Source organism: Nansenia antarctica, assembly GCF_963989245.1.
Source record: "Nansenia antarctica genome assembly, chromosome: 6".
In the NCBI taxonomy this organism is placed as follows: domain Eukaryota; kingdom Metazoa; phylum Chordata; class Actinopteri; order Argentiniformes; family Microstomatidae; genus Nansenia; species Nansenia antarctica.
Genome location: NC_137676.1, coordinates 34812283 through 34884371, shown reverse-complemented (window position 1 = coordinate 34884371; position 72089 = coordinate 34812283). Strand labels below are relative to the sequence as shown.

The window sequence follows — 72089 nt, the reverse complement described above, 5'->3', positions numbered from 1 at the left end:
TGTAATCTATACAGTAATGTGCAAATGATAGCGTGATGTGCAATGTCATACCATGTCATACAATGGTGACTGAGTGGATATGTGCAGTGGTATATATTAATTGAGATGATATACAATGTGCAATGTGCAAAAACAATGCACCTTTCGTACATAAAATGCAGCTGAAAGTACTTCTCTATAAGTACAATAATTAGTTGACTACCGTTTACACTGTCGACATTAACGGAAACTCAACCATATTATGATACACAGTCATGTTTTCTGTGGTCATACTGTATGTGTGACTAAGAGAGATTCTTAGAGACTTTTGTATCTGTCATCAGGGGAAAATGTGGCATTTCCTGTCCTGGATTATCACACATCACACATACTGTACCTGAACTGAGACATGCTTTTGTCCTCCTGATCCTCCCCTCTCCTCCCTCTACTACACACACACGCACACACACACACACACACACACACAAATACTTATCCATCCCGTCCTGTTTGTGATTTCAGAACAATTCAACCACACTGAGTTTCAGCGGGAGGTTCAGAACCTGAAGAGACTCAGACACCGACACCTCATCTCCCTGTTCGCCGTCTGCACGGACACGCCCCCCTATTACATCATCACTGAGCTGATGGAGAAGGGCAACCTCCTTGACTTCCTGAGAGGTCAGTCAGTTTGTCAGTCCTCCTGCAATATCCCACAATGCTCTCTGTTTATTTATGCATTTATTTTTTCAGAGAAGCGAGAAACTCATTCGACGAGTCAGAGCTCAACAAATGTGAGTGTGTTAACAATATGTGTCTAACTATAATGGGATGACACGATAGACTAGAACTGGAACTTGAGCTTCAACATTTTTACTCAGGTATGCACCAGCTTACAACAGTTGTTCGCATGACAATAGCCATATAGCCTCTTAAAGCCACTGCGACTGAAAATAAGACGTTCGACCTGAACAACATGAAAAACATGAAAAACATCTTCAGGAACACCTCTTTCCTCCATCCATCTGGCCTGATATCAATACATCTGTGGGGAGCCTGCAGCGTTTGGCCAGTAGAGGGAGCTACAGGACTGTGGTGGAGTGGGTAGCTCCCTCTACAGGCCAAACGCTTGCATGCTCATCTTTATCAAATAAGTGTTTCCATATCGGGTCAGTATGAACACCGGTTGGCTGTCCTTCTGTAGGTGCGGAGGGGGGTGGCCTGGACACGGTGTCTCTGATCGACATGGCCGTCCAGGTGGCTGATGGGATGGCGTACCTGGAGTCTCAGAACAGCATCCACAGAGACCTGGCGGCCCGCAACGTCCTGGTGGGGGACAACTACATCTGTAAAGTGGCCGACTTCGGCCTGGCACGGGTCATCAAGGTTAGCACGCACACACACACACGCGCACACACACGCACACACACACATGCACGCACACACACACACACAAACTGAGGTGTCTGTCTGTCTCTCTCTCTCCCTCCCTTTCTCTTTCTCTCTCTCTCTCTCTCTCACTCCCTGCCTTCCGTTGTACCAAAGGACTCTAATTCAGGTTTATAATGTATTGTGTCTTTTTACACCTGCATATGAGATGATGGGATACAATCTGTTTTCCTTCATTTCAATATAGTTTTTTTTATTTGTACCATAATATCCCTGGGTGCCACATGGAGAATGGCCATCTGCCAGTGTTGATGGATGGAACATCCTCAAGTGTTGTGGATGGAACATTTTATTGGATACGAGACGACTTCATTCCATTTCCAATGGTTTTCCGTCCACAGGAGCCCTTCTACATCTCTCAGGACAAGAAGATTCCCTACAAGTGGAGTGCTCCTGAGGCCATCAGCCACGGACGCTTCTCCAACAAGTCTGATGTCTGGTCTTTCGGGATTCTCCTCTTCGAGATCCTCAGCCTGGGTGGAATCCCATACCCAGGTGAGCCCTGTTCATCTAAAGTTTACATTCTAAACTAACAGGATGCCACGCCCCGGTCTGGCTGTGTGGTGCCCAGGACTGGCTGTGTGGTGTCCAGGTGTGGCTGTGTGGTGTCTGGTTGTGTGGTGTCTGGTTGTGTGGTGTCTGGTTGTGTGGTGTCTGGCTGTGTGGTGTCTGGTTGTGTGGTGTCTGGTTGTGTGGTGTCTGGTTGTGTGGTGTCTGGTTGTGTGGTGTGTGGTAGGGATGTCCCGATCCGATATCGATATCGGATATCGCTGCGATATTGGTCCTGAATGCTGGATCGCAGATCGCACCAGAAAAAAAATAGGCTTCGATCTGCGTGGCCGATCTGGCGTGTCACTCACGTGATGACAACAGTAGAGTTGGCTAGTTGCTACCTGTTTGTAATGAGTCTGACAATGTCATGATGCTAGCTGGTGAAATCATAAACCATTTGCTTTAGTAATTTTTCGGTTATTTACATAGTCTGAAACTACAGATGGTAAGCTTTCAAATGATGCGTCATACATTGAAATCGGAAAGAAATTCAAGGTGACACGAGTATTTGAATGTTGGTGCACCGAATGGGAATGCGACAGGAGAAAAGTGACTGACCAAACCACAACAACAAACGCTGCTAGCGGCTAACAGCTAACAGTGGTACATCGCTAGGAACGTCTAACTGCGTTTTTATAACATCACAACATACTGAGAGAACATGGACATGCTAAAAACACATAACTACACATAACTAGATGAACACACAGTCCTTGCTTTTGAACACGTCCTAAAACGAGAGTATGTTTACAAGTCATTATCACTTACTGGTAGCCTCCGAAAAACGAGAATAGTTAATCCAATCCACAGATTTTGTTTTTTATTATATGGACTGGGTACTTAAAACTTGAGTTGAAAAAAAGAAAACCAGATATTGTTGACACCCCTTCGATTTCTGGTCTCACCAGCAGCGTCACTAGGCTACACTTTTAAAAAGGGTGCTATTGATTTGCCATTTGTAAGAGAAGATAAATAGAATAAAAACCTGAAGGCACTAAAACTAGAAATCAGACAGTAACTCTTTTTTTCTACAATGCTGAATGCTGCTGTCTAAATTGTTTTAACCAGTTGGTCACTGAGTACTGCAGAGTACTGTTTTTGTTGCTTGAATAAAGGCTGGCAGTCTTTAATAGCCAACTGTTGTTGTGGACTATATACTGGGGAAGTATTTGTTATTATTCAGGAGTAAAACAATAAATACTAATATCGGATCGGTATCGGTATCGCAGATACCTGAAGCCCAGGTATCGGTATCGGTATCGGTAGTGAAAAAATGGGATCGGGACATCCCTAGTGTGTGGTGTCTGGTTGTGTGGTGTCTGGGTGTGTGGTGTGTGTGGTGTCTGGTTGTGTGGTGTCTGGGTGTGTGGTGTGTGTGGTGTCTGGTTGTGTGGTGTCTGGGTGTGTGGTGTCTGGTTGTGTGGTGTCTAGGTGTGGTGTCTGGGTGTGGTGTCTGGGTGTGTGGTGTGTGTGGTGTCTAGGTGTGTGGTGTCTGGGTGTGTGGTGTCTGGTTGTGTGGTGTCTGGGTGTGTGGTGTCTGGGTGTGTGGTGTCTGGTTGTGTGGTGTCTGGTTGTGTGGTGTCTGGGTGTGTGGTGTCTGGTTGTGTGGTGTCTGGTTGTGTGGTGTCTGGTTGTGTGGTGTGTGGTGTCTGGTTGTGTGGTGTCTGGGTGTGTGGTGTCTGGTTGTGTGGTGTCTAGGTGTGTGGTGTCTGGTTGTGTGGTGTCTGGATGTGTGGTGTCTAGGTGTGTGGTGTCTGGTTGTGTGGTGTCTGGTTGTGTGGTGTCTGGGTGTGTGGTGTCTGGTTGTGTGGTGTCTGGTTGTGTGGTGTCTGGGTGTGTGGTGTCTGGCTGTGTGGTGTCTGGGTGTGTGGTGTCTGGCTGTGTGGTGTCTGGCTGTGTGGTGTCCAGGTGTGTGGTGTCTGGTTGTGTGGTGTCTGGTTGTGTGGTGTCTGGCTGTGTGGTGTCTGGTTGTGTGGTGTCTGGCTGTGTGGTGTCTGGCTGTCTGGTGTCTGGGTGTGTGGTGTCTGGCTGTGTGGTGTCTGGCTGTGTGGTGTCTGGGTGTGTGGTGTCTGGTTGTGTGGTGTCTGGGTGTGTGGTGTCTGGGTGTGTGGTGTCTGGGTGTGTGGTGTCTGGCTGTGTGGTGTCTAGGTGTGTGGGGTCTGGTTGTGTGGTGTCTAGGTGTGTGGTGTCTGGTTGTGTGGTGTCTGGCTGTGTGGTGTCCAGGTCTGGCTGTGTTTTAGAACTCAGTAGAACTCCTTTGGCTTTCCTGTACCAAGATTAAGCCCTAATCCTGGATTGAGAAAGTACTTTCAACGGAGGTTCACCATCCGACATGGTCTTAAATCCAGGGCTAGCCTTAACCTGAGTCTGGGAATCCACCCCATTGTTTGTATCTGTGTAAAACACCGGAATGGCGAAATTGGAATCGGAATACCTAAGAACTCTCTTCTCTCTCTCTCTCTCTCTCTCTCTCTCTCTCTCTCTCTCTCTCTCTCTCTCTCTCTCTCTCTCTCTCTCTCTCTCTCTCTCTCTCTCTCTCTCTCTCTCTCTCTCTCTCTCTCTCTCTCTCTCTCTCTCTCTCTCTCTCTCTCTCTCTCTCTCTCTCTCTCTCTCTTTTCTCCCTGTGATTCAGCCCTCAGCAACAACGAAGTCTTTCTGAAGGTTGCCGCGGGTTACAGGATGCCTGCCCCAACCAAGTGTCCAGAGCTCATCTATGACGTCATGCGGTCCTGCTGGAGCGAGGCGCCCGAAGACAGACCTGACTTCAAGGACCTGATACCCAAACTGGAGAATATCAACCGCTACGAGCTGGACTGAACCTGCAGTAACTTGACATGACCACAGAGGGGCAGCAGAGTCACAGGCAGTCAGAGCAGAGAGGGGAAACGGGAAGCTGAGTACGGTGAAGTTGCCTCTTTAGCTGTAGACACTGATCTTTTGTGAGTTTAGTGTTCCCCCCGTCCCCCGTCGTGGTTAATGTTAGGATTTGGGGAAGGGAAAGCTGATCCTAGAACTGTGCTTCACCCTGGAGAGCAGCAAGCAGTAGCTGAATATCTGGATTATTTTTCCTTGATTGGACAGAGACAGAGAACTCTCTCTGCCTTGAGTGCAGGGGAGGTTTGTGGCTCACCCTGACCTCATATGACTGCACCGGTCTAACCACTCCCCCCTCACTGACTTGGAACGTTTTGTTTAGATTGAAGATACCACAGTGAAGAATGTCCTATAGAGTGTCCTATAGAGCTGTTGTGTGGTATTTAACTTAATGTCTCCGGTTACAATCCTCTTCAGTCATATACCGTCTGCCAATGCCTCAAACATGTCTACTCAACAGTCTTCCATTTGTAACATTCTGTTCATACTTACCTCATAATTTATGTTGTATATATAGGCTTTTATTTTAGTAAGTGCCATAATAACATGTTTTGCTTTTCTTTCTCATTATGATTTTGACGCTCTTTCCTACAGTTGATCGATAACATTATTGCTTCCTTATAATACAACAATAACAACAAGTGTCTCTCAGTGTGTTGCTCAGTTATTTGGACTCAACCGGGACTAAATATTCACTGGTACACAATTTTCACGACGGACAAAGAACCCCCTTTGTTACATGAAAACGGTTATTTTCCACTGTTTCCACTAGAGGCAGCAACCAGTTGGTGTGTGCTTGTTTGTGTGTACAGAGAGATTGACGTGCTTTCCAGTTCCCAGAGCCTTGTGGTGTGTGAAGTCCTGCAGGTGCAGTGTCCCCCCCCTATCTCCTGTTAACTACAGCATGTCACAGGACTGGACACATACTGTTCTGTATAACAGTACCAGTTAAACATTTCCCATTCTGGCAAAGTGAGTCCAAACCTTTGACTGGTACTGTACGTCACCATGCCGACCTGGCCCGTTGACAGTTGAGGAGCATCTCTGAGTCGCTGCCCTGGCCTGTCTTGCTCACTTCAATCCCTTTCCTCCATTCCCTCCAGAGCATTCCAGTTCCTCTCTCTCTCTTTCTCTCTCTCTCTCTCTCTCTCTCTCTCTCTCTCTCTCTCTCTCTCTCTCTCCCTCTCTCTCTGTTCACCCCACTGATGATGATGCCGCGTTTCTGGATAAACTGCTATCATCCGGTCTGCCCGGTATTGGCAGTAGACGTGACACACAACCCTCTGAGTCACTGTACCCTGTTCAGGCAGTGTGTGTGTGTGTGTGTGTGTGTGTGTGTGTGTGTGTGTGTGTGTGTGTGTGTGTGTGTGTGTGAGTGAGAGAGAGAGAGAGAGAGAGAGAGAGAGACACACACAGACAGACAGACAGAGAGAAGAGAGTCTGATCAGTGACCCAGCAGAGCCAGAGACTGCAGGCTGCTGGTACAGAGACATCCTTTAAAGTTTAAACAAACATACGGTCAAAAGAGGATAGGCGACAGAAATAGACTGGGACTCACACCCACTCACCCCGAACCTGACCAAGGTGCATTCCTTACATTTACATTTTTGCCACTTATGCCTTTATCCAAAGTGACTTACAACAACGCACTTAGCCCTCAGTTACTCCAGGGGGAATGTCCCTGTAAATCATAATTGTAAATCGCTTTGGATTAAAAGCGTCTGCTAAATGGCAAATTCTAAATTCTACAACAAGCACATTTGTCTAAATAAGTGAATCATTTAGCCAACAGTCATAGCAAGAGAAAGTAATCTACAGTGAGCACCCCTAGTCAAAATGCCTTTTACAATTCATATCTAAGTGAAAAGAAGCAAACCTAACCTCTAAATGGTACAAAGTTAAACATGACACATTTCATCACATTTTAAAGCAAGATTTTTTTTTTTTTTTTTTTTACCTTTTACAGTTTTAAAATAATAAAACAAGGAAAAAGGCCTTGTGCTAAAGTTTGGGAACCCTGTCAGCTAGTACTTTGTACCTCCTCCTCAGGCAACTAGAACAGCTTGAAAACGCTTCCTGTAGCCAGCTAAGAGTCTTTCAATTCTTGTTTTGGGAATTTGTCCACATTCTTCCTGGCAGAACACCTCTAGCTCAGAAGTATTCTCCAGCCTTCTTGCATGCACAGCATGTTTGAGATCTCTCAATCATATTCAAGTCTGGGGACTGTGATGGCCATTCCAAAACCTTCATCCGTCTTTCCTGGAGGTGATTCATGGTTGATTTGAGGTATGCATTTCTGGACTGACCTTCGAACATTAGCCTCTAGAATATTGTTAGAATATTGATATTTGGTGGAATCCATTCTTCCATCCACCCTCACAATATTGCCTGTGCCCCCAGCTGCTACACAACCCCAAAGCATAATGGATCCACCTCCATGCTTAACAGTTTGCAAGGTGTTCTCTACAAAGGCTTCACCCTTTTTTCTCCATACTTTCTTTGGTTGTGGCCAAAAAGTTAATTTCTGGTTTCGTCAGTCCAAAGCACATTGTTCCAATAGGCTTCAGGTTTCTCAAGGTTTTCTTTTGCATACTTCAGACGCTTCATTTTGTGTTGAGGTCGTAGGAAAGGCTTCTTTCTGGCAACTTTGCCATGTAGGTCTTTGTTTTTTAAGGTACGCTGTATTGTTGTCCTGTGAACAACTAGACCGGTTTTGCAGCTCTTTTTCAGTGATGTGTGGGTTCTTCTGAGCATTTCTCACCAGATCTCGGGCCATTCTATCTGAAATTATTCTTGGTCTTCCAGATCTTGCTTTGACTTAAATTGATCCATTTATTTTCACTGTTTCTGACAGTGGAAATGGGTAGTTTGAAACGTTGCGAGAGATTTTTGTAGCCTTCACCTTGATTCTATCTTGATTCTGACATCCTTGGAAAACTGTTTAGAGGAACCCATGGTTTTTAAAACCAGACACAACAGCCACCGCAGTCGGATACTTTAGAAGGCATGGAGTTACTTCAGAATATATAGTTCAACCCTGGAATTATATTCACCTGACTCATTGAAGCCCTAACGAGTAAATCATCTTGGTCTGGGCCTTAGCAATCATCTTCTCAAAAGGTAACAAAGAATAACAATAACAAAGGGTTCCCAAACTTTTGCACAGGGCCCTTTTATTCATTTAAAAACTCTGAAAAATGAAAATAAAAAGGAACCTTGCTTTAAAATGTGCAGAAAGATGTCATGTTTAACTTTGTAGCATTTAGTGTTCAGGTTTGCTTTCAGTCACTTGGAGATGTATTGTAACATTTAAACCAGGGGTGCCCAAATGTGTTGCACCCCACTGTATGCTAGGGCCAGGGGCCATGGCATTCATAATGCTAGAATGCTAGTATGAAAGAATGGATAACATGTATATACTGACTGTGTCCGTAGTGCTCTCTTCTCTTGCAATGTTGCTTGATTTGAGATTGTTATCTCCAGTAGAAGTTGTGAATTGACAAACTGTAAAGCTTTATGATGTGGAATTACCGTTTGCGAAATTAAGCTTTGTTCAACTAACCACTTGTGTGTGAATGCATCTAATTTGTGTACGCATGTGTGCATGTCTGTGATATTGGACAGAGACAGAGAACTCTCTGAACTCTTGAGTGTAGGAGAGGGGAAGTTTGTGGCTCATCCTGTCCTCATATGACTGGACCGGTCAAACCACTCCTCCGCACTAACTTGGAATATTCCGTTATGCCTTCCCTGCATGCATGCATGCTCTGGTGTCTGAGTGCAAGTGTGTGCATGCTATTTAATTCATGCCTTTACACAACGTGGATCTATGTTCCTGAGGAGGGTGTGTGATTTTTTATTCAAGGTGACACAGGAGAGGAATAGGGGGGGGTGGGGTGTCTCTGGTTGCCCCCCCTGAGTTATGTCAGGGGAAGACGAGGAGCCCACCTCGACACCCCAACCCCCCTCTCTCATCCCTACTACCCTGTTACCCCCATTTAGTCCCAATGTCTGGTGAATTCCAGAAGACACATTTAATATCATCTGACAGTGCAGTCAGTCAGACTGAGCGTCTGAAATCCTTCCATTCGTTTGAGCGTTTGAGAAGCACAGAGAAGCATTACACCTACACCAACATGTATAAGTCATTAGATAATATGCAATATTGATTATAAATGATTATCATTTGTTCATGTTTTTCCATTTCAGCATTACATTGTTAAGCCTAACCCTTATTGGTATTTCCCTCAGGCATCCTGAGGGAGACCTAAAGGTCCTGAGCAATCTGGAGCACAGACTGTGGGAACAGCTGATGGGAGTGACTGTTCATTCCTCTGTTCATACTCCTCCCCTCATCCCTCGTTCACTCCACACCTCCCTCTGTGTGGCCTCAGGGCAACGTTCAACTTTGTACAGGGAAACTTAAAGATTTCAACCTAAAGAAAATAAAGATGTGTAAACAAAGTGAGCATGTACAAGCAAATGCTCGGAAAAACCTGCTCTTCTTGTGGCAGAGTGTGACCCCTATTTTAAGGTCTCTCTATTGTATTGTGTCCTACTGTGATATCTGTATGGATATGGTAGAATCTGTAAACCAGAGTGGGTAGATCTATCTGTGTGTGTTCTATCCTGTTGAGTGAAGCTGTACTGTATAGCCCTCTTATTCATGTCATTGACTCTCTTGGCATTAGACATACAAGTGGGGCTGTTGTGACTGTGGGGGAATTCCTGCAGACAAAGTCAGTACCGTGGGTTCATTTAGGATTTGAGTTCAACTCATTCTCTCTGCTACACTGGTATGTGAGGAATTAAAAGTCTTATGAAGTTACGAAAGTCATAAGTTATGAAAGAAAGAGAGACAGAGACAGAGAGGAGAGGGGCGGGTGAGGTGAGATGACATGGCGGCTGTGGGGCAGCTGTAGCGCAGGAGGTAGAGCCGCTGTCTAATGGTCGCAAGGTCAGCAGATCGGCGGTTCGAGCCCCGGCTGGCCACATGTCGAAGTGCCCTTGGGCAAGACACTGAACCCCAAATTGCTCCCAATGAGCGGGCCGGCGCCTTCCATGGTAGCTTGCCGCCATAGGAGGTCATTGTAAAGCACTTTGCAATAAGCCACTATATAAGTCAGTCCATTTACCATTAGATGGGCCTAAAGTAATGGGAACAAAGTCTAGAATCTTGTCGACCATAAAGATTAGAAATCTTATTACATCTGCAACTATTTCCACCTTACTCAGCTAAGTTTACTTCCTGCTGTCATGTGTCCTTCTGTCAAGACAAAGCGTGCAAATCTTACTCGGTCGCACTCTCACCCTCCCTCCTTTCTCCCCCCCTCTTCTCTCTCTCTCTCTCTCTCTCTCTCTCTCACACACACACACACACCCTACTGTTATTAGTTAGGAGCAGATCCAACGACTGTTAGTCAGCTGTGTTTACATACAGTCCAGAGAGAGGGAGACATTTTTTTAAGCCTACTTCAGCCCCCCTCCCTCCCATCTGGGTGCAAGGATCCCTCCCAAAAGGTCAAGAAAGGGGGTGGTGAAGAAGGGGTCGAGGGGTGGTAAGACCGCCTCCTCAGCCAATGGAGAGAGGGCGTCAGATGGCTGGCGGCTGCAAGAAGTAGACGAGGAGGGGTGTGGATATAAAGTTCTACCCTGTGTGGAGAGCCGCCTGTGTGGGTCCGCTCTGCTCATACATCCCTCCATCCATCCCACCGTCCATCCCTCCATCCATCCCTCCATCCATCCCTCCATCCGCCCATCCATCCGTCTGGGCTTTCTTCCAGTGCCTTCTATGTAACAGGATCCAGGAAGCTTTAACTGAAAGTCAACTGAAAACAGTAGGATCAGACTGGACTGGGACTGGAAAGGTAAGACCTTTTATTTAAGGTGTGTTTTTGTGGAGTGTGGTGTGCAGTACTTTATCGAATCATTTGGTGACCAACTATGCAAGGAAGGCACATGAGCAATCTATTTTTCCCCACACACTGCAAATTGATATCATAAAGCCATAATTATGTAAACACATTTCTGCATGTTCAAGATAGTACCATACAGACAGATGGTACTGCAGGCTCATAACCTCTGCAACGATTTATTGCTTATCATTCTAAATTCATTCCAAAGCGGCTAACTATTGGTATCTTTGGGGGATGGATTTAAAACAATTTCAATGTATTAGTACAGTATGTTATTTTTGGAGATATATACAGTTTACATATTATGACCATGACGAGGCTCAAATCTGTTTATTAGATTAGATTAGATTAGATTCAACTTTATTGTCATTGCAGAGTACAAGTACCAGACAACGAAATGCAGTTTAGCGTCTAACCAGAAGTGCAAAAAGTGATATAAAACATGACAGTGATAGTGATAGGTACAGTATGGCAAGTACGGTAGCTAGAGGTATATACACTTAGTAGCTATGTACAGTATGCTATGTACAGATGTATAAATAGTGGCTATATCAATGGAGGTATGTGCAATGTGCAAAAATATGGTATGTGCAAAGGTAGTATACTAAACAGCAGTAGTATTTAAGGTGTGTTTTTGTGGAGTGTGATAATAATAATAATAATAGGTTTTATTTGTATAGCAGTTTTCCTGCAAACGTTGCAGCTCAAAGTGCTTTAATGATGTGCAGTACTTTATTGAATCATTTGGTGACCAACTATGCAAAGAAGGCACATGAGCAATCTATTTTTCCCCACTCACTGCAAATTGATATCATAAAGCCATATGTAAACACATTTCTGCATGTTCAAGATAGTACCATACAGACAGATGGTACTGCAGGCTCATAACCTCTCCAACGTTTTATTGCTTATCATTCTGAATTTATTCCAAAGCCGCTAACTATTGGTATCTTTGGGGGATGGATTTAAAAACAATTTCAATGTATTAGTACAGTATGTTATTTTGGAGGGAAAACACAATAAATTGTTTTACTTATCTAATTATTGGACCATAGACATAGCAGTGGGACAACTAAACTACCTAAAGTCCTCTTGTTTACCAAGTATCTAACACACAACTAAACTAGTTAAAATGCTCTGGTTACCAAGTATCTAACACACAACTAAACTAGTTAAAATGCTCTGTTTACCAAGTATTATCCCAACTTTTACATTGCTACATGTCCCACTCCAATCCGAGGGTCCTGGCGTCTATCTTCTAGCCGGGGTTATCATGAGGGCCAACAGACTCCGTAGGCCTGAATGTTATTCTAGTCCTTTCTATTACACTAAGCCGTTATAAGATTCCTTCAATGATGATCCTGGAGAAAAGACAATCTTTTGAGGGCAGCGCATGTTTTTTTCTGTTTGTTTATCTCCTGACTTTATTAGAAGGTCTGCTGATAAGGCCTAGCTCAGACACGGTTACGTCAGTGTGGTTCATACAGCCCTTACCCAAGAATTTGTGCAACATCCTTTCTTTTTATTAGACTCATAACGTCTGCAGGAATTAAATCTTAAACGACAAATACATTCGGAAGACAATGATGGAAACCCCTGGCATTGGAAACTGGAAACACTTTAGTAAATAAGCCATACTACGTCGTTCAAGCAAACTGAATCAAACTGAATCTTGGAAAAAACAGGCATGAGCCAGTCTGAAAAGATGTAGTAATCACATTGTAGCTTTAATGCATTCCAACCTGGCAGGAGCTCGGGTGAAGGGGTTCAGAGAGAGCATGTGGCGTGTACGTGTGTGCAGGCGTGCAGGCGTGCGTGCCATGTGCCATGTGAGCCAGTGTGAGAGTGTGTGTGTGTGTGTGTGTGTGTGTGTGTGTGTGTGTGTGTGCGTGTGTATGTGCGTGTGCGTGTGTGTGAGGCAGTATTGTGTAACACCCATTGCTGATCTCCCAGGAACCCCCCTTCCCCACACACATAATCCCAGGGGGGCTGCAGAGGATATAGCTCTCACTCACCCGGAGTCAGAACCAGCTCACAGAATAGGGTCTGTTATAATTAAAATAACGCAACTGCCAATTAACAATGAACAGTCACGGTCACTCCCTTCACTTGTGTGTCCCTGTGAATACACGTGAGGTGAATGTGGTGGTCTAGAAGCTCACATCACCCAACACGTGAGGTGAATGTGGTGGTCTAGAAGCTCACATCACCCAACACGTGAGGTGAATGTGGTGGTCTAGAAGCTCACATCACCCAACACGTGAGGTGAATGTAGTGGTCTAGAAGTAGTGGTCTAGAAGCTCACATCACCCAACAGGGGCGATGCACAATCTCGAATTTGTCTGGTGAAAGACACAACCCTCCTCTCTCCAGGACCACCTGAGTACTGCTGTCCTGCGTTGAGAGTCCGTCGAAACATTTACACACAGAGAGACATGATACAGTTTACATATTATGTCCATGACAAGGCTCAAATCTGCTGATTAGATTAGATTAGATTAGATTAGATTCAACTTTATTGCCAATGCAGAGTACAAGTACCAGACAACGAAATGCAGTTTAGCATCTAACCAGAAGTGCAAATGATGATATAAAACATGATATAAAAACATGACAGTTATAGTGATAGGTACAGTATGGTACAGTAACTACTACTGTAGTTAGAGGTATATACAGTTAGTAGCTATATACATTATGATATGTATAAATAGTGGTTATATCGAAGGAGGTATGTGCAGTGTGCAAAAATATGGTATGTGCAACGGTAGTATTTGTAAACAGCAGTAGTGCAAAGGGTCATAAGCAGTTATAATGCATTCTACATTTTAGCCCTATGTAGAATGTTACCAGACATCCAACCCGTCTCTCTCTAGGACCATGGTGGTGTGCATGGAGCAGCGGTTGTGTCTGGCAGCCTTTATGCATTCTCTCTGTGTAGGAGAGGGTGGGCTGTCCCATGACCTATACCCTACATCCTGAAAAAAACATTGAGTATTACGTAATCTGCAGGGCGGATTGCACAGCAGAGGCTTTGACAGGAGAGATTAATTAGCCTAGATATAAAACACCAGAGTCTTCGGGATGTGGCTCTGTGTGGTCACTGCTGCTGACCATGGGGAACCACACCATGTGACTATGACCCTGTGTAGCTCAGGAGGAAGAGCATGGCGGTTTGCACCGCCTGGGTTGTGTAGGTTTGATTCCCACGGGGACCATATATACGGGTACCAGGGGAGGTGATGGGTGGGTGCACTGTAATGCATGGAAGGGAATGGGGAATGGTATATGGTATCAGTGACACTAGAGGTAAACCCAGCCATGTCGCATTAACGATACGCAACATTCTGTGGTGATCACTGAACAATCGACTTCCCGGACGTTCCCTCCGACAGCCTTGCCTTGCAGCTGCACCATGATCTACAGTCTTGATGCTCAAAAAACACACTGAAGCATCTTACGGACAGTTGTCAGTCAATACAATTCAGATGCACATCTCCAGCCACAGATGTTTCAAGTCGTGGCCTTTGTTAGTGCAAGAGATCAATGTGGGTATTGTCTTGAGGGGCTGCATATGGACTTTGCACCCCTATTCCTCTAAAATAGCCACTTAGGGGCAATTTCCTCACTCCACCAGCTGTGCGTTGTTGAGCTCGTCAGCTTGGCCAACAGCTGATCAGCAAGCCTTCAAGGCTGCTGGCCCTAACAGAAAGCCTGGGTCTAGGAGGAGCCTAGGAGGAGACTGGACAGAGTGCTCTTATAGCCTCTTTATTGGTTAACATTTTGCCTACGGCTGTTTTGAGCATGTGCTCTTTTTCGTATGTGGATCATTAAAGATGAAACTATTTTGCACTTTTTCCTCCTGCCTCCAATGTGTCTCCATGGCCCTGAACACACTGCCCAGTGCCCCCCCCCCCCAACACCAACACACAATGTACAAGTAGACAGGTGCTAATTGCTGCCACTTACTGTAGCAGTACTGTGTGTGTGTGTGTGTGTGTGTGTGTGTGTGTGTGTGTGTGTGTGTGTGTGTGTGTGTGTGTGTGTGTGTGTGTGTGTGTGTGTGTGTGTGTGTGTGTGTGTGTGTGTGTGTGTGTGTGTGTGTGTGTGTGTGTGTGTGTGTGTGTGTGTGTGTGTGTGTGTGTGTGTGTGTGTGTGTGTGTGTGTGTGTGTGTGTGTGTGTGTGTGTGTGTGTGTGTGTGTGTGTGTGTGTGTGTGTGTGTGTGTGTGTGTGTGTGTGTGTGTGTGTGTGTGTGTGTGTGTGTGTGTGTGTGTGTGTGTGTGCTGGAACTTACAAGTCAGCATAATCACTTGACTTTTCTCTTGAGTTACAGAAAACAGAAAGATGACAAACAAAAAAGATACCATAACCAGCTAAAGGCCAGCCATCTCCCCCACTGCATGATGGTGATACTATCAAGCATGACTGGACATGCACTGTATGAAAATGTATCATCATCAACATTGTCAAAACGTTGTTAACCAGAAGAAGGCCTTTATGAATTACTGGAAGTATTTGCTTCAAATGTTTCACCCAGCATCCGACAGAAAACAAATATTATGATGACACTGAATACATACACGGGGCAACATTGATCTAAAACCAACAATGTTCCTCTTTTTTTAGCTTGTGGTTCATTCCTGTACTCAACTGTAGCCTTGAACTGTTGATTTAGAGACTTGGGGACACAGTGTGTTTTACAACTCTTCTACAACAAACCACAGAAAAGCAAATACTACCTGTGATGATTCATTCGTTTTTTCATAATTTATTTTGACGTGCAGAATTACTATGACTCTATTGACAAAGCCTAAAACCACGGACAGACCAACCCAGTCTCCAAATTAATATGTTTGGGGGGATTGTTTCTGTCAACCAAATAATTGTTCTGTGTGAACGTGTTATCTAGCGATACTGGCCAGCTAAATATGAAATAAATAACTTGCAACCCGAAGATTGCTGGTTTGAATCACACTTGGGATGCTACATTTTTTTGGGTGCTAATCCTTGTTACAGTTTTTTACGGTCGCTAAGTCACCATGTTCAATACTGAAGTCACAGAGTCACAACTCTTCATACAGTCAGCAAAGCAGAAGCCCATGTGAACAAAACTGTGACTCTTACTCTGTGATTTGTGCATTGCTTTCATACAAAATGCATTCAATGACCACGTTCTCCAAAACCCATAACACTTCTCTCATTCAAACTCCCCCACCTGCAAAACACATATTTTCATTGTTACTGTAACATATTGTGTTCAAAACTGTGAAGAACACGTTCAAAACAGAATGAATTGGTGCATTTCTGCAGTAATCATATTCCTATCATATATGACAGAAAGCTCGCAATAAACTGTTTTTTTGCACAGTGTTTGAGTGTGCAGATGCTGTCATTTTGCACTCTATTGATACTCTTCAGTTCCAGCACCTCAGCAAAGTCTGATAAGGGATGAGCGGTGGTATTTTCAGTATTTGCAGTAATCATATTGAAATGTCTAGAAAATATTAGCAGAATATATACAATGAAATGAAATAGACTAGATGCATTGCCAGGGAAGACATTAGATGTGACCAGATGCAGACCAGAGGGTGGACCAAAACCCTCAGGAGTGAGACATTTTTGGTGTGATTGCTATTGTATTGTAGCCCTGGAATTTCTGTTTTTCTTTTTTGTTTGAACTTTGCATCTTCCACTTTATTTTTCACTTTTCATTTTACACAAGTAAATGTAGTGTACATTGAAGTAAATGTACCGTAACTTACTTTCTGCAAAGATACTGAAAAAAAAGGATAAAAGATAGAATAAAGGATAGAAGCAAAAGATAGAATAAAGGATAGAAGCAAATTGCGACATTTCTGATTCATTCTTGTTGCCTAATACTTTACAGTTGTACAGTCAACTATTCTGTCTATGATTACTATAAATCAAACCATTTTTATAATGAAATATTCATTCTTGTGAAAATCATTAGAACTATGTAATGCTCCCTGTTGTTAGTGTTTTGTAAGTCAGAATGTTATGAATGACTGTGTATGCTTTCTGAGTGAACATTGTTGCCAGTGTATGGTTGAACGAGCTTCTTTTGAGACATGAATGAAGTGATTGGCCAACATGTGTGTTAGTAATGCAGACTGTATGAAGAGTTGTGACTCTGTGACTTCAGTATTGAACACTGTGACTTAGCGACCGTAAAAAACTGTAATTGTTGTTGCTTATACTAATATTTTTGCTAATACCTTGCCCTGACATCTTATCTTACCCTAACCGTAACCACTCGAAGTAAAAGGTCCCATATCATGAAACTCCTTTCAGTGCTTGTGCTATACATTTGGGTTCCTGATGACCCTACTAACACAGAAACTATGAAATAAAGCAAATTGGTTAGTTTTGTTGTGGGCAGCCTATTTCAGAAGACATGCGATTCAGCAAGCCATTCAGTTTGTCTGGCCCTGCCTACGTAGAGTGGGGTCTCATCAGGCGCTGTGTTGAGCATCTCCCCCGCCGTGCATTCCCATATTAGAAGGGAAACTGATCGTTTCCATTTTTATGTTTTTTTTTATTTTATTGCCCTGGGAACCGTGTTTTTTTCGCCGTGCTGCCACACAGCGAACCGCTGATGATTTCCCGACCCAAGAAACAGCCTGTCCAGAAAAGGACCGCCTACTACTGCATAACCGCCATGCAAGTTGTTAGTAATGTATCTTGCAATTAACATAACTCCCGTTGGAGACTATGTAGACAGTAATTTTCTTAGAGTCATGAGTTTCAACAACGCGGAAATGTATTCACATTTTTCGAAAGAAAAGTCCAAACATTAAATCTGATGCCGACATGCGGACAAAAACATTGGACCGTGTCACATTTGACAAAAAAAATAAGGTACTGGTTTGTGTTTGACTTTCCATTGATAATTTTCTCCATTCATTATCTACATGACTTTGGGCCAAGTGGACTCGCAATGGGGGATAGAGCCTTGTTTTATTAGTGTATCACCTAGGTCAAAGTTCGGTTTATCTAATCACTCACAGGAACTGAGCTTTCAGCTTTATGCTTCATTCTCCTCTATTCTACAAACAAATATCTGTAACTCTGATCAGCTCATGTGACAGTGATTAAGTGGGTCACACACACACACACACACACACACACACACACACGCACACACACACACACACACACACACACACACACACACACACACACACACACACACACACACACACACACACACACACACACACACACACACACTGAAACAAACTGTCCATTCCCCTCCTAGAATATCATGCAATGGAAATGTTCAGATATCGTTCATACCAATGCATTTTCCCCAAAACGTTTTTGTTAGTGTTGTTACAGGGATAGAATACTGTTCAGTTATCAATGGATAAAAAAATGTTTTCTAGAAATGTCTATAGAATTATTGGAGGAGGCTGGGTAGTCTCATCAATGCTAAAAATAGAACCTTTGGCATGGCAGGTTGAACAAACCTGAGTTTGTGTGGATAATCCATTCATGTCTGTTTGTTCACCTCTGATGAACGTGACCCTCTCTGTCTCTCTTCAGGGAATTGGACCCGAGTCACCTGTCCTGAGTCACCATGACCAGTGTCAACTCCCCCGCGTGCCTCCTCGCTAGGAACCAGTTTTACCGGAGTAAGGACTATTATTAATCCTTGATTTTATTTCCCCTCCCCACTATGCTAACATTTATCTTGGCTGTGAAAGTGGGACAGAGGTCGATTGAGGCAGGGATAGAGATGATGTGAAAAATTCTGGCGAATTTCGGTTGGAACTCTGCACTTTGTCTCCTGAATCACGACTGAGCTGGGTGTTCTCAGAATGTCATCCTTTTCGGTGGACAAACGGGAATCCTCAGATCAAAGCCAAATCTTGAACATAAATATGACCGAATAGATATTATATATATATATATATATTTTTTACTGTATTACTGTATTGATTAGTCAAAATCACAACATGAAAGTAATTCGAATTCATCTGATATTTCATCAGTCTCTGGTTCAGAGATCTTATCCATGTTCAATGTAATATCAGTGTAATTACTACTATACATAACAATAACAACTGAAAGTGTTTTAGCTATAAACGGACCTAAAAGTCTACAAAAATGTGGAATCCAATATGATTTTAATCATTAATAACTCAGGTCACAGGAGCACAGAAACATATTAGTACAGAAATGACTGCTGCAGGGAGCCAAACACACACAGGATTGGCTGGAGATGATCTGTGTGACTGACAGTGGTTTAGTGAACATCGCCTGCAGACAAAGGTTTGACTCAGAAGCTCTGCTTGTGATTTGTTGTTATGAAATGCGGAATGGACTGTTTCTCCCCTGCAGGCACAAGCCCTTCAGAAAATATAAAGCCCGTCTTCAATCTCTCTGAACGTTCAACACGACCAAAACAGAGACAGGTGACTGTCTGGTTGACCACAAATCAAGGTAATTGACTATATACGTACATACTAATTGAATATACATTCTGCTCTTTCAATGATGATAATCCAGTCATGTGGATTTATATCTAAAATTAAGACCTCGTAGATCTGTACAACACTCAAATGTGCCTTTCTCTCCTCTCCATGTTCCCCTCAGGGTTCCCAGGAGGGATGGCTCGAGGACTGTGGGTCAGTGTGGTTCTGGGAAGTCCCACACCTCGGACTGTCCCTGCCATGCGTCCCAGCCCAGCTAACAGAGCCGTCAAGTAGAGAACACTCGCACTTCCTTTGTTTTAAAATATCGGAGGAGAGAGGAAGACCCTAGTAGGACGATTCACCCTCAACTTCCTCTATTCTCTCTGATCTCAGCACAGAAGTGTGGACTTGAACAAGCCAGTCAGTGCTGGAAATTATTTTGTTCCTACTCTGCCCCTTTGCCCTGCCCTGTCCACCTTGTCCTGCACACACTGGTGCTGTTTTTATTTATTTCGGTAGATACAAGGGGCAAAAACAAGCTGTTGCTACAAGTTCCATAACAAGACTTTAGTCTGACATTGACAGTGACATCACCAATCATCCTATTTGATACAAGCAAATACTGTCACAGAGGATAGCTACAGTAACAACCTCCAATCTCATAACTTTCATAACCCCATTCTTTACCTCTCCTACTCTCGAGCATAAACCACAGGACAAGATGTTCCCTTTCTCCCCCTCTATTGGCTGGTTGCCAGGCAGTTTTTAGGACAATTTTTTAATCTTCTGCAAAGACCCAATTGGCAGCAACCTGTTGCTGGGTGCAGAGAGACAGCAGGGCATGAAAAGAACCCACTCAGCAGAACGCAGACTGAGAGAGAAGGGCTCTCCCATTCCCACCCTACATGCAGTGTAACAACTCACCATACCCAGTGACCTGGAAAAACTGCACAGTGGAAGATAAAAAGCACTTCAGATTAGTACCATAGACAAATCCCCTTTGATCAGCAGAGGCCATTTTGTGTTTCCTTCATTGTTTGTTTTTCCTCTTTTGTGCGTCGGTCGTTTAGTTCCATCTGAGTGGATGAGTGTACCGGAGGCAGCTTTTACACAACTAATGGCTGCTGGGGTGCTGTAGGCTGGCTCGATTTGTAGACTATTGTATGAATGTATGTATGTATGAAGGCTGTGTATGACTTCCAAACCACGAACCTTTCATTAATGAATGAATGATGTCTAATTCACTTGGATAAAGAAATAAAGCTATCACAGACATCTGCAAATCATGACCATTTTATTATTTGAACTACTTCGTAAACGACTTGACTGTCTTGTGCCACAACTATTACTGAGGATCATTTGGTCAAATAAGGAGAGGACAGTAATAAACCAATGTGAATTGGGTGTAACTAAGCAACGTTCTCATAGTGGTGTGAAACCCTTCTAAAACACTTTGCTGCAACACTGCTCTGTAGTTGCGTAACCCTGCTTCCTCAAACTTCACACGTTCTACAGGAAGGCTAGGCATGGACACTGAGCGCCTCCTCAATGTTTATTCTGTGGAGTTCATGGAACAGACCAGACTTCTCAGTATCCCTGATAGGGGGGGCAACGCCACACACAAGAAGGCAAAGATAATAGGCTGCAAGAGTCTACTTTATTTCATCTGCTATCACAGGGAGACGAGTGGAAAAGAATAACAAAATGTGTATATCGTATGCTCCACTGTGTCACAGACTAGTACAAATGTAAAAAAAAAAAAACTTTTTTTTTCGGTTTGTATTTTTTGGTCAGATATATATATATATAAAAAAAACAATGTTACAAAACAAAATCCATAACTTGGGGCAGCCTGTACTACCGACAAAAACAAAACATAAAAGGCTAAGAGGACACCTCCGTCCCCTAGCGCTGGTCCCCGTCCCGTGGTGAGCTCAGGAGGGGGGTGGACTCCCCGGCTCCGACTTCCCCGCCCCGCCGACCTGCTGCCGCATCACCATCTCCCGGGCGATACAGGTCACCTGGCCATTGGTCACAGTCATGGCCGTCGCCGCCCTGGAGGGACGGAGGTTAGAGGTCACCGTGAGTGAGGTCGAACAGAACAAAAAAGGTGCTTTCAGGAGAACTACATTCTTGTATAATAATTTGCAATTCAATCAGTTGTCACAACTCATTACAGGTGAAAGTGCTCTGTGCAGTTCATTGTTACACAATGTGTGCTCGTTTGTTAGGAGTGCCAGGTGGGTGAGGCCAGGTCTATTAGGTTGCCAGATGGGTGAGGCCAGGTCTATTAGGTTGCCCTGTAGTAGTTCACATGTTTCTCCCCAACTCTACTTACTTCTTCTGGGCCTCCTCTGTCAGAGTGGTCATCCCAGGCTGGGTCTGCTTTCCGAAGAAGAAACTGGACCACCAATGTCCCGAGTCTTGTTTGGGCAGACCTGAGAACAGATGAGAGCACAGTCAGAAATGACAACAAACCATGTCTTGAAGATAGCCTTGAGGGCACCCTGGACATCAAGATAGATCTGCACAGAAGAACTCCAACATTATACTACAAGACAATGGAAAATCAATTATCAATTTGACATCCTCAGTTTCCAGTATTAACAACTGAACTTTAACACAACATGACCCTAGACTAGAATCAGAGTACAGGAACTTATTTCTTCTAACACAACAACTGCCAATGGCCCCAGGCCTGAGCATAGACTGCTTTCCTGCTATGACTGGTGGATAGATGATTCACTTGCTTAGTCAAATGTATTTGTTGTAAGTCACTTTGGATAAAGGTGTCTGCTAAATGGCAAAAATGTAAATGTACTAGAGTGAACATGTGTTTCAGAAGGTGGCTGGTGAAACCCAATGATTACTGCCTCTGTAACTGTGCCAAGCTTAGCCCTGACACACCCAGTGACACACCCAGTGACACCACCCTACACCATTCTGCCTGCCCCACTGGCTGACTCAATGTCAGGCAAGCCATTGATGAGGCAATCCTATAGTCATCCAGCTTAAGAAATACATTGCAAGGGACCTGGACTTCGCTGAGAGAACATTACCATTCCTCAATGGGCAATTCACGATTATCCACCACACACTCACAGATCTTACCTACCCTCTCGCACACACACTATCAGCCTGTCTGTAGCTGCGTCACATTGCTATTCATTGACACCTGTCCCCCAAATGAACAATTCCCCCCATGTCCAATTATTCCCACCCATCTGCTCATTTACCTGGATGATGTGGAATGACCTCCCCACTGTACTCCGAACTGCCACAGGAGCTGCTACTGGAGGTAGAGCCGATGCGCCCTGGGGGGGGGGAACACGGATGTTAGAGTACAGACTGAGACATGCCCTGTCTGCAAAAAGTAGCCTAATTAGTATGCCTCACATAAATCACCCGGCCTTTCAGCCCTAAGGCATCTTAAGTAGTACACGATGACGTCCCCATTATTCAAATCTCAGATCTACATCCAACACGACTGTTGAACCGGAGCTGTGTACCGTGATGGAGGTTTGAGAGGCTAGCGCCTGACTGAACGGCAGCAACTCACTTCTGTAGTAGTCGTGGGTCGCAACGAGAGAGCCGGTGGCTGGGATGGCTGCCATTCTTCCGAATTTTGTAAAATGTGATGGAAACCCTGAGACGAGAGAGAGGTCAGAGATGAAGAAATGGCATGCCAACCTGTGCATATGATCACGATTCAGTTACATATACTGTTCCTCCTTATTCGATCATCAATATCTGCCATGTCGAAGATTTGGTTTATGAACATGAACATGGACGGAGAGGTACAAACATTAGTACATTTCAGGCACTATGTTGTAGTCTAGGGCGGCCTAGCTAGGGCAGGACGTTTAAAAACAGTCCTCCTGGACATCTTAATACGGTGTTGTTGACAGAGCTGTGAACTGGATTGTCCGTAATGTTGGAGAAAAAAAATCACTGGTGAAACCACGATGATCTACCTAGAGCTTTCTTTGTTCCGGCAGCAAAGCACATCTCCAAAACAACCCGTCATATCATCATCTTCATTATTAGCGGATCTAGCGGGCCAGCTCGACTATTACTGCTGCTTCCCCCACAGCGACTATGATGAATGAATGAATGGCCTTTATTGTACTAGTAATTGTAGGTCAAATCTCTTACCTTTACAAAGACCCAGACGTGCTGATGTTTAATAGCACACAACTCAATCGGCGAGGCTCGCGGGAGTAAACGCTAGGCGACGGGGCCCATTTGAAAATAAGTTTTGGGTAAATATAACCCTCCAACGTCCGACTATTTGTCTCTGCAGTCGTGTCTTGCCAGAATGAGCCCTCGGTGGTGCTTTTATACATCCAAGTGACGTCGACAACATTCGCTGGCGGAACCAGGCGGAGTTAGTTAGTCCGTGTAGCAGCGCGGTGCCGCAGCTCCCCCCTGCGGGCCTGGCGCGTATGCCCGGTTTGACCTTTTATTGACCTTTTCTTGTCGTGTTTTCAGCCGTAAGTTCGAATCCACCTGAGGACACTACTGTCAAAAAAGTATTTCTTTCTTAAGTCTTAATCAACTAAATGTTAATGTAACACAATTAACCTTTGGTTTAACATTGTAATGCACTCTGCCCATAGGAAGTCTGCAAATCTAATCAGACTGCAGCCCCTGTTGAGTTCTCCAACCCTAAGCTCCACTGTTGATGTTAATGTGACCATTATACTGTTTTAAAACATACTTTGACACGTGTATGTATTCAACTCCACACTTGAGTTATTAAAAAGCACACACCTGCTAAACCATGTACATAACAAATAAACAAAACTGATCAATTAAAGCTTGATTATATGTCTTTGAATTAAAAGGCTAATATGTATATAATATATGAAGATTTAAAACAATTTGCAATGACTGAACATGAATGAACCCTGTAATTGTAAATAACAACTATTATTCTACCTAGCCCAGAGTCCCCGGATGAGTGCCTCTAAAACTGAACTCGTATTTTGAGAAAAACGGAATTGTATTTTGAGAACTGAATTGTATTTTGAGTAAAACTGAATTGTATTTAGAGAACTGAATTGTATTTTGAGAAAAAACGAATTGTATTTAGAGAAACTGAATTTGAAAACTGAATGAAAATAATGAAAACTGAATTGAATACAATTCAATCTGTCGAATACAATTCAGTTTGTGCTCAGATTCAATTCAATCTGTCAAATACAATTCAGATCTGTGAAATACAATTCAATTTGTGGTCATATTCAATTCAATCTGTCAAATACAATTCAATTTCTGCTGGCACTAAAATAGCTCCATAAGAATCAACCAACGGAATTAGCTAACCGTCATCCACATCAGCAACGTGGTTATGGAAGTGATCGGGTAGGTAATGTGTAATGTTCTCTACTGCCACCAGGTGGCGGTGTAGATGTATTCACTCCACTGCCCACCAGATGGCGGTATAGATGTATTCACGTCCGTCAGAAACTTCACTTTCAGTCCCTGCCGTTTTTCACCAAATGAATTAGGATATTAGAAATAGAATTACAAACCCTTAACAGCAATACTTTTGATGTTTATTTCCATAGATAAGTTAAATATAATGTGTCGTTCCTTTATCCATATTAACTATTTCTATACTAAATGCTAAAAACAAGTTTAACGTTGGCGCTTTTATTTTGAAGCGAGGAGGGAGGTGGACAGGCTTAAGTTAAGGTTTACTGTAGGGAACTTACTTGGAAACACAGTTAAAGTAAATAACCAGTTAATTAAATATTTGAAAGAAACAGGATTGATAGGTAGGATTTAACTCTACCCCTCCCCACCATTTTGTTTATTTCTTTCATTTACATTTCCCCCCCTGTCAAACTAACGTTCCACACAGTCCGGTAGGGGGTGGTAATGCGCCACACAGTCCAGTAGGTGGCGGTAATGCACCTTAAGCTGGTTGCCAACCGCCAATCAAATAAAAAGAAGAAGAAGAAGAGGTGGACAGGCAGAGTCGGACTGTCTGTTGTCGTTCAGTGTTCACGGAACACAGATGCAATTCTGGAGGCAAACTAATCCCAGGGAACTCGTCCTGTTCGTAATTCCAAATGGAGACAAAAAGGGCAGTGCTTGTAAATGCTGTCCCCCCTTATGGACACATCATTGCCAATGAGAAGTGGAGGGGCTCAGTACTCGTGCAAAGTTTGAAGGGTAAGTTAAACTCGCTAGTCAAAACAAACAGCCACGTGATACGACTGCATGGTACTTGCCTTCTCAACTCACCCATCAACTTTGAACTTTTGATGTTCAATCAATTGATTCTCAATTGACATCTGGTTAAATAAAATAAATACAACTTCCCCCAGCAGTTCGGAGTAACGCAGGACCAACCAATCAAGGTGATGAAAAACACCTCAAATTATGTCCTTTTGATCAAAGTTAAACTGATGAGTGAGTTGGGAAGGTTGTCTGACTCGGTGGTAAGTGCCATGGAGTCGGATAAGACAACAACTGTCTGATCTGTGGGTAGACAACACTACTAATTTGTTGAAGCACTTTTTTTAGCCTTTACATTTTTGGGGGGGAGGACACAAATGACCCTGACAACACAAACGATAGAATAAGCCTTTATGGGGTAGCATGTATTGCAGGCTAAACTTCTTCCTATAGAATTGTACCTTTCATTGACTTTTTGACTCTAGGAAGTGTGAAAATCATCTTCGAGAATGAGCTTGGCGTGGTTGACTTTCATCTGTCCAATAAAAGCTGTATCCTGTACGTCTCTGAGTGTGACATTGTGGCTGGAAATAACTACAAAAGAAAACTTGTTCGGTTTAGAAATGTAAGTTTAAATTCAATGTTGTGTTGTCTACTACTACTATTATAAAGGTTTGTTTACACTCCTGCTTTTCATTAGTGGTGTTCTTATTATGCCTCTCTCATGTCTCTTGCCCTGTTTTGAAGGCCAACAGCAGTCTCCAGGGGATTGTGTTAGTGGAGAAGACCAGAATCAGTGAGCAGTACTTCCCTGCCATGCAGAAGTTTGTGGTGTTTGAACTCGGTCTGACACTGCTACCCGTTGGCAGTCAAACAGAAGCCTCCCAACTCATTTCTCAGATAGTAAGTCATACTCTTTTTTTTTTATACCCCATATAAGAAAACAAGTAAAGAGTAATAATCAATGACTTTCAGTGGCTGAATAATTGGTGATTTTGGTTACTTCCGCGGGTGTTTTCTGCAGGTGCATGGAGAGAGTAAAGAGAACCCGTTCCGCAGGAAGAGTGTGTCTCGGTTGTTGGACCCTGTGGTCCTGGCCCTGGTGCAGCAGATCCCGGGGGTGGGGAAGGTCAAAGCCATGGCTCTGCTCCAGAACTTCTCCAACGTCCACCAGCTGTGCAACGCTGGGACCCATGAACTAGAGCCCCTGGTGGGCCAGGCTGCAGCCCAGCACATCCACAACTTCTTCCACAATCCGTTGGTTTGATTTTACGGTACAGCCGAGTGTCAATGCTGTTAAAGAGGACCCAAAAGTTGGGAGTTGTTGAAGGTCTGAAAGGAATAGCGATTGTGATATTTAAAATGTTACATTACAACAAGCTGTGTTTAAGTTCTTCCTAAATATATATGTCGTTTAGCTGACACTTTTATCCAAAGCGACTTACATTGCGGTGAGTGTTAGCGCCATTCTCTACCAACTGAGCTACAGAGGGCCACAAATGAGATGTACATGCTGTTCATGAGTTGGAAGAAATCCAATAGATCCATATCATGGCCTATAAGTCTGTCTAGTGTAGACTTTGGAGAGGTACACAGGATCAGTTGCTAACCACTAGATAGAGTAGAAGAGGCTTTTCCTGGTAAAGGACTATTACCGTAAGTACATTTTCACTGCCTGGGATTCAAACAGCAGATCCTTCTAAATCCATTCCATTTGCACTAAAGCATTTTGTCAGTGAAGGAACACTTTCTTGGCAGCCTGTTGAAGTCCCCTTTTCCCCCCAACCACAGTCAGGACTGCCTTTTATACCAGTGTGTACCATGTGACCTGGCTGCATGGAGTTTACCCTGGTAGTGACCTGTCTCTGTGACATCCCCTCCCCTCCACACTCAACACAACAGACAGTGATAATGGCATGCTGGCCAAGTATGAATTGACTACATGAACTCTCATGGGGTGAGGGAATGTTTAGACATCATTCTCACCTTGCCTATTCGGTTGTTAAGTCGTGACGTGTTTCCGGGTCCATCTGGTTTGGACCCGGAAATTGCTAAACGTCACGTTTGACGTCAGACTTAACAACCGAATTGTTACAAACTGTAGGGTGAACGGGATGAGACCTCAGACGTGCTGACTTGACTCCTTTGGGATTAGTGTTTACATTTGAGGGGACAGTCTTCCCTGCTGTTGTCGTTTTGTTTTCATTTTGGAGGTACAGCGCATCGAAACCTTTGACCCTTGTGTGAACTTTCGCACTTGCACCATGATCTAATGGCTTCTTTGCAGTGAAAAGACACCAGATGGGGTTTTCTCTCGGCCTCTGACACTGTCCAGTGTCCACCTTCCCCTCACCCAGAGTGGCTCCTCCTGTGATGTATTGGTTTTCTGCTCTGCTTCCTCCTTTAAAGTGTTGCACACTGCTGGCAGTGTTCAGCTTTCCTGCCCGCAGGACAAAGCAGCTCCCCGTTTTATTGGCCTTCTAACAGGATCAGCTGAATCCAGGCCCTTTATTGTGTAGTCTGGCGTTAGCGAGAGAGGGGAAGAAAAGCCCTGGTGCGACTGCACAACTTGACTTCCTAAATTCCACACTAGGGTCCTTTAGAAGGGAAGGGAAGCATGAAGAAGGCCCTCTTTTGGATGCATGCACGGAGCACTCCTCTCTTTCGGATCCCATCCCAACAGTTCAAATGCGGCCGGCCTCTCCTCGGGAGGCTGTAGAGGTGTATCAATATAACATGACTGCCTGGGACTTATTTATTTTAGATACAAGAGGAGTCAGAGGGCAGTGTTGTGTGATTGCGTGTATCTGACATGAAATATATGGTGAACCAAGAAAATGTTGGCTAAACTGTTCTCACGTAAATTACTTTTTCCTTGTAAAGGAAATATATGTATTGTGTTGTTCAATGAAAAGTCTAAGCAATAAACTTTATTTCACACAATTTAAAGACCGCTCTTATCAGTTTGAATAGTTTTATATTTAAGTTGTGAAATGTCATGGGGCTGCAAACTACCTGCCGTTCAGGACATTTACTCGAGGTGCAAGAGGAAGGTGGTAAGATCATCAGAGACCCCAGCCACTCCCTGTTCTCTGTTGCCTTCTGGCAAAAGGTACCGGAGCATCCAGACCCGGTCCAACAGGCTCCGGAACAGTTTCTATGCGCAGGCCATTAGAAATCGCAACTGATTCACCTCAACCGCCACTACCTCAACAATAGGTAAATGTGATTTGGTTTGATATGTATATGATATGTTTATACTGTAGGCCTTACCCTATACAGCATGATGAAGCTCTTTATGAATCTCACACTATTGACAGACCTGTTTATTAAGTAATTTCTCATGAGGGCGACATCTATTCACAAGAAGTAGGAGAGTAACCTATCAAGCAAGTCTCAAAGGCATTCCAAAATCCCAATAACCGGTTGAGAGAAAAGAGAAAAATGACGCACTTCGAACAAATCCGATTGAGGGGGTCTCCGACAGTGGGTCCTTCGAAAGCAGTGATGCTCAAGTGGTTGATGTCACGAGAGCAGGGTAGTTAGCATTCTACCCTGGACAGCGACAGATTGTTGCGCATGCGCACGCTATTCAGTGTGCATCAAGCAGGAGATAATGGTGGCCTACTACCGCGGCGCAGTGGAGAGCATCCTCACCTACGGCATCTGCAACTGGTTCTCCAGCTGCACAACCGCAGAGAGAAATGCGCTACAGAGAGTCGTGAGAACAGCCCAGAAGATCACCGGCGCCCCCCTCCCCTCTCTGGAAGAGCTGTACAACACACGCTGTCTCAGGAAGGCCTCCAAGATCTCCAGAGACCCAACCCACCCTGGGTACGAACACTTTACCCGGCTGCCCTCGAAAAGGCGGTACAGGACCATGGCCGCAAGGACAAACAGACTGAAGCACAGCTTCTACCCCAGGGCCATCCAGGCCCTGAACACAGCAAAGACCTAGGTTCTGGGCCCTGGACAGTCTGGACCAGGGGCGGATTTAGGATCGTAGGAGATCCGGGGCTTAGCCCAGAGGGAGAATATAATGTGCGCGCGGAGCGCGCCGGAAAATTTTGCCTTCAACCTTCAACTTACCACCACCTTAAAGCGGACAAAAGGCATTGGAGAACACATATACATTCACACCCTTTAATGAAGCAAACTAATTGTGGTGGTTCTGGGCACAGAGGGAGGTCAGCACACGTAGCTCCCCCTGTCAGTCACCATCATTTATATTTGTATAGAATTACATAATTGATGGGCTGAGGCTAGTTATGTTACAGTATGTATATCAGGGCAGACTCTGTGCTCACCACTTATATTGTATTTAGAGTCTTGTCCTGTGTTATATGACGATATATTACATGTATTGTTGGCCTGTGTATAGTACTGTGAAATCAAATCCCCCCTGGGACATTAAACAAACTTAGTTAGTTAGCGTTACATCTTAGGATAGATTTGAGTCATGTTCTGTATACATACATACTACCATAAGGGCATACTTAATGTGGTTACTCCATGTTTACTAGCTGTAACATTAACGTTACATCATTCTTTTTCACTTGTTACTCAGTCAACCAGAGTGCAGATATCAAAGACTATCAGCCTGTTATTCACTTTATTTGTATAAGTATTATCCTTTGTTTGATTTCTTACCATGTACTGTAACAGTACCTTGCTATGTTTCATTTTCATTATAACATAACGTTATGTTATGATAGCCAGCTAGCATTAGCAAACCGGAAAAGTAGTGTCAGTGAGTCAGTCACCTTTCTAATAAGATTCACAAACCTGAAACATCATCTATGTCATCACTGCTGGTGATGTCATTGTTGTCAGCTGCTGATATGGCTGCTGCAACAGTTCTTGGCACTTGTTTTGTTGAAAACAACTTTCGGATATCCATCCTTACAATTTTGCAAGTCAGGCACTGATTGAGATCACTTCTTCTTCAGGGCAGGGTAGGCTACGCAGTATGCAGGCTAATGTCGCGCAGCTGCTGCCTCTCTGTTGGACTCCGGTACTGCACGTTACTCACGAGAGTTTTTTTTATTTAAAAAATAAAATAAAATAAGTAAAACATTCGGGGCTTTTCAGAAAACATCCGGGGCTTGAGCCCCAGTAGCCACCCCCTAGCGCCGCCCCTGGTCTGGACGGATTGATGGCAGCTGCTGGACTGAAAAAATCAGGTGTAGTGCTGAGGCACATATGTACATTTCTAGCCTGCAAACTGCAACACTTCAAATGAATGTGCAATAACACTATGTGCAATATGACAACCTTAGTCGTCTATCTGTACAGTATAGTATAGTGGATAGTGTACATAGCCTTTATTTATGTAAACCAGCTCCTTCCCTTCTTGTGTTTTTTGTTGTTGTTTTTTTTCTTTCCTAGCACCAGGGGAGCCACCCCTCCTAAAGACCATTCATTCATTCATCAATGCCGTGTGTGAGTTCAAGAGAGGGGCTGTGTTCGGAATAGCGTACTAGCATACTACTCATACTAAATATGACGTAGATTTTGAGTATGTAGTACGTTCGAACTGTACATTATGCGAGATTTGAGTATGCGAGAAATTTAGTAGGCGAGCAGTTATTTCCGGTAAAATTTAAGTCTGTTTTGATGGACACTAGCTCTGCTCCTATTTCCCAAAATGCATTTCGCGTCCAGAGTTGCGTCCAGGGTTGCCAGATGGGGCGGGTTACCGCCGAATGGGCTACTTGATTTTGAGGTTATAGAAAGTTTAGGCTGTAAATTGTCAATCCCATCTGGCAATCCTGTGCGCTTTCAGCCTCGTCAAACTGCGTCATACAAACTTGTCATACAGCTTTTGTTTATATTGTCCGATAGCCTGGGGACCGAAAGCTTGCAATAAACATCGTTTTTTTGCACATATTTGAGTGTGCAGATGCTGCTTTTTTGCACTCTATTTGATACTCTTCTGCTGCAGCACCCCAGCTAAGTCTGATCACGGATGAGCGGTGGTATTTTCACTATACTGGGAATTAACATGTATTAACAATAATTAACATTAACATGGTGAAATGCATTCTTAGACATGACTACATCGTCATGATTACAAATATGCCACTTGAAATGCATGAAATCCAAGTTTATTTGTGTCTTACATACATGTTCACCTAGTATTTGACTGTTTGTAGCCCAATCACGAATGATCCCAGTATTGTAGCTTCAGATGGACAAGTTGGTTGTAGTGCTTGCCCACGATATGTTATGTTAACCCGCAAAGAGTGTGCCCCGGGCACCGTATTTGTCCGTGAATAACACCGGCTAGGAAGGTGGTAAAAACACAATACTAAGTGCCCCGCGGTGGCGTAGCGGTCTTAGCACTAGCCACTAGTGCAAGCTGCCCACCGGGGACTGGGATCGAATCCCGGTCTCGCCAGACCCGGATATGGCGAGGCCCACAGTGAGCAATAGGCCCACAGGGAGCGGCATATTGAGCGGCCGCGGTATAGGACTATTTCCGGACAAGGATCCGTCGCGCAACCGCGCCCCCGGGGTGCCGGAATAACGGTGCTGGGCTCGATCTCCTCTGGGGCTGCCGGCCACGGGGTCGTGCGGCGGATCCTATGCAATCGGCAGGGGATAATTGGATGCTAGGTTGGGTTCAATTGGATACCAAATTGGGTGAAAAAGATAAAATCTGAAAAACACATTTTAAAAAACAACAACACAATACTACTTTGCTAACTCCACCATCGCTATACGGTCATTTTGAGCCATCAACCAACCCACTGGCACCCCGGGAAGTTATGTTTCGAACCCCGAGAGCATGCATAAATGTCTATCCGGAAAGAGTGCACTCTCCTCGGCCGCTGCACGCGCCTCTCCTCGGTAATGCGGAGGAACGAAAAGCGTACAGCACCAACCCTGCTTAGTTTCCGAGGCCGGACGAGATCGGGCGTATTCAGGCTAGTATGGCTGTGAGCAAGAGGACCATGACCAGTGGCGGCTGGTGGCAAACATTTTGGGTGGGGCACAGCAGTGTGGCGGGGGGTACTTCTTTCGCGCGCATAGCGCGCGCGATTTTTTTTCGCGTGCACGATTTTCCCCCGCGTGCACGCGCATAAAACACGCACTGGCGTTACAACCATTGTATAATTTCAACTTTCAAAATGACCGTGTGGGCCATGGAGAAGTTACCCTGTCAACTACAGACACTGAGGTGGAAGAGTGACCGGTCTATGGACGTCGGTACGGTCCAATACCCAGTGTCAGACAAGGAGGAAGTCCAGTCAACAAGGCTAGTACAGGCCTCACAGCTACACTCAGGTTAATAAAGGTAGCAGATGAATATGTGTACTATGTGTCTGTGTGACATGGCTACATCAATGAGCAGAGATGAATGCTGCAGTCAATAGTACAGTACTATCTATTTCATAGACACATGATGGATGATGATGGAGAGTGATGGTGGTCAACACATTCAATGATGTATCACAACCAGACCATGTCAGAAACACAACCAGACCATGTCAGAAACACAACCAGACCATGTCTGTAACACAACCAGACCATGTCTGTAACACAACCAGACCATGTCTGTAACACAACCAGACCATGTCAGAAACACAACCAGACCATGTCAGTAACACAACCAGACCATGTCTGTAACACAGCCAGACCATGTCTGTAACACAACCAGACCATGTCTGTAACACAACCAGACCATGTCTGTAACACAACCAGACCATGTCTGTAACACAACCAGACCATGTCAGAAACACAACCAGACCATGTCAGAAACACAACCAGACCATGTCAGAAACACAACCAGACCATGTCAGAAACACAACCAGACCATGTCAGAAACACAACCAGACCATGTCTGTAACACAACCAGACCATGTCTGTAACACAACCAGACCATGTCTGTAACACAACCAGACCATGTCAGTAACACAACCAGACCAGGTCTGTAACACAACCAGACCATGTCTGTAACACAACCAGACCATGTCTGTAACACAACCAGACCATGTCTGTAACACAACCAGACCATGTCAGAAACACAACCAGACCATGTCAGAAACACAACCAGACCATGTCTGTAAGGTAATGCATCAGCTGAGTTAAAGAAAACCAACTCTTACCTTTGATGACAGAACATGAGCCGTGTTTACCCGTACCTCCGCCTTGCCCCGCGCATATTGCTATGAATAGTTCGAAGATAGGTGCTTGCACGTTAGGTGCGAGGCTGCTTGGTTAACCCATTAGCGGGAACCTTATTAGTTGCACAAAATAGGCTGATTTAATTGACCATGAACATCAGAGACAGACATTACGAATGTTCATTTAAAATACTCCGGAAGCCCGAAGTCCGGAAAACCGGAAGTCGAAAGTCCTCAGCATAATGCATTGTCTGCAATACAACCGGAGATTCGGGACGCACATTTGTGCGCCCTGGCCAAGAAATAGAGACAGCCAATTGGAGCGCTGCTACAGCTCACGTGTAAGCGAAAAGTATTCGTCCTGGCATAGACTTGCAATGACCGGCGTCCCGACTCCTCCCCCTATGTATTTTAACAGTGAGTTTTACACACACACACACACACACACACACACACACAGATAAAAATGTTTATTGTATTGGAGGATTTTTAATGAATGCTGATAGGCGCCGACAGAATATCAGCCGCATTTTGTGAATAAACAATGTTTATTTAAAAAAATAACTTTTACAAATCGCAACTAGGAAGTGAAGGTGGGGGCGGCGCCCCAGCGCCCTCTATCGGCCAGCCGCCACTGACCATGACCCTAAGCATCCATATGCCTGTGCTTGGAGCACTCTTGTTCATGGAACTTTATTATAAGCACTCTATTTGTGGGTAGACTATGCACAAGGTGTCCTGGATGAAGGGAGAAGTTAAAATCGCTCTGAGAGCGCAGGAGCGCACACTGGGTGCAACGTCATAAAGGGACCAGGTAATGTGATTGGACAAGAGGCATTCCATGAGTGCTGATCATATTTCCAGGGCGAATTTACGAACGCAGGCTAGCGAACAGAAGACACAAAAAATCGTCAGATCAGATATATAAACGGGTTATTTTGGTAAACTGGATACATTTTGGGAATATATGTGGTTACTTTCTCGCCTGAAAACATATTAAAGCTTCATAAAATGACATGTTAACACTTGTAAAGCCAAAATTACATATTTTAGCTAATGGAGGTTTAAAATGGAGGTTTAAATTCGCCGCTCCCGGCCAAATGCATTCTGGGAGGCAGTATGGAGTATGCATAATGGTCGGCTGGTTTTCGGATACTACTATTCATAGCTTTCATGTGACGTCACAGCATAGTGGAAACGCCCACCTGACGGGCAAAAGGCACTTTTTGCGGGCAAAACCCACTTTCTGCGGGTTAATAACTTTGATTTCCCGTGGGTTAGGAAAATAATTCCAACGTGTCCGGAAAGAGGAGAAGCCAGGGAATCCAAAAGTTTTTGAATGGAGTCGATCCTCCACTCCTATCACCGTGGACACAGCAAGGAGCGAATTCCCGGATATAAATATTCCCTCGCCCCGCTAACAGCGGGAGTTGGGAATTTCGTCCAGCAGTGGTAGAACTCCCGGTTGATCGAGTTTCATATTAAAAGTATATCTTCTCGGGGTGTCAGCGAGGTGGTTAAGGGCTCAAAATGACCGTATAATGATGGTGAATTTAGCAATAATAGTCTTGTGGTTGTACCACCTCCATAACCGGTGTTATTCACGGACAAAGCCGGTCAAGGAAGCACCTTTTGCGGGTTAATAACTTTGATTCTCCGGGGGTTAGGAAAATAATTCCAACGTGTCCGGATAGAGGAGAAGCCAGGGAATTCAAAACCATTTGAATGGTGTCAATCCTACTCTCCTATCACCGTCGTGTATCTTGATAGTTCTTCATGGGTGAGGTGGTCTAAATAGTAGGCAGCTGGTAAATTGCGTCCACTCGCCATTTTGAGCGATGTTGCTATGATACTTTTTGCCCGTCAGGTTGGTGGTTGCTAGGGAAGAAACCACGTGACTGAAAGCTATGAATACTATTATTGTGAATTTAGTAGGCAGTATGCAGTATATACTCATTGAGTATGCTAGTATGCAGTATGCTAGTACGCTATTCCGAACACAGCCCTCCATAATGGTAGTCTAAGACGTTGCGCCACAAAACCATCCAGTGGCTGGAAATATATGACACCGGCCCATAGACTACCATAGTAGACAATGAATGGGGGCAATGGAAGTGAACGGTAGCGTAGTCTAAGCTCTCACATGCCCGACCACCAGCAAACTATGGCAGATTTATGCATAGGATATGTCTGTAGAATTCTCTGGCTATCGTTTTCGAAAAAACTACCAGACGTGTAGCTGTTGCAGTGAATTACGTACGAATTAGGCGTAACTTCCACCTTCCCTGGTGGTCTAGTGGTTAGGATTCGGCGCTCTCACCGCCGCGGCCCGGGTTCGATTCCCGGTCAGGGAACAACTGTTTTTCTTCATGTGTTTATTGTTTTGGCCATGTCCAGAAACAACCACTAGCCGCTACGACTGATCATATATACATATCTATGTCTGTGTTCTCTCTATTAATTAATGATATGATGATGATTAATCCCCCAAATAGTTTCCTTTGAAAATGTTAAGTATAATTTCAATGATCGAGGAGGTCCATTTGTGTTCTCAAGTAATCATGCTAATTGTAGTATCTTGGTATACTAACTAACAACTGGACTGCCACAGATTTATAAAGCCTTATAAATTCATTTATTGAGAACCCGAACCGTGGCTCTACTGCATAGCGACCATTCTTCAACTGAACCTACAGATGGAGGAGAGCAGGAGGTTACTGTATATACAGCATTGGCACTACTGCCCCTAGTGGTCAGGTGTATGTATCCCACTCTATGTGCCCTATGCAGTCCAGATAGTCCACTTGAACTATTGGGCCACAGTACTAGGAAGGCTTTATACGACACAGCTCATGGTTGAAACTCACTTGTTTATTTAAAGAGATAACTTTAATATACTTTGTGGTCGCTTTATCCATATTTAGTATTTGTAGATGCTTAAATAAGTTTAAAGTGGGCGCTTTTATTTGGAAGAAATCCTGTGACATACCCCGGAAGTAGTTGGGCGGAGTTTCCTAACGGTGTTCAGGGTCAGACCTCTGACGCAGAGCCAGGTCGGTTAGCCTCTCTTATCTCAAAAGGCGGTGAAACTGTCGGTTAGCAAGTGACAAAAAGCAGGAATGACAATTGTTATTAGCTGAAGATTTCATCGGTGCCTGCATTTCTGTGTTGTATAGAAGCTACTAGTAGTGGTTTCCTCGGCTCGAGCGAACCGGCTTGCTGTTTGACTTTGGCTCAATGTGCTAGTTAGCTCTTCAGCTGATGGACGTCCAGAACTAGTGAGACATTGACATTCTGCTACTAACATTCATTCTGCTAACATTCATTCCAACCGAAGGACCAAGATGCAAGACGACTGGTTATGAGTCAGTCTACCCTTCCGTGGTAAGTAGCTCACATCACATGTTATCATTCGCCCAACCTAGATCCAAAGGGGCTCCGTGTTCTGTAGGTGTAGATCCAACTGGACTGAGCCGCACTAGAACCGCACCACTACGCACTAACACCGTGGACAGCTAGCTATCGTAGCTAAGGTTGGCCAGCAGTGGCAAACTAAGTTATTCAGCTGTAAATGTTGATATATGTTCCGACCCTCACGTTACGAGTGATTCATGAAAACGTGTTTAACGACAACATTAGTCAGCCTCCCCTCAAGTACTTCTACTACTAGCTGAGTTGTAGCTAGCCATAGGGTTGTGTGGTCATTTCGCCCATCCCGTGGACATGAAAGCAGTGCAACATTTTCTCAGAATCCAATACTTTTCCTTGTTCGTCAGTTTTAGTTATGTCGTTTTTCCTCTATACCCCGATACTAACTAAACAGATTAGTTAGCAGATAGTTTGTCCCCGACTGCACTCGTTTCTTTTGTCATATATATAGTCATGTTTCCTGTTTATCCGTATATTGGTCTTACAAGTGAAGGTAAGTGGCAGCAATGGACAGTTTGGCTAGAGCTTGTAGGTCTACTCTTCAGCTAAAGTAAAATACTGAACGTGGAAAATGTGGGTCTAGCCCACGTAAAAGGCATTACGGTAGTTTGACAGATGTGCTCCAAAATACAAGTGAATTGAAGCCGCTGTGTGTAATGTAGGTGGGGTCATGGAATTTGTGTAATCTTTCAGTTAAATGTCCTTTTGGAATTACTTTATGGAATTACTTTTGGGGAATTAGCCTACTTTATGCTGGGGCATTTCTGTATCAAATCCAAGGGGGCGTGCCCAAAGAGAAGTCAGGCTTGGGCAGTGCCTCTCTAGCACAGCAACTATCCTTCAACAAGTCTCTCTGGGCTTAGAAGAGGGTGTTCTTTCACTTGCAACGCATTCCTGCAACTCTTTGTGATTTTGTTTTTACAGTGGCAGTCATATAGATAGATATACAGGCTTGGCAGTGTGTGAGGCTTTTGTACGTTAGACACATATGGAGTTGTAAAATGATCAGTGACTACCTTTAAGAAGAAGGATAATCATTCTTATTGGAGGATAATCATTCTTATCGGGTGAGTATTCAATGGAATATCTGCCTTGTTGAATGTTGAATGGACAGCTACTGTTGGGCTACTCTATGGGGCAAAGCGCTTTCGACTATCTGTTAACGTATATCAAGAATTGTACTGCAATTAGGCTAGATAAGACTTTTTAACACTTGGATTTAAAATGCCATGTCATGGCTTAAGGCTTATTGATTCCTATCGTTGCTGGCAGGGCAGTAGTCCATGTGAACTAGACTATTAAGGGCAGGCGTGGGGACAGCTGCCATACGTGCTTGCCCTCAAAGTGCACTGAAGGTGACTCTCTCTGCTTCTCTCTGTGTCTAGCATTGGTTGGCCTACTCATTGGTTGAGTATACTATAGGCCTACATTAAATGTTTTTTTACACCCTCCTCTTAATGTTTATTATATAGGCTAGCCCTATGCCGTTTAGACGCTGTTATCCGAAAAACAACTTACGGCAGAGTGAGTGCAGTGCAAGCATATATGTATGGTCCCAGCGGGAATTGAACCAACGATTATGGTGTTGCTATGCCTATTGCCTACAGTCTATGACGCTTGGCGTCAGTGATGGCATTGTGGAAGGCTATTGACGTTCTGACTAACACCAGCGAAAAGCTCACGACGACAGGCCAATTGGTGGTGAAATCTGCCATGGCTGCATGTGCCTCTGACCTTAGCCGAAGTGTCCCGTATCTACCATCAGAAAGACACTGCACAAGTTTGATTTTCATGGGAGGTGTGCTGTGCAAGGAGGGAACCCTTGCTGTCAAAAAACCCCCATCAGGGCATGACTAAAGTTTGCCAGAGAACACCCAGACAAACACCTGGACTTCTGGAACAATGTGCTTTGGACAGATGAATCCAACGTTGAATTATTTGGGCACAGTAACAGAAGACATGTTTGGCGCAAACCTGTATTTGAGCACAAGAACCTCATACCAACTGTGAAGCATGGGGGTTGAAATGTCATGGTTTGGGGCTGCTTTGCTGCAGCAGGGCCTGGCCAGCTCACCATCATAGAATACACAATGAATTCTTAATTGTATCAGAGGGTGCTTGAGGAAAATGTGAGACCATCTGTCCAAAAATTTAAACTGAAGCGGATGTGGACCATGCAGCATGACAATGACCCATTAAATCCACCAAGGAATGGCTCAAAAGAAAGAGAATTCCGGAATGGTCAAGTCTTCATCGTCATGCATGCACCCTTCAACTGCCAAATAACCCTTATTAAACACCAACCTCAACCGCTACCCAACCTAAGTCAGCCAATGTGGCTGTTACATTCTAGAGTCATGAAAGAATGAGGTCCACACTGTGACATGTGCCATTCATACAACACACACACCGTAAAGTATATAGCTCACATACCGTAAAGCATTAACGTCAGAACGTGACGGCGCACCAGCTGAAAGGGGATCTGGAAACATCCTCCTTCCCTTTGACGTGGGACTGTGAATGTGTGTTGTTTAGCCTACAACTCCCCCATTTTGGACAGAGCAGCATTTTTCTCTAAATGGCTAACATGCCGAGGACAGTTCTTTTACTAGCTATATGTGATGCCTATGAACCCAGTTAAAGGTATTTATTAGTGAGTGAAGTTTAGTTCCTTTAACTGGATAGAACTTCCGGTACTGGCTTCTGTGGTAGAAGATACGCCTAGGCCTACATTTCCATAAGTTAAGCTACATTTGTCTGGTGGAAGAACCTAACGCCTCCTACCATAACAATTCACCCTCAGAAGGCTATTTTGTTGTTGTTGTTTTTGTTATGATTATGTAATGTAGTGTTGGCTTAATGATATCAGACCTAATCAACTGAGATATCATTGAACACTGAACTGAACATTGTCCTACTTTCATTTTCGCTGTTTGTTATTTATAGATTTTTCAGTTGGTCTCATTTTTCAGTAGGCTCAGCTAAACTACATGTCATGCACTGTGAGTCAACATGGGTTTTATCCAAGTTTTTGTTGCGGGGAGGGGGACGGGGCGGTTATTCTGACCTGGAATGAGTGACCTTTCCCCAGTAGGCTAGGCTAAGCAACATTTTTGTGTGTCTTCTTTCATCCGTTTTTTTTCCCAGTGCAATGTCTCTAGTTTTCACACGACCCAATACCAACGCTATCGGCAAGAAGGACAAGAGACTCATGGCAGAGGTCAATGCCTCCCCGCTCAAGCACTTTGTTACAGCCAAGAAGAAAATCAACGGCATCTTCGAGCAGCTTGCCGCCTACATCAAAGAGAGCTCCTCCTTTCTGGAAGGTATTGTCCTACGCGTGCGTGTGTGTGTGTGTGTTGTTTTCAGCTTTCTTATTTCTTAGTGTACGGTTTCAACTATGATGACGCCTATTGTTTAATGTGGCAGGACGTGAATCTTGCATTAAAGGCACAGACACATACAGTATTACAGTACAGTCAAAGTTGCTTACTACCAACAAATCCAAATATTTGGTCTTGATCTATTTATGCCACGCAAATTCTGCACATGGCTTTGACTAACAGTTAGTCACTAACTAAATTCCCTTGATCAAATTGGAGTCATGGGGTTTGATAACAAGTCTCTTCAAATGGAGCCACCCTGCCTTGTCACTTTGACAGGCCTCCTCCCTAGGGCCTATGCATGTCATTGCGTGTGCCCGTTGGCCTTTACATAGCCATGTGTGTTTTGTGTTTGAGGCTACATCATGGTCCTGTCAGGCAGGGTTTGGCTCATGTGATCTTCTCTCTCAGACACGTATAAGAACGATGATCTGGACCCGGTCACCACGGAGGAGCAGGTGCAGGAGGTGCGGGGGTACCTGTCCAAGGTGGCAGGGATCGGAGAGGTCCTGGCCCGCCGCCACATGAAGGTGGTCTTCTTCGGAAGGTACGTCCTTCCCGTGGTGTTACGACGAAGGACAGGAAGAACTCCGGGGCTCTGATTCCAGGCTGTAGCCTACGACTAGGGTCTAGAGCAGGGGTTCACAAACGTATTACTCAAAGGTCCGCATCAGATTTTTATTCAAGGTCAGAGGTCCGGAACGAGCGGTTATAGCAAAATAACATTTAATCAACTCCCTTATAACTTTCAAGCGTTAAGCACAGGTGTCCAAATCTGACAACCGCTCATTGTAAACGGCTAGCTGGCACAAACTCTTCCCAGTTTAGGATACCAAGCTAACGCAAACACCGCTAACAAACTACAGACTACATATGCTACAATGTATAACGGAACATTTAAACAACATAGAAAACCTACATTACTGACAAACTGTATAAATACTTATGGGACATTTACCCTCCTGAAAGAATAAATAGAAAAGTAGTGAGCAGTGGGCAATTGCATATAAATACCCGATTCGCGACTCAGACAGTTAGTCCAACTGCATTTACACAAATTGTCTACTGGAGAATACGGGACACATTCTGTATCTGCGATCGGAGCTGATAGCTAATTGCGTGAACTCGACAGCAACAACACACAACACTCTGCAGCAGTTGACGTCACCATGACAACGATAGGGAAATAAGACAGATTAAAACCACATTCAACTGCTCAACAGGATCGTTGTGAATGATTTCCATCTACATTGTAAATTCAACGGCACTAACAATTTATTGTTCAAAAGAAAATGTGTTTTAAAGAAGTACATGTTATAATGTATTATAGTGAAACATCGAGAGTAGAGTAACTTGCCCCAAGCAAGTCTTAAATCCCGATCTCCCGCTTACCTACCGGCCACGCTAACCGCAAGACAGAGCTGCCAGCAGGGCCGTATACAGGTTCCGTATTCAGAACACGACGTAGGGCTAGGTCCACCTTGACTTGCCGTTTGGTCCTTGCGGACCTTGGCCCATGCGGACCTTGGCCTAGACTTTGAGAAGCCCTAGAGGTTCTCCTGCTCTTGTCAGGAGGTCAGGAAACATCTCCATGTCCTCATATACACTTCTGAAGGTGGTCGTATATGGATTCCCTTCTGTTTAATGTTTCATTGAACATGCAATGGAGCTGAATTACTGCGTGCATTAATGTCCGAAGCCACTAGCCTTCTCCTACTACTGGTCCTCTCCTTACTCTATTCAGTAGGATTTGATGAATCCCGCTGGGGAACAGCTGATCACAGGTGTGATGACTCCCCCTGGAGAACAGCTGATCACAGGTGTGATGACTCCCCCTGGAGAACAGCTGATCACAGGTGTGATGACTCCCCCTGGGGAACAGCTGATCACAGGTGTGATGACTCCCCCTGGGGAACAGATGATCACAGATGAGATCACTCAACCCCATATGTCTGGTTTTGTACAGGACGAGTAATGGGAAGAGTTCAGTGATCAACGCCATGCTGTGTGACAAGGTGCTGCCCTCTGGGATAGGCCACACCACAAACTGTTTCCTGCGGGTGGAGGGGACGGACGGAAACGAGTCCTTCCTGCTCACAGAGGGCTCCGAGGAGAGGAAGAGCATCAAAGTAAGTCGTCGTCTCCAGGTGTTTATTCAGATGTAAACAGGTGTCCCTGTAAAGGTGTTTATTCAGATTTAAAGGACAACACTTGAATAGAACTATATGCAGATTAAATCTATTTATTTAAAACAGACTCGCAATTCGCAAGACTCTCTTGCGAAACCTTGCTAAAGCGACACTCTCAAACTTCAAGTGTTTGTGCATAGCAGTTGTACTGCTGTGATAAGCCATTTCCAATGCAGACCTTACAGAGCACCACATTGTTGGGTCTCTGTCTAAAATACTCCCACACTTGAGTTCAGATGATCGAGACTCCATACTTTGACCGGGCGCAGCCATCTTTGCGACGTACCGACACATGTTATGAAAATCGACTTATGTCCGTAACCAATTATTATCGCCCCCAGCCCGGTTTGACACAACCGTGTCAGAGTTCTTTCACCCCTTAGAATTTAGAAATATTAGAAATAGACCTACATTTTGACTACTTTCAAAATGTTTGACAGTGTTGGACAAATGAGTATTACATATTTAATGAGTAACGTGACTCAATACATTACCACCAACGATACAGGGGATACGCCTAAGCCTTTAACTCACCAAGAACACTCACCACCTAGAGTGCTAAGTGCCAAGGTTTATGACATTTTTTTTCCATTGTGAATAATATCACCCATGGCACTCTACAATGTTGACAATTTGGGCTACTTTATTCAAATCGGTACAAAATGAGTTAAACTTTGTGTGCCTCTTAAGCTGTCTCTGTGAATCTTTCAGACAGTCACAAATGTGACAGGCCTTTGCGCACTGCATAGGCTTACCTGCCATGAATCCTGTTAAGAGTAGAGAATGGGGAGGAAAATTATATTTTTCTTTCCAGTGAATCCCACTGTTACCTCAAATCTGACATTCCATCCTGTCTCGTCAATTCGTGTTATTATGGAGTCATTGGAGTGTCATTCTCATGTCAGTTCTCCGCTATTTCATGTTGCATCTATTCCCTATTTCTATGCATATTCTCTGCTATTTTGCTGGCCTCCGCCCTCATATGTATGAAAAGTAGTATATGTTCATTTTACAGATGAGCACTTACATTTCAATGGTGTCATCGTGCGTCTTACATTCTAATGAATTAAACCGTTGCAGCACAAAATCTACACGTGTTATGAAGAGAGGAACAAAACAACAGTTTTGATGGTATAGTCAAATTCATATCCCAGCGTGGATCATACCGGTATACCTCCAGCCCTATGTATACAGTTATGTTGTATGACTTTATATATGTATGGCCAAATGGACATGAAATGCGGCCCTGATGTCCCATGACGGAGGTTAGCGGTGTCCTCTTTCCACGCTGTCACAGCCGTATCTTAAACCTGACCCAGATATCGCGTGACGCCACACGGCGTTATCACAGCCTGACCGACCGCGACATGGACCTCTCAGAGCACACACGAGGGAGCCGCTAAATATAGACAGAAACGAGGAGACGCCAACCTCTGATCTCAACACTCTGACCAGGGCCAGCATTCCTGCTGTCTGTAGGCCTGGGCGAAGGCAGTCTGGCTGCTCAAGGCTTTCCCAGGCCTCTCCCCCATGGCAATCGGTTGACGGGTAATATCCAACACCCTGTAGCTGGTTAATGACACACCCAGAGGCCCCCCCCCCTGCTCTCCGTTCAGAACAGTGACTAAGTGTTTGCTTTCAGGGTGGGGTTTGCTCCAGGTTAGGGTTGGGCGGCTGATTGCTCCAGGGAAGGGGTTGGGGCGGTATCCAATTTGGACACCACTAAACCACCACCAAATTTTACTGAGCGATTAAAAATCACATTGTAGGGCTTTGAGGGAGCCGCCAATTTCAAATGATGTCTGCAAAATCATTTTTCTGTTTAATTATATATATATATATTTTTTTTTATGAAAGTGCAGATTGGAAGCTTTCAAAATGTGTGTCATACATTGATAGAAAGCTGAAAATTGTTGAAGAAGACATGCTTATTTGAATGTTGGTACACTTCAATTCAACTAGTGGAGAAAATCGCCCTGTACTGCTGTGATAAACAAACAAACTTGTTTCAGACTGTGCTCCATCGAGCTAGCTAGTTAACTAACAACAAAGAACATCGCAGATAGCTATTCTGCATGTTTAGCACATCACAACATGCTGATAGAACATACCCATGTTAAAAAAACACAACTACACATAACTATTATGATCACACAGGCCTTAGATATAAACAAGACATGTATCACCAACAGTCACCTGAAAAAGCTGAACGTGTTACGGCAGACAAGTACTATAAAAAAGTATCCTTCTTCTGAGGAGAAGCGGTCACGTGACAAGATTATGACCGCTTCTAAATAGTTGAGTCCTTTTTAGTCTTTTTTGACATGTTATTTATTTGACAAATTGCATTGTTTACAAAAAGTTCTGTCATCACTTTGGTGGTCCTCTGTGGTTCAGTTGGTAGAGCATGGCGCTAACAACGCTTAGGTTGTGTGTTCGATTCCCGCAGGGACCATATATACTGAAATGTATGCACTCACTGCAATGTAAGTCGCTTTAGATAAAAGTGTCAGCTAAATGGTATATTATTATATTACTTTTATAGCATCTTCAACCGTACAGACAGTGGTGCTGGACAAACACTCTGCATTTGGCACAGCAGGATTTTTGAAATGGACACTTGCTATTTTCAAATACCACTGTATACGGTATTACCGCCCAACTCTACTCCAGGGATGAATCACTGTCTGGAGTCCATCTGAGTCAAAGTTCAAACGGGGACACAACATGTAGTATTGCATCATATTACGCCTCTCTTCATGGCTCTCTCTCACCACTCTTTCACTTGTAGAACTAACCCTCCTCACTCGTTCTCTTTCTCTCTGCCCTCCCCCCCCTCCCAGACGGTGAACCAGCTAGCCCACGCTCTACACCAGGACGAGGACCTGGATGCGGGCAGCCTAGTGTGTGTGATGTGGCCCAAGGCCAAGTGTGCCCTGCTCAGGGATGACCTGGTGCTGGTGGACAGGTGAGCAACACACACACACACACACACTACACGCATAAATACATACTCTACACTCTCACACACACCCTCTCACACACACAGACACACAAACATAAATACACACACCACATACTCACACTCTCACACACACACACACACACACACACACCACACACACACAAATCACATACATACTCACACTCACACACACACACTTCTCCTGCTATTCAAATGGACTGACTTATATAGCGCCTTATTCCAAAGCGCTTTACAATGGCCTCTCATTCACCCATTCACACACACATTAGGGCTGTCCCAAACGACTATTTTTCTAACGATTAATCTAGCTATTATTTTTTCGATTACTCTAACGACTAATTTAACGATTAGTCTAACGATTATATTTTTGCTGTTCGATTAATGTATCACTTAATTTCCCCCAAAATAATGGCTGTATTGTCTCTCTCTGTTTAACAGTGTCTTTATAAAGCACTCTGGGTAATAGCTGCTTCTCTTATAAAACAAAGCAGCGTGTGACATGCACATTACTCAGACGGCCGCCCCTTTAAATGATCAGCTGATGTATGGGGGCTGTCTGTGGGCCCGCAATTAAACACAGACACCTTTAATTCGGCAACCTGCTACTACTACTACTGTAACTGCCTCTGTCAAACAGCCCCAGACACAGGGCAGACTCACTGCTATGTTTAGCCAACTTGAATGCCAACATGGCCATCAGGGTTTTTCCTGGCTCAAAATGAGGCGGAGGTGGTACCAGTGGTGTTTGACATCGGGGGGGACCCATGAAGCAGGGCTGTCTGGGGGTCCTTAAACATCAAACACTTAATTTCTTGCATTCTGGTGAATTGATATGCACCAATTTGTGCCCTTTCTGCATCAATTTATGGTGGAAATGTCATTATTTATGTAAAGGAAAACACAATATTCAGGCACCAGATGACCATTCAAAATATAATGCAATATAAGGCTCTCAGGCATTCTGTACTTTCAAATATGTATTCTCCTTGAGCAGTCAACATACTATCAGCTATTTCGCTAGCAAAAACGAAAGCTAACTTATTTGCGAAACAGCGCCCCCGCCACCACGTCGGCGCAGTGCCGCAATTGCAGTTAGATTTATTTATTTTTTTAAATGCGACGCACATTACGCAAGTCGACGTATTGACGTAGTCGATTACGTCGACTATGTCGATTACGTCGACTATGTCGACGCGTCGTCCCAGCCCTAACACACATTCACACACCAATAGCGGCAAGCTACCATGCAAGGTGCCGGCCCGCTCATTTGGAGCAGTTTGGGGTTCAGTGTCTTGCCCAAGGACACCTCGTCATGTGACCAGCCTGGGTTCGAGCCACCGATCTGCCAACCTTGCGATCATTAGAAGCCGGCTCTACCTCCTGCGCCATAGCCTCTCCCCTGCTTCCTCCCCTCAAGACTTTCAGGTTGACCAGGTCGATTTTTAGACCGGTAACTGCTTTTCACCTCATCCCTCGTAACCCTTACCCCATGCCCACACGGCATCATCACACACCACCTCCATGCCCTTAAATGTCCTCCTCATCTTCCTCTGTGACCGAAGTCCACCCTTTTTCCCCCCGCTTCCCCAGCCCCGGCATCGACGTCACCACAGAGCTGGACAGCTGGATCGACAAGTTCTGTCTGGACGCAGACGTCTTCGTCCTGGTGGCCAACTCCGAGTCCACCCTGATGCAGACGGTGAGAGAGAAACAAACTCCATACATGCCTCTGAATCAGCACATAGACATGTTAGCCTGAATGCTAATCATAGCCGCCGAATAGACGCTGAACGGACCCTCAATGTCCCTTTGTGCAGGAGAAGTCGTTCTTCCACAAGGTGAACGAGCGCCTCTCCAGTCCCAACATCTTCATCCTGAACAACCGCTGGGACGCCTCCGCCTCGGAGCCCGAGTACATGGAGGAGGTGAGTTAGCTTTGTTAACATCAGCTGTCAGGAGTAAATAACATTACATGGTAGAGGTGAGTTAGCTTTGTTAGCATCAGCTGTCAGGAGTAAATAACATTACATGGAGGAGGTGAGTTAGCTTTGTTAGCATTAGCATCAGCTGTCAGGAGTAGATAACATTACATGGAGGAGGTGAGTTAGCTTAGCATTAGCATTAGCTGACAGGAGTAGATAACATTACAAGGAGGAGGTGAGTTAGCTTAACATTAGCATTAGCTGACAGGAATAGATAACATTACAAGGAGGAGGTGAGTTAACTTAACATTAGCATTAGCTGTCAGAAGTAGATAACATTACATGGTAGAGGTGCGTTAGCTTAGCATTAGCATTAGTTGACAGGAGTAGATAACATTACATGGAGGAGGTGAGTTAGCTTAGCATTAGCTGTCAGGAGTAGATAACATTACATGGTACAGGTGAGCTTTAGCCATAGCAGTTAGTTCCACTGGGTACATGGAGGAAGTCATTTAGCATTAGCAGCAGCAGGAACGCACTGTGCATTTTTGTTAGGATGGTGGTAATGTTGAATGAAAGACATGAGCCACGTTGATTATTGATTATCATCGGCATCAGCTTCATGGCTTCTACTGTGTATGTCGTGTATGTAAAACCACTTCTACTGTGTATGTCGTGTATGTAAAACCACTTCTACTGTGTGTGTCGTGTATGTAAAACCACTTCTACTGTGTGTGTCGTGTATGTAAAACCACTTCTACTGTGTATGTCGTGTATGTAAAACCACTTCTACTGTGTATGTCGTGTATGTAAAACCACTTCTACTGTGTATGTCGTGTATGTAAAACCACTTCTACTGTGTGTGTCGTGTATGTAAAACCACTTCTACTGTGTATGTCGTGTATGTAAAACCACTTCTACTGTGTGTGTCGTGTAAAACCACTTCCGTTGAGTCCAGAGGAGGCAGCTGGGGGGGTCAGGGTTGAGTCACACCAAAGCCTGGGAGGGTAAAGAGTCTAAGCACTCCTTAAGGCTCTCTATCTTCAACTCTCTCTGTCTTTGATCTATCTACCACTCGTTGTTGCACCTCACTTAAAGATGTGGGTGCATACGTCTTTAAGTATTCTATTCAGCAATAAAGTTGACCTTGAGGTTAGGGTTAACCCTGGGAAGGTAGTATACTTGAGGTTCGGGTTAACCCTGGGAAGGTAGCATACTCTGGTGTAGGTTTCATTCGGGTTTAGGGTTACGCATCACATGGACGCATTAGGACCCACACTGGCCGTCCTAGTAGGTGTCTGGTTCCTCATGTGGTTCTGGTGACACCATCTCTCTCCCTGGGCTGTCTAGACACACTCTCTTTAATATACTCAGGTCAGTAAGAGACAGACAGATAGTAGGAAATAACGGTTTTTATTTTCACAATTATAAGAGTAACATAACATTCACTTTTAGGCGGGCCACCTAAGCCATTTCAATGCAGGAGAAACCCTATTGGAGTAACGTCCAGTTGCTTGTCACGTTTGACATTAGCAATAGCATGTAGCAAACAGCACATTATGTTAAATAGTGAGAATACAATGACAATACAATATGTCAGATTGTGAGTGTATGTTTGTTTCCAGGTGCTACTCCAAATAAACGTTTATGTCCCACTAGTGCTGTCCCAAACGACTATTTTTCTAACGATTAATCTAGCGATTATTTTATCGGTTAGTCGATTAGTCTAACGACAAATTTTTCAATAAGTCTAACGATAATTTTTGTACTGTTCTAAGAAAAAAAACAAAAAACTTATTTGTCTCCACCTCACTGCTATGTTTAGCCAACTTGAATGCCAACATGGCCATTTAGAAGTCTGTCCGTCACCACAACACATAGCTAGCTAGTAGCTACATAGCTAGCTAACGTTACTCTCGCTGCTATGTTATGATTAGCTAAATTGATGCTAACGTAGCATGCGAGCTACGAGCTAGATAACGTACAGTAGGTGCTCGCACCACAATGACAATAGGCTACCGTAGCTAGCCAGCTACATAGCTAACGTTACTAACACCAGAAGACAAGACATACGAACTGTGGTGAGCTATATTGCTTGTGTAACATTAGCTAGTAGCTATCCATTTTCACTCATACACTTAATTGTCTCGCCTGGTAAAATAAAGGTAAAAAAAAAAAAAAACAGCATTTTGTTTATTTACGACTAACCGACGCAGATTACGCAAACCGACGTATTGATGTAGTCGATGACGTCGACTAATCGTAACAGCTACGATTAGTCGACCCTAGTCCCACTAGGGTTAGGGTTAGGTTTTAGGCGTGTAGCGGTACACGTATTCATACCGAAACATTTCGGTGTGGTGTTTCCCGTTCAGTACGTGTGTGTGTTTGGGAAAATGCTGGTTTCTCAGATAACTACAATGAGGATGGACAAAGACAGGTGGATCAGACCAAAGCTGTAGTAGGAATCTGCGGGGGAGTAGGGAAACGGCACAACACCGGGCCAAAGAGAGGCCAAACTATCGCCGTAGGTGTTTCTATAGTAACGGACATGCGACCATACTCCGTTGTAGAGAACACAGGTTTTAAACACATGTTGAAAGTAATTGAGCCCTGTTACGTTGTTCCCTCTCATCCACATTTCAGCCTGCAAATCATACCAGCCCTTTATAAACAAGCACAAACTACAGTTGTCCACGACTTTTCCAAGGCACCTGCTATCGCTCTCACGACCTATTGTCTAAATGCTGCACCTTAATGGATATTTGTTTTATTTATTTGTGAGAATATTTGTTTTGATTTACTTTTCAGGAACTTTTGACTTTCATCTGATTTTTTTTTATTTGGTTGTAGGTTGTAGCTGGTTGCAGCAGTATTGACTTTATTTTATTTTTTTAAGAAAGAAAGACCCACTGTTGTTCAGTAAGCCACTGTTTAATAATAAATAAAATAAAATTTTGTGATCATTTTTACCCTGCTGTACCGAAAATGTACCAAACCTTAACCACTTGCTATCTAGCTAGCTAGACTTAATGTCGGTACTACCGGTACCTGTGGAATGCGGTTATAACTTGGAATTGTGGGTACTGTAGTCATTGAATCAGGTGGGCAGGTTTTGGTAGAAAGGAGGTCAGCCTGGCGTCACACTGCCCCCTCTCCCCCCCCAGGTGAGAAGGCAGCACATGGACCGCTGCAGCAGCTTCCTGGTGGAGGAGCTGGGGGTGGTGGACCGGGCCCAGGCCAGCGACCGCATCTTCTTTGTCTCTGCCAAGGAGGTTCTCCAGGCCCGCGTGCAGAAGGCCCAGGGCATGCCAGAAGCTGGTATATATACACACACACACACACACACATACAGTACACACATGCATGTACATACATAGGTGTTTGTGTGTGTCCAGTATAACATGCAGCTTGTTGTCCAGGTGGGGCTCTGGCAGAAGGGTTCCAGGCCAGGATGTTTGAGTTCCAGAACTTCGAGAGGCGCTTTGAGGTAAGACTGGCTTTGAGGTAAGACTGGCTTTGAGGTAAGACTGGCTGTCACAGACAAGGACATACGGTCGTCTTTTCGATCGGTGCACAACTGATAAGGAACTTCTGGGAACAGCTCTACAGGGAACTCTTCAGTTGAAATAGGTTGACCTCTCGCTTCAAATCATATGCAGTGTTTCCCATACATAGAGGAGACCATATTTTCTTCCTTTTTTCTTCTTTTTTTTTACCGCATTTTTCAGCGCTTGCGTTTGGCCCCCGCCCCCTGTTGAAATCTTTTTTTATTTATTTTTTTAATACGTGGCCCACCCGCTACAGTCTCACAAAATCCTGTGGGAAACACTGCATATACGCATGCACTGGTTTGGTGAACACAACCCGTAGTCCAAAGCCCTTGGGATGAACCTGGAGCTGGTTTAGGCCCGTCTTATAACATGAATGAATGAGAACATCACTACTCATGTTAATCTGCCCTGGCAGGAGTGTATCTCCCAGTCTTATAACATGAATGAACAAGGTAACATCATTACTCATGTGTGTCTGTGCCCTGGCAGGAGTGTATCTCCCAGTCTGCGGTGAAGACCAAGTTTGAGCAGCACACCTTCAGGGCCAAGCAGATCTCTGAGACGCTGCGTCTCATCATGGACTCTGTCCACGTGGCCGCCCAGGAGCAGAGGTAGGTCTTCTGACCCGCCGGCTGCCCAAGAACCACTGGAGAAAAACTACAGTCACACCAGATGATTTACTTGAAGGAGCTTCTCATGTGTTACACTCAAAAGTGCCCTCTGAAACCAAATTAGGTTTTGTCCTGTCGCCAGCTTTTAATGATGGACTTAAAAATGGGACAAATTATAATGTGTATCTAAGCTGTTGATGTTCTCTGTATATGATACGGTGGTCATTATGATTGTGTGTGTGTGTGTGTGTGTGTGTGTACGTGTGTACATGTGTGTACGTGTGTGTGTGTGTGTGTGTGTGTGTGTGTGTGTGTGTGTGTGTCTCTGTGTGTGCAGGATTCACTGCCTAGAGACCAGGGAGGAGCGCCAGGACCGAGTGGAGTTCATGGACAAACAGCTGGACCTGCTGACCCTGGACTGCAAGAACAAGATCAAGAGAATCACAGAGGAGGTGGAGAGACAGGTACACACACACCCTCACCACAACAACAAACCCCAGTTCGTCTGTTCTCCTGCCCTCTGTGAGGCCCTAACATGTTGGTTTGTAAATGGGGGGGGGGAGAGTGGCTATGCTTGTGGCTGTCTCTGTCCTTCTCACACATTCTCTCTCTATGGTTTGTGTAGGTGTCCAACGCCATGGCAGAAGAGATCAGGAGGCTGTTTGTGCTGGTGGATGAGTTCCACATGGACTTCCACCCCTCCCAGGTGGTGCTCAAGGTCTACAAGAACGTGAGTTTGTCCTTTAGGTGGTAGCAAAAACACACACACACTCACAACTCTCCTGATCCGTGCTGAGCCCCCCCAGCCTCTGAGATTAACCGTCTGCCCAGCGATACGTCACATCAGTGTCCTGGCTGCGACTACCCGAATCGCAACAGAGTTTAGTCAAAACCACGGCCACTTCCGCATGACGTGCGCGTCGCCCGCTGCCTTGCGCTGGACACCACAGCTCTCGGCCATAACCCCAACCCTAGCTAGCATACATTTTCCTAACCTTAACCCTTACCTTAACCCTAACCGTGATCCAGCATCAACATCTCCCTCTCGCCTCCCTCACACATCGTGTACGTCATATGCGGAAATGGGCGTGGTTTCGTCTAAACTCCGTCGCGATTGGGGTACGGCCGTACCTCACACCGTCACCACGGCCACCTAAATCATCCCCCCCGCAGCTTCCAACTGGTTGAATGATGCACTGATTCACCCCTCCCCCGCACACCCTCACCACCTCTCTAAACAGCAACGCTCAAATTAGCTTCCTGGAATAACACAGGTCAACTGAATTGTGTCAAAACGTCGTCACCGTGACGCTTCTCCAGGAATGACGTTCCTGACGCTACTAGGATACCAGAAAGGAATTGTATGTTACCGGGTCGACGTTGGGCTGACCAGAGATATACCAGCCCGTTGTTTAGGAGTGTGATGGCCCTGGTGTGTCAGTGAGAAGGTGTGTTGTGTGTCGGGGTCTCTAGGAGCTGCACCGCCACATCGAGGAGGGTCTGGGCAGGAACATGTCTGAGAGGTGCTCCACCGCCATCACCGCCGCCCTGCAGACGACCCAGACTGAGATGATCGGTCCGTCCTGCAGCCCGCCTACACACACACACACACACACACACACACACACACACACAGACACACACACACACTGCCTATGTTACATACACACACATTCACTTCCTATATTACACACACACACTCACACACTGCCTATGTTACACACACACACACACACACTGCCTATGTTACACACACACACACACACACACACACTGCCTATGTTACATACACACACATTCATTTCCTATATTACACACACACACACACACACACACACACACACATTCACTTCCTATATTACACACACACACATACACACTGCCTATAGTAGAACCATATGGGATGGGCGTTGGAACTGTTTCATAGCCAACTAACATTCCTCACCCCCATCTCTCCCTCCGCCTCTCTCTCTTTCCCCACCTCTCCCTCTCCCTCTCTCCTCCACCTCTCCCTCCCTTTCTCTCCCTCTCTCTCTCTTCCCCTCCATGTCTCTCCCTCCCCCCTCCCTCCAGACGGTCTGAAGCCTCTGCTCCCGGGGCCGGTGAGGGACCAGATGGACAGGCAGCTGGCCCCGGCCCGCCAGGTGTTCAGCCTCAGCTACGACCTCGCCTGCGACAAGCTGTGCAGCGACTTCCAGGAGGACATCGGCTTCCACTTCTCCATGGGCTGGACCATGCTGGTCAACCGCTTCCTGGGGCCCAAGAACACACGGCGCGCGCTCCTGGGCTACAACGACCAGGTCAGAATGAGAGGCCGTTGTAAAGCCCTTTGGAATAAGGCTCTATATAAGTCAGTCCATTCACCCCCTCCCTCCCTCCAGGTCCTGAGGCCCCTGGCCATCACTCCAGTCAGCAGCAGCATGCCTCCGTTCCCCCAGAGCTCCGTGACCCAGGAGGAACTCATGGTCTCCATGGTGACCGGCCTGGCCTCCCTCACCTCACGCACCTCCATGGGCATCATAGTCGTCGGTGGCGTGGTGAGACACACACACACACACACACACACACACACACACACACCCACTAGAGATGCACCGAAATGAAAATTATTGTCTGAAACCGAAATTAAGGAAACATTTGTTTATTTGTTTGTTGAACATTCATTTCATGAAAGATGTAACAATTGTGACAGCGGCTGGTGAAAGGGGGAGCAAGTCACCAATCAAAATGTTCAGACTTTTATTTTGAAAAACGGAAATACATTATCACACACTCGCTAGTCAAGCCAAAATATTGCAATGCAATGGATTCGGTGAGTAATCCCCACTGCTACCTAGTTAACTATAATAATAATAATAATTAATAATTATTCATTTAAATGTATATAGCGCTTTTCCGAGGCTCAAAGACGCTGACAATATAGGAGATACGGAAAACACATTATTATTTTTTTAAATATATATATAACACTACTTTACATTGTTAGCAGGCTCACAAAACAAGCTCTGTTAGTTGACTAGCAATGTGTCATTGATTTTCAACAACGCTGAAATGTATTTACATTTTTCGAAATAAAAGTCTGAACATTAAATCAGCTGCCGGCTTGTTACCCCCTTTCACCAGTAGCTGTCACATGATACTGTTATCCCATCAGTTTCCAGTGATCGCTTAGCTCGCACTTTTATTTTTAAGTCACGAAAGCGGAAGTCTTAGGGCCAATCCCAATTCACCCCTATGGCTTGATTTGCGCGTTCACGTTTAGGGGGAGGGCTGTCCCAATTCATATTTCATCGAGCCATGGCTTCATTTCGTGGGCTATCTATGACTTCGTTTCGAGCGATTCCAGGACCAGACTAGCTTCGAAGCCATAGGGGTACGCTACCCCTTGATTCCAGGATGCATTGCGAATCATCTACAGAAATCTTATGTCGCTCTATTCAATGCGGAAATGTCATTTTACTTTCTCTGTAATTACTTATTAATAAAGATTTGAAAAATTATGATAACCATCTTATTATCTTAGTTTAATGTCATTACAATGCATTATAAGACCTTTTATTTATAACAAGCATAACCAAAAAAAATCGCTTTTATGTCGGTGCTGTGTCTAACGTTACAGTAACGCAACGCTGCATGACAGTCGAGCATTTCAGAGATGTACAATCATAAATCAATTATTACCTGTGGCGCTTGACAGCGGATGATGGTACACATACATATGTAAAGTTATCTGTCAAACGATCGGCTGACTTGTACATGATGCGCATTTTTACCTATTTCCATGTAGCGGCACCCGCAATCTAATCTGAGCAGTCGTTATTATGTAATATTATTAATGGGTTGTGTCATTCATTTAAATGCATTATAGACCTTTTCTTTATAACAAGCACAACAACAACGAAACGTTATTATGCCGATGTGCTGTGTGTCTAACGTTACAGGCTGCATGACAGTCGAGCATTTCAGAGATGTACAATCATAAATCAATTATTACCTGTGGCGTTTGACAGCGGATGATGGTACACATATGTAAAGTTATCTATCAAACGTTAGTTTAATGTCATTACAATGCATTAGACCTTTTCTTTATAACAAGCATAACAACAAAATCGCTGTTATGCCTGATCACTTCCACATATCTGCGCGTTTGTCACAGGCTGACAGTCACCCTGTTCCTCTCACCCGGGAACTGACCCATAGAAATGTGCGCGATTAACATTTCATGAGATGTACAATCATGAAATAAATTGTGGTGTTTGACAGTGGATGATGGTAGACATATTTAATGTAAAGTTATCTATCTATAGTTTTCTATCCACAGGCTGATATGTGCGTGAATTCCCCCCCCCTTGGTGGTATAAATTGTATTGCGGCATACAATACATACATACATACATACATACAACTCCCAATCTAATCCGAGCAGTTGATATTATTGATGGATGTGACATTTTTGATGGAGGGCAGTGAGCGGGAGACTCATCAAGGACATGTAGTTAATTAATGCAGTGGACAGTGGCTGTTTCTCCAGCGTTCCTGTCACTTCGGATTTCGGAACGTCATAAAATTAAATATGTATGTCATGCATTTTTCCATGTTTCCCATTGATGGTATATGACGCCGTAAATTTAACTAAAGTTCAGCCGCGAAGTTGTTGCACTGTTGTCCTAAATCAGTGCAGACTGGCAGGGTAGGAGCACAGGTTTCATACAGGTTAGAGCGCCGTTATTCTGTCATGGTCTGATAATGAAGCATTGTTCTTTTTTATTTGATGACTTGTTTGATCGATTGATAGCGTAAAAGTGAAGTTGTGAATGAGTCGCGAGCGTCAATGCTTTTCTACGATACTCCTGATGTCGTCTTGAAGGGCTGTCCCAATTCATAGGGGTAGATTTCAACCCCTATCAGTGTTTCCTCCAGGAATTTTTACCATGGTGGCGGGTGCGCGTTCGCATTTTTTCGCGTGCACGCGCATGAAACGCGCACGCGCGCTCAAAACAACGACGTCATTTCAGCCAAAACTCGAAAATAAAATGTTTTCCTGTAAATTAAAAACAAGGGTAGTCCGTCCGTCCGTCCCTCTCTGGAATGGAATGGAATGGACTTTATTTGTCATTGCTACAGTACAGGTACCAGACAACGAAATGGTCCATTAAATAAAATGACACGGTTCAAATGTTCACGCCGGCAATCCGGCTCTCACACATACTGGCAGCGTCCCGGTCTGACTTAGCTCTCGTTTGTGCACGGCTTTCTTTCTTTCCTTCCTTCCTTCCTTCCTTTATGTGAAGTGGCCGGTCCCGGGCACAGCTGCCTCGCATCCGCTCAACGAGCCCGGCGGTTCGGTGCTGCGCTGATTAGCGGATGCGGGACAGCTGTGTGAGCGGATCGCTCCATCTCTCATCTTGATGAAGATGAATGATCTTTATTGTCATTGTAACAGGTACAACGTAATTTAAATGAGGAATCACAAAACAGTTTTGCAAGCGCGTCGCTTCGCGCTTGTGGGTGTGTCTAGCGCTGTGAAGGTCTGAAAAGCGGCCCAAATCTTTTTTTTTTTTTTTTGGTTGAGAAATCTGCATGGTGGCGGAGGAAATTCCATGGTGGCGGACCGCCACGATGAAATGCATGTAGAGGAAACACTGCCTATGGCTTGTGGCTCTGTTCGAAGGCCTTGGCTTCGAATCGAGTCACACTCGAAAACGAGCCATAGGGGTAGAAAAGGGAATCGGGATTGGGCCTTAATGTCAGAATCTGCCTCTCGTTGTCGTTCAGAGAACAGATGCCAAACTGCCGACATGTTTGCTGTAATTATGACTTGGCAGTAGGCAGTCATCAGTCAGTGCTAGTCTCATTCACAGAACAGCATGGGTTGCTTGCACTGTTTGATCGCGTCATCCCAAAAAACGTTGTATTCTGTAAACTTTCGGTCTTTTCACACATTCGGCCGAACACCGAATAATTTCAGTGGCCGAACTTCCGGTGCACCCCTACCACGCACTCTCAGACAAACTCACTGGTGTAGTCAGGAGAGGTTAACCGGCGTACACACACATTCAAACACACTGTCATCAACCGCCCATACTTCTATAATGCCATGTCATAGCCATACAGGCAACGGTATTGATCAGAAGTATAACCCTTGAACACTGAACCATTCAGGGCTTTTAACAGTGTGTGTGTGTGTGTGTGTGTGTGTGTGTGTGTCAGGTGTGGAAGGCGGTGGGCTGGCGTCTGATAGCTCTCTCCGTGGGCCTGTACGGCCTCATGTACGTGTACGAGCGCCTCACCTGGACCACCCGGGCCAAGGAGCGGGCCTTCAAGAGGCAGTTTGTGGACTACGCCAGCGAGAAGCTCCAGCTGGTCGTCAGCTACACCGGCTCCAACTGCAGCCACCAGGTCCAGCAGTGAGTGGACAGGGTTGCCTCCGTCTGCACACTTTGTGCACTCGCTTTCTCTTCTTTCTGTATCTGTATTTATTTATTTGCTCACTCGCTCACACTCTGCACCCTATTTCTTCCTTTCCGTCAATCTACCCTCGGTCACAGTGTCTCTCTCCTTTCGTTGGTTCGTGGTTTACAGATCAGATAGAATCCCCTCCCAAACATTGATGGCATTGTTGGCAGCACATCTCCTCCCACACTGTTCTTTGCTGGAGACACGTTTCGATCTCTAGGCACAGGGTCAGCCATAGTCAGTGCCCCTGGAGCAATTAGGTGTTAAGTGCCTTGCTCAAGGGCACAACGGCAGTGGTAGGCACCTTAGATATGATGCCAGCCAACCCTCCGGTCACCAGCTCACATGCAGCTCCCTTCTGAGGCGGGGATCGAACCAGCGACCTTCCCGATTGCTAGGCTACCGCCGCCCCCCTACATTTGCTAAAGCTGCTCAGTCTTGTCACACAATGTTATGTTAGCTTTTTTTTCCCTGAATGGGTTCTCAGAAGCGCCCTCTAGTGGTGTGGGGAAGGACATGCAGGGCACTGGAAAGCTTCCATTCACCTTCACAGTTGTGTGAACAGTGATGACTGAATGTAAACCCGTTGGTCTTTATACCAACACATTGGGTTTTAGATCCACCAATGCCTTTGGTGGGTGAAAGTATAATGTCAGGTTGTCATGTATGTAGTCGTATTTCTGTCATTTCAAAATGAGACTGACCCACATCTTCAGTGCTGTATCAGTGCGTTAGTGGAGGAGTATGTGCCCATACAGATATTTCTGTAAAAGGCCACTATCGGGGGCGCTTGGTGGCGTAACACACTAAGCGTCGACCATGTAACCGCAGGGTTCCCGGTTCATCCCTTCTCTCTCTCTCTCTCTCACCCATCCTTCCTGTCAAATCTCTACTGTCTCTATCGCATTAGAGAAAAATATGAGTGGGACTGCCCCACTCAGAGAAAATTACTTTAAAAAGGCCACTATCGGCCGAATACTGTCAATGCTACGATGTATCTAAATGTTGAGATCTGATGACTGCTGTCAGATGGATTGATCTCTGCTGTCAAGAGTAGGGGTCGCTTTCGGTTTCAGTCCAGCTGTCTGGACATGGACTATTTCTTAAATAGAAACTCAATTGATTCTCTTAGCGGTACTGGTGTGGGCCCTCACCCTGGTGTGTGTCTGTGTCCTCAGGGAGCTGGCGGGCACCTTTGCCCACCTGTGCCAGCAGGTGGATGTGACGCGGCAGAACCTGGAGGATGAGATCACTGACATGAACAGCAAGATCGAGCTCCTGGACACTCTGCAGAGCAAGGCCAAGCTGCTCCGGTAAGACACCAGGGGGAAGGAAGGAGAAGGGAGTAAGACCACCTGCCATTGGTGTTTAATGCTAAAGGCTTCATTTTTAACCCCCCCACCCCCATTTTTCTTTTTATATATACTCACTAAGCACTTTATTAGGAACTCTATACTAATCCTGGGTAGGGCCTCTCTTTACTTTCAAAACAGACTAAATTCTTGCATTGATTCCACGATTGCATCACACAATTCCTGCCAATTTTTCAGGTGCACTTTCAACCTGTGAATCTCCTGTTCTCCCACATCCCAAATGTGTTCTACTGGATTCCCAGGAGATCAGCAGTTTTAGAAATACTCAAACCAGCCTGTCTGGCATTTGTCCCCCATTCTGATGTGAACATCAACCTGAAGCTGCAGGATTTTATGCATTGTGCTGCTGCCACATGACTGGCTGATTAGATAATTGTATGAATGAGAAGGTGTACAGGTGTTCCTAATAAAGTGTTCAGTGAGTGTATGTATGCATATGTATCTGTGAGTGTATACTGCATGTTTAAGTATTACATTCTGAAGTATTAAAGCAGCATATATTTGTATTTGTATACATTGTCTAGGGCCTGAACTTTATCTGACCATAGTTGTAGGCTCTACCTTGTGCCCAAAGTCTGATCATGAATTGTGCCTCTCCAGTACATCATGTGAGTGTCATGTGTCTTGTCTCCCTGCAGGAACAAGGCAGGCTGGCTGGACAGTGAGCTCAACATGTTCACCCAGCAGTACCTCCAGCAGGGTCGGTAGACACCACTTCTGGAGGGGCCTCTTCTGAGACCAACCCCGGAGAGAAGCCTGAGAGGAACCCCGGAGAGAAACACCGTGAAAAGACCAAGACTGTCCTGTGTAAAACGAGAGGGAGAAAGTCCCTCGTTACATCGAAAAACCACCACCCTCCTCAAATCATTCACTCTCTCCTCTGGTCGTTTTAGAAACACTCTTCGTTTTGCTTCTTCATTTATAAGGAGACCACCTTTTATCAGTGCTTTTTAAAGGAAGGGGGAAATTATTTGGTACCAAATATCATTATGCCATAAGATGTGTTTTGAAAAGAGGCTCTGTAATGTCTTGTTTTTGTAGATTTAATTTAATGTTATGCCTTTTGAACACTTAAAACAACTTATGTGCCACCCTGTAATAATGGAAGAGGGAATGAAAAGAAAACAGTGTTTTGTTTTTGTGAATAACAGGGAACATCCGAAAGTGCGGCAGAAATGCAAATTATTTATTCCTATAAGCTTACTACTGCACACTGCGTGGTTAAAATGTCTGTCTACTGTATGTTCAGGCTTCCAAATGACAGTCTCCATGACAGACCCGCTTGCTAGGTTACATAGAGCGGTTAGGTGACTTCCATTCTGAATGCACTCACATGTCTTTGGGTCATGTATATCTACAGTCACTTTCTTTAGCTGTCCTTAACTATATAATTGAGTTAAAAGATTGTATGTGTCTCATGTATCACTGTGAAATGTTGCCTGTAGACCTGCAGCCATCAAGGTTGAGAAGGGTTGAGAAGTTGTAGCTGTTTAGCCTACTGGTTTTACCTGTAGATGCTAGTCCAGTGTGTGTCTGGTTTTAGAGGACCCGGTCCTCTTGCAGTTTTACCCATCATTCATTTGTTAGTCCACAGCAATGTTGTATTTGAGATGGAAGAGAGGGTTGTTGACAAGAAGGCTTAAAAGTAAGGTCGTTAAAACGCTTTCCCTATAGTGTTTTACTCTGAAATTAGACTATTCCATGTGGAAATGTACCGGTGTACTATGGCCATTGAAGTCTTCGACTTAAACATTGCACTGAGGAGAGTTTTGTGTTTATTCAAAATATGGCATTGGTTTTGCTCCTAGCGAACCTAAACTATACTACATTTACTTGGATAAAGGATGTGGTGCCAGCTGTGATAGCCAGCTTGGTGTTAACATGGCTTGTCCCCTGCTACCTGAGGGGCACAGTTGGGGTTGGAAGGATGGTGTGAAAGACCCCATGGTGTTTAGACAAGATTGGCATGTCCGTGTTGAAACGGGAGTGCATTGGAGCACGTTGAGTCCCAAGTCTTTACCCTTGAACAACATTGCCCACTGGCTCAGTTTGAGTGCACATGGGTTGTTGTTTTTGTTTAATGGAATAACTGTCATTATTTGAAGGTGTCGCCCGCGCCACCTAAAAGCCTTGACCTAAAATGGTGAGATGTTAGATGGATAAAGATGTGTGCTCACTGGCATATTACTTTTTAAAATATGATATTCCAGCACTACCGTTGAAAGGCATATTTATTCATTTGTAAATGAGTTCCTCTGTCTGAATAGTGTCGCTTCTAGCAGTAGGCCTTCAGGTGTATGGCTATGTGTTTCTGTTGGGATTGTGGTCGTGCCAAGCGAGTAGGAAAGTGGTCTTGAGTTTCCTGAGTGAAAACGTGCACTTTATGATATGTTGCTGCTTCCATCTGTTTAATTTTGTACTTTTCTTTTTTATTGCAAAGCCGCAAAGTAAATAAAATGTTTGATCGGCATTTGAAGGTTTGAGGTGGAAAGTCATGTGTAGGCCTGCATGCCATGATGCGTAATCTGTTGTCTTGTTCATGTAAAAAGATAATAAAGTAATAAACTATAAATGAGGGCTGTGGTTTCAGTGTTTTCTTTTTTAACCTTTAATAATAAATTAAAAAATGTCCTGTGTTCCAGTCCAGCTTTAGCTATAGCTGATTCATAACAACAGTGTTCTGCCACCTCTCGAGCACCTCCAGGGAGCACTTCCAGACTAATGTCACACACAAATGTCACACACAAATGGAACACCTTACAGAACACCCTCAAACTCACCGCCCTCACCTCACTCACTGCTTTCAAACAAATCCTGCATCGAACCATAGTCGATCAAAGCACCTGCTGATCACCGTCTCTCACCCATCCCATAACCCATCACTGCCTCATTTTAAGTACCCCTGCTCCACTACCCCCGCTATCCCTCACCTCCGCTCTTCCTCACCCCTACCTCCTCCTTCTCTCTCCCCTCTCTCTGACTGTTAGTATTTTAATGCATCTGTATTTGCCAGTGTTTTATTGTTGTAAATTATTTAACCTTGTTTTATTTCTAGCTTCCCACCGCCCCCCCCCAAAGAGCCATTGCTTTTTGGTCAGGCTGCATTTGTAAATAAGAATTTGTTCTTACATGTTTGCCTGGTTAAATAAAGGTTAAATAAAATAAAATAAAATAAATAATGTGCTGCTTTTAGGGCTTGGTTATTGTATTCTGGATGGAACACAGTGTGGTTCTAGGTGGAACACGTTGAGTTTCTAACGCAGTAAGGTTGTAGAAGATGTTCCTTCATCTGCCTTTTCCACGGCCAGACTGGGTCTGTACTCACAAAATGTTAATGACAGCGGTGGGATTCGAACCCACGCCCCCGGAGAGACTGGAGCCTTAATCCAGCGCCTTAGACCGCTCGGCCACGCTATCGTAATAGATTGCCACAGACAGTTCCATTAACTTTCTCGTGATCATCCTCCATGCAATAACGTTCCCATAATGTATTTTTATAATCATTATAGTTTGTCGTTTTGTATGTGACTGGTCCGCTAGCCAGGGACTTAAGCCAATGTTCTATACTAGCTTTCGTTCTCATTGCCAATACTGCACACTCAACTTCCAACTCCTTCATTAGTCATAACATAATGTAACTACACATTTTGACTATTATTTTTCATGTTCATGAAACCAGTTTAGGCTGTGGCATTCAAGCGTTGATTGATTGGTATTAACGGGTTCAAAGTGTGCCAAGAAAACATCCCCCACACTATTACACCACCTCCACCAGCGTGGACTGTGTAGTCCTTTTGGGATATGTCTGGTAGTGGTGTTAGTGAGCCAGTAGGGGGCGCTCCTCCCTCTTGTCTAAGTCAATGCCCCTTTCTCAATTGTTCGAAACTTGATTCCTTGCGTCCTCTCTTTCAGAGGCGCCAATCTGAAATTAACTATTGAACTTTTTACGGTTTAAGGTCACGTTTTATCATAATAATTTATTTGGAAAAAAGATCCGTCAGCAGAACTCCCCTCCCCTCACGGTTTCTTCCAAGAGTTGAATTCTTCCACTCGCTTTTAGGATAATGAATTAGAATCGATACAACACAATAATACATATCACTACGTATCTCCTAATTAGACTATCTCGTAATTGGGATCTTTTTGGGGGTGAACGTAATGCGCTTCCGTAGATGTAAGATGTGATTATGTAAAGAAGATACATGTATAATACACAACTTGTGAGAACAAATCTGATAAAGCATTCTAAAATGAGGATATCACGAGGTATATAGATAGTATTTACTATTAAACCCAATCCTTAAAGGTGCAATCTGGAATTTACACAATAACAAAGCGGTCTCCCTGCTGCTTATTTGGTAAACATCTGGAGGATGGAGCTGGAGGAATATAACCACTCTCAATTTCATAGACAAAGCTATGGATGCAAGGACTGACCATCCATGAGATTGTTGTTTATTAAGCCAGTGTTTTTCAACCTTTTTTGTGCCACGGCACATTTCTTACCTTGAAAAAATCCCACGGCACAGCGCCATCCCAAATGTTACAAAATGATACATAGTAGCCTATCATATATGTAACATTATAAGAACTTGTCGTTATACACACTCAGTGCGAAGCCTGGCCCTGTACGATGGCCATGTATGCGAGCCTTGCGCACAATTTGTCACTTGCAAGCAGCTTTGCGTCATCACACTTCTCATCAGTTAAAACGGTTTTCAGCTCCTCCCGTGACTCAAACACGCGGGCCGGCACTTTTCCGCGGGACAATCATCGGACCGCCGTATGCAGTGGAGCCCCTAGACTTTTGGGGGCCCTAAGCAAACAACATTATGGAGGCCCCTGGTAAGGGTCTTAGGCGGGTGACGATGTGGACATTTTAAAATGTATTTATTTCCCTGACACTAAAATATAATACGGTTTTACGAAGTTCGCGCATATGCGCGCGCTCGTGTGTGTGTAAGTAAAAAAAACAGTCTGAAAGACTAGCGTCTCTTTTACAAAGGAGCCCTGGCCAAGACAGCCACAATACAACAATTACATTTGACATAATAAAAGCACATTAAAACATGCAAAGCACATTACATAAAAACAGTAAAAACAGTACATGACCACAGGTACAGTAGCACACCTAGTACACATTGCGACATACTGGACCACAAGTAGCATACAAATTACATGCAACATGGAGCATGTAAATGATGCATGTAAATGCATGTAAATGATGGATCTTATCATGAATCATTTTTAAAGGCTTTAATATAGCCAGTCAAGAGCTTGGGCAAGGTTTTTGACTTCTCTCTGAGGGACACAATATCCATCAAGTCGACCTGCACTGAGTTGGATGGCTGGCTGAAATCCGTGGACAAGTCAGGCCTACCCGGGAAGTTTAAAGCCTGGGTTTACCAACATGGCATTCTTCCCAGGATCCTGTGGCCCCTCCTTGTCTATGCGGTCCCTATCTCAACAGTGGAGACCTTAGAGAGGAGGGTCAGCAACCACCTCCGGAGATGGCTTGGATTACCAAGGAGTTTGAGCAGCACCGCACTCTATGGGAACACCAACAAACTGCAACTGCCCTTCAAATCCTTGGAGGAGGAATTCAAGGTGACAAGAGCCAGAGAAGTGGTTCAGTACAGGGACTCAAGTGATCCGAAGGTGGCTAATGCAGGGATCCAAGTGAGGACTGGCAGGAAGTGGAGGGCAGAGGAAGCTGTTCAAGAGGCAGAGGCGAGGCTGCGTCACAGGAGCTTGGTGGGAGTGGTCACACGAGGTCGAGCTGGGCTTGGATCCTTTCCAACTCCCCAAATGAACACCAGGGGGAAGGAAAAGCGCCGCCTTGTTCAGGAGGAGGTGAGAGCAGCAGTGGAGGAGACAAGAACCTGCAAGGCAGTGGGAATGAAGCAACAGGGAGCTTGGACGAGATGGGAGAATGCGATTGAGAGGAAGGTGACCTGGGCTGAGCTTTGGAAAGCCGAGCCTCACCGCATCAAATTCCTCATCCAGGCAGTCTATGATGTGCTTCCAAGCCCGTCAAATCTGCACACATGGGGCATAGCAGAGACACCAGCATGCCAACTGTGTTCCAAGCGAGGAACCCTGGAACACATCCTCAGCTGCTGTACATGGGCCCTTGGAGATGGACGGTACAGGTGGAGGCATGACCAAGTCCTGAAGACCATTGCTGAAGCCATCAGTGCAGGACTTGTGTGGGCAAAGTAGTTCCGACCCTCCAAGAAAACCATCGCCTTTGTCAGAGCTGGGGAGCAGCCAACCCCTGCCAGGAAAACATCTGCAGGCATCTTGACCTCTGCAAGAGACTGGCAGCTGTTGGTTGACCTTGAACATCAGCTGAAGTTCCCCAGCCACATTGCAGTCACCACCCTGCGACCAGACATTGTTCTCTTTTCTGAGTCCACCAGGCAAGCAGTGCTGCTGGAACTGACAGTCCCGTGGGAAGACCGCTTGGAAGAAGCCTTTGAGAGGAAGCTCTCCAAGTACGCGGGACTGGTCAGTGACTGCCAGCAGGCTGGGTGGAGAGCGAGGTGTTTCCCAGTAGAGGTTGGTTGCAGAGGATTTGCAGCCCGTTCCTTGGCCAGAGCCTTCAGCAGTTTGGGCATCGATGGAGAGAGAAAGAGGAGAGCCATCCGCAGTACCACCAATGCGGCAGAGAGAGCCTCTAGATGGCTGTGGCTCAAAAGAGGAGAGCCATGGAGTCATGGTAGCTAGTTAGCCATCTGGACACAAGCTGGGGTCTGATCAGCCCCGGCTGGGTCACCTGGAGGAGGGTGTATGATGTTGAAAGACCCGAAACGCCCGATGATTCCAGGAACATCACTGAAGATGTGTCCAGAGGCATCAGTAGATGTACACATAGGCTACATGATGTATTAACTATTTATATTTTGTACCCATATGTCAAATAAATACGTAACAAATGAATAGTTAACTTTAAAAAAAAAACTGCCCCGCTGAACCAATGAGAAGGACGGGGGGGCGGTGCTTCCCATCAGTCCGGCCTATCAGTGTCCTAGATTTGCCGCTCGCTCCGGGCGGCACATAGAATCCGTTCTATGGATAAAGGTCTCCAGACGTTTGGAGCGAGAGCAAAGCGGAAGTGGAAACGGCTGGCACCGCGAGACTAGCCAGCTATCAATAAACTACAATTCATCAGAGCAATTGCGCGTCATCTCCCTGTCATCAGAATGATCACGCCCCTTTTTGGGTGATAGAAGGGGAGAAGTTTGACTGGCGGTCAATGGGAATTTCTGGTCTTCGCTACTTTAATCCGATAAAATAAGAAAACCGTAGTGCTTTTTAGATATTAGGAGCCCAAATCCGATGGCCAGTTAGGCAAACTATATTATAGTGTCGTTGCCGATCAATGATCGACCTCGCTATATAGAGAAAATAATGAAATAGGGGTTGATTCATCAGAGCAGTCATACGTCATCTCCCTGTCATCAGGGATTTGTAGTTCTTTATTTGATTTGCCGTGTAAATCCCCAGACTGCCCAAATCCGATTGCCAGTCAGGCAAACAATTATATAGTGTCGTTGCCGATCAATGATCGACGTCGTTATATGGAGAACATTTATGAAATAGGCAATGAATGTGTGTCCTTTCAGTCTGCCTCCATGAACCACCCGACCCAAAGGCCTGAGGTGTTGTAGGAGGTATGAATATGATTTAGGGGGTATTTAGTATAACAGGCTAATGGGTTTATTGTGAGTTTACTTTGATTGTTTGTTTATTGCCTAGATCACCGTATTGAGAAGTCATATGGTTATGGGGGGTGATATTGCAAGGTAATTTAAGCACCTGCGCACCTTGCATGGTGGTAGTGGAGAGAGAGGGGAGCGATGTATTTTTGTTGACCGCATTATACGCATATTCTATACGCATTGTTTGTTATTTTTCTGGTTTTGATCGCTTATGGATTATTTTTGTACGTCGCCAAGTTTGACTGTTCTATTCAATAAATGTCCAATGTGACAATTGCCCTCCTCCACCGGCCCTAGTTTTGGATCTAGCTTGCTGTTCATTATTTTCATGATAAAACGTCATAACATCTTCATATACACCACACAGTAGACACTGAACAGTAGACATAAGACATGTTCATAAATGTTTATCTTATATGTGTATATGTTTGTGAATATGTGAATATGTTTTCAGTTTTTTTGCACCTTCGGAAGAGCCACTACAATTTCATTGTATAGGCAACTGTACAACGACAATAAAGTCTATTCTATTCTATTCTATACAGGATAAATACTGATTAACAGTAGGCTACTTTGGCAAATGCCCATTGAACAGATTTATTTATTATCCTATATTAAGAAAACTAATGTAACACTCCCATCTGGAAAAAAAAAATTTGTGGAAAAACAAATGTAAAAAAAAAAAAATTGGAGGCCCTTTTTGTTTGGTGGCCCCAAGCAATTGCCTTGGTTGCCTCTATGGACGGGGCGCCTCTGGCCGTATGGAGCAATAACGTCACACATGGCCATTGCGTTGCACCGGAAGTCATTCATCTCAATGGGGCCGTTGCGTTGATCAGTTGCCTTGCTCTGCATTGCGTTTCTTGACCGTCGGGGTGCGCCAATCAGTCAAAAAATGACAGCTTTTTGCGTTGCGTTGGATCCGTTAAAACAACCGGAAGTAAACCGGAAGTAGTTTCTTGCCCAGAGCTCTCGCCTCAGATGTAAAATCCAAAATTTTGGCCGCCATTGGCTAAAATCTGTAATTTGGCTCTACAAGTGTTAATATGTCATTTTATGAAGTTTTTATGTTTTCAGGCGAGAAAGTAACCATATATATTCACAAAATGTGTCCAGTTTATCAAAATAACCCGTTTATATATCTAATCTGACGTTTTTTCCCCCACTTCTGTGGGAAACTTCGCTAGCAACACGAGTAGAGCTTTGCATCTGCATCGCACGTTGAAGTACGTCAAGTCCATCCCACCAGGTTGCGCCAGAACGGTGGGTCACGGTCCGCGGTGTGCACGCAGCTGCTGGGCTCCCATCTCTTCACATAATGCTGCATATAAGCGGCTTTTCAGAGGTCTTGTTCAGTCTAGTATTGAACAAAGCCCTGTCCAGGGCGTGGTGATGGCGCACTCATGTGTTTAACAGTTTTGCAGTGTCTTTCAGCTGAGCTTTCACAAAGGGTTTTGGTCATTTAATGCATATTAATTATCCTATAGACAGACGCGCACATATAAAACGACATAGAATATAATAACAATACATAAAGGGAAAAGAAATACAATTATTGAATTATATACATTTAAGGCAAGAGAAGTATGACGCTGTGCTGTCGACAATCGACCAGCAGATGGCGCCATGCCCCGTGTTTCTGCTATCTCGCTTGTTTCTGGTCTCTTATGAGTAGCTGGAACAAAACCCTGAGCAACATTCTGCTGAATGTATATTTCTCTTGCCTTAAATTTATATAATTAAATAATTGTATATTTTAAGTGCTACATATTATTACATTATACACATTATTTAATTATTATATACAGAATTAGAATAAAATAAAACACAGCTGGCAAAAGGCATTTCTGAAATGACGCTGTACTGTATAGGATGGCATGTTTTTACATTTTTAGAAGAAGAAAATGTTTAGTTATTCTAATTATCATATGATCACCATGATATAATTATTATACGGTTCAGTGGATATGATGTAGGTAAAAGAGCGCCCTGCTGTATGTCATCTAGGCTATTATTACTGTAAGCGTTTTATTTGCTGTGCACAATACTGTACAAATTAGCAGGACATCATTTTGATAACATCTGTTGTGTCATCTGTGATGCACACTCAATACAAATCAAGCTGCAGTGCTCCAAATGACACAGCAACCACATGATAGAGCCAACAGTTGTATCAGAGTAGAGAGAGAGAGAGAGAGAGAGAGAGAGAGAGAGAGAGAGAGAGAGAGAGAGAGAGAGAGAGAGAGAGAGAGAGAGAGAGAGTCTAACAGCTTTAGGGCCAAAGCTTCATTCCAGCCAGCATGAGTGAATGAAAACCCTTGTTCCTACCTTGCTAGTGTAGTGAAGAGCATATAGTCCATGCTAGTAGTGAAGAGCATATAGTCCATGCTAGTAGTGAAGGGCAAATAGTCCATGCTAGTGTAGTGAAGAGCACATAGTCCATGCTAGTAGTGAAGAGCATATAGTCCATGCTAGTATAATGAAGAGCATATAGTCCATGCTAGTAGTGAAGAGCATATAGTCCATGCTAGTAGTGAAGAGCATATAGTCCATGCTAGAGTAGTGAAGAGCATATAGTCCATGCTAGAGTATTGAATTTGGTGTCAAACTGTACATTTGTGGGGTCAGGGAATCCAATTAAATAGGTTTCAAGGATGAAAACCCAATAGTTGTCTTCTTAGCATGACAATCTGGGGTAAAATATGCAAATTCCATAAAAAAGTAAGTGTCATCAAGGTGATTTTCCAAATCTTTAATTTTAAATTGTTTTATGAATGAATGAATGAATGGTCTTTATTGTCATTGATATAGTACAGGTACCATACAACGAAATTTGGGAGATGGGGCTCCCCTGGTGCTAGGAAAAAAACTAAAAACAAGAAGGGAAAAGAGCTGGTTTACATAAATAAAGGCTATGTACACTATCCACTATACTATACTATACAAATAAAACACTGTGCTGTACTCTATGCTATGCTATACCTATTCTAACATTTCCTATCTCTGAACCTTATGTACCCGAGGGTTGTCATATTGCACATAGTGTTATTGCACATTCATTTAAAGTGTCGCAGTTTGCAGGTTTGAAATGTTCACAGTTGTGTGTAGTAGTGAAGTGCATATAGTCCATGCTAGAGTCCATGCTAGAGTATTGAATTTGGTGTCAAACTGTACATTTGTGGGGTCAGGGAATCCAATTAAATAGGTTTCAAGGATGAAAACCCAATAGTTTTCTTCTTAGCATGACAATCTGGGGTAAAATATGCAAATTCCATTAAAAATGAAGTGTCATCAAGGTGATTTTCCAAATCTTTTATTTTAAATTGTTTTAAGAGGTCCAGTTACTTGCATAATGTTACATGTGTCCTTTAGTAGCATTATTTTTTAGACCAATCAGGTGCAACCTAAGCAAGTCAATGTGCACCAGTGGCTGTGACAAATGTTCCAGATGTGACAAAAATGTTGAGATGACAGAAATTTGAGATGAACACATGAGGTTGGTATAACTTTATTATTGATTACAGACCTTTCTAATGTTATCTCCCCATGAAGCAGGCTTTTACAGGTTTCTTCTCAAACTTCTGTGGAGCAGATCCGATCCCTCCCATGCTAAGGTCATTCCTACACATGCTTCTTGATGGATCAGGTATTGATCAGCCACCTCCTGGACCTGAGAAGTCCCAGGTGGCAACATCCATTGGGCAGCAAATCATTTTCAACTCCGTAAGACACAGATCCAAGAAGCCTGACAGTGTTTCTCAGCATAAAAAAGAGAAGGAAACGCCAGCATGGCTATATCTGGCAATGAAACTACACCTTCAAACTGGCAGCAGACATTTGGTGGAGGCCATGCATAATCGAGGACTATGTGTGTCATATCACCGCTTGGAAATATACAGCACATACATCGCCAATTCAGTGATCAATCACTGGGAACAGATTGGTGTGGTACAACAGCAGCATCAGCCCTCCATGGAACATAAATCAGCATTCAGCAGCACTTCTCTTCAGAGAGCCACTTCTCACTGACATCCCAGATCCAGCTATGATGGGGAAGAAGGGTGTGAAAACCTTGACAGCTTGCTACACAACCATGGATCTAGATGTTTCACTGCCAACTGATGAGGTATTGTATGTACCTGCCCTAAATACCAACAGCCATCCTCATCCAGCCTCTCGTCCTCTCATCAACATCCTTGAAGGTTACCAGTGGCTGGAGAGAGTCAGAAACCTTCTAGGGAAAGAGAACCTTGAATTATCTAAATCCAGGTCAGACACCAGCCATGGTAGCTGATCAACCACTGTGCACCCTGGCCAATAAACGTCAGTGGAAGTTCCCCCAGACAGAGCTTGGTGAGGATTCTTTCCTGGTAACATTGGGGCCAATGCATACAGAGAAGATGCTGTGGAGTGTGTCTGGAGACTGGCTGGAAGACAGTGGATGGACCACAGTGCTTACCAACAGTGGTATCTCAACTAGTGGCAAAGCTCAGTCCTTCATTGGTGTTCACCACATCTGCAGAGCCCGGAACATGCATCAGGTGTCTGTAGCTGCTCTCTATGTGTTCATGAAGCAGGCATATGATCAATACGTGGAGAGGCAACAAATGACAATGAAGAGCTAAGGGGCCTCATCCCTCTGCCCTTTGATGAATGGCTCAAGATGCAGTGTGCCTCACAGCCCCAAGCAGATTACTGGTTCAAGTCCATGGAGCTGGATCTTCTCATTCTTCAGGTAAGACATGTTCAAGTCACATTCACTCCTTTAACCAATTATTATATTCTTTAGTCAAGAGTACAGCTCTTCCACATTTTCCTAGTGTTTCATATACAGTACTTTTAAAAGTAAGTTTGTGTCAGTTTGTCACGTCCTGTCGCTCAGCAAACTTCTCCCTCTACATGGAGACACTTGATTCGCTGATGCCATGGGTATTTGCAC

The 72089-nt window shown here is 44.4% G+C and overlaps 4 protein-coding genes and 1 long non-coding RNA gene across 6 annotated transcripts in view; 4 read left to right on the top strand and 1 right to left on the bottom strand.

Moving 5' to 3' along the window:
• The window catches only part of ptk6b (PTK6 protein tyrosine kinase 6b), a gene marked incomplete at both ends in the record, with an annotated part of 10199 nt that extends 5402 nt beyond the window's left edge, over nucleotides 1-4797 (top strand). The window contains 4 exons of the mRNA XM_080535215.1: nucleotides 502-660; nucleotides 1184-1365; nucleotides 1770-1923; nucleotides 4613-4797. Of these exons, the coding sequence (XP_080391341.1) occupies nucleotides 502-660; nucleotides 1184-1365; nucleotides 1770-1923; nucleotides 4613-4797 (680 nt within the window). The remainder of the gene's footprint in view (nucleotides 1-501; nucleotides 661-1183; nucleotides 1366-1769; nucleotides 1924-4612) is intronic.
• Nucleotides 4798-10598: 5801 nt separating this feature from the next.
• LOC308161017 lies at nucleotides 10599-21039 on the top strand. Of its 2 annotated transcripts, XR_013937511.1 has the most exons (4): nucleotides 10599-10721; nucleotides 18334-18422; nucleotides 19132-19233; nucleotides 19387-21039. It is a non-coding gene; the product is annotated as an uncharacterized lncRNA (long non-coding RNA). The 2 variants fall into 2 exon arrangements; XR_013937512.1 differs by having other exon boundaries at nucleotides 19132-21039.
• Nucleotides 20844-23505, bottom strand: ppdpfb (pancreatic progenitor cell differentiation and proliferation factor b). The gene is made up of 5 exons (XM_080534949.1): nucleotides 23361-23505; nucleotides 22765-22851; nucleotides 22442-22519; nucleotides 21544-21643; nucleotides 20844-21260 (listed from the first exon to the last, which is right to left on the bottom strand). The coding sequence occupies exons 2-5, from the start codon at nucleotides 22817-22819 to the stop codon at nucleotides 21140-21142; spliced, it is 354 nt and encodes a 117-aa protein (XP_080391075.1). The 5' UTR covers nucleotides 22820-22851; nucleotides 23361-23505; the 3' UTR covers nucleotides 20844-21139.
• A 1766-nt stretch (nucleotides 23506-25271) lies between these two features.
• LOC308159841 (Fanconi anemia core complex-associated protein 24-like) lies at nucleotides 25272-26661 on the top strand (the record flags this gene model as incomplete). The annotated part of the gene is made up of 4 exons (XM_080533659.1): nucleotides 25272-25388; nucleotides 25880-26019; nucleotides 26142-26297; nucleotides 26419-26661. Exons 1-4 carry the CDS (start codon nucleotides 25286-25288, stop codon nucleotides 26659-26661), a joined length of 642 nt encoding a protein of 213 aa, XP_080389785.1. The 5' UTR covers nucleotides 25272-25285.
• A 13442-nt stretch (nucleotides 26662-40103) lies between these two features.
• Nucleotides 40104-61912, top strand: mfn2 (mitofusin 2; the record flags this gene model as incomplete). Its single annotated transcript, XM_080535105.1, has 17 exons — nucleotides 40104-40278; nucleotides 40747-40882; nucleotides 42302-42464; nucleotides 45368-45492; nucleotides 47101-47209; nucleotides 47328-47435; nucleotides 50600-50753; nucleotides 50855-50922; nucleotides 51476-51597; nucleotides 51935-52061; nucleotides 52223-52327; nucleotides 53071-53173; nucleotides 53671-53897; nucleotides 53979-54134; nucleotides 57808-58004; nucleotides 59232-59366; nucleotides 60065-61912. 17 exons carry the CDS (start codon nucleotides 40104-40106, stop codon nucleotides 60132-60134), a joined length of 2280 nt encoding a protein of 759 aa, XP_080391231.1. The 3' UTR covers nucleotides 60135-61912.
• Nucleotides 61913-72089: the final 10177 nt, after the last annotated feature.

Bases quoted from the DNA above. Each gene is read 5' to 3' on its own strand.
- ppdpfb (XM_080534949.1), bottom strand. From the start codon at position 22,819: ATGGCAGCCATCCCAGCCACCGGCTCTCTCGTTGCGACCCACGACTAC. The intron at 22,520-22,764 runs GTGAGTTGCTGC...CCCCCCCCCCAG, and splicing joins GACCCACGACTACTACAGAA to GGCGCATCGGCTCTACCTCC. The intron at 21,644-22,441 runs GTAAATGAGCAG...ATCTGTTCTCAG, and splicing joins GGTCATTCCACATCATCCAG to GTCTGCCCAAACAAGACTCG.